Source organism: Haliotis rufescens, unplaced genomic scaffold, assembly GCF_023055435.1.
Source record: "Haliotis rufescens isolate VD_foot unplaced genomic scaffold, xgHalRufe1.0.p SCAF_102, whole genome shotgun sequence".
In the NCBI taxonomy this organism is placed as follows: Eukaryota; Metazoa; Mollusca; class Gastropoda; order Lepetellida; family Haliotidae; genus Haliotis; species Haliotis rufescens.
The window spans coordinates 595,158-654,061 of record NW_025963783.1 but is presented as its reverse complement, the minus strand read 5'-3'; the positions used below and the strand labels follow the sequence as shown (position 1 = coordinate 654,061).

Genomic DNA, 58,904 nt, shown 5'->3' with positions numbered 1-58,904 from the left:
CAGAATTCTTTTTATATACTTAGTCTGAACTCTCCACGACTTCGTATCCCAAAAGTTCGGAGCCGTATACAGTGGTATACAATGGTACGCAATGGTACAGTTTACCCTCAGCTAGTCCGGACCCTGTAAGTCATTGTATCCTTATTTCGTTGATCGATGCTCATAATATCAATCACTGGATTGTCTTGTCCAGACTGGAATATTTACAGACCGCTGCCATATAGCTGGAATATTTGTGAGTGCGGCGTTAAACAACAAACAAACAAACCACCATTCCGTTGTTCACGCCCTGTGGTGAAACAGTTCCACAGGGACACTTATCTAACTTGTAGTTTAGTATTCGTAATGGCAGCCACGTTCAAGCTTCATAGTGTCTCACGCTATTTCTTCGTCTGCGTCCACCTACTCAGTTAGTTTGAAAATGCGGTCATTTATGTTGCAACGTGGCCCTCTTATATTAAGAATGTATGCTAGTCAGGTACCCTTGCGACCCGTGAAGATCCGGGGTAGAACAGGTCTTCAGCAACCCATACTTGCCGTAAAAGGTGACTATGCTTGTCGTAAGAGGCGACTAACAGGATCGGGTGGACAGGCTCGCTGTCATGGTTCATGTCATCGTATCCCAATTGCATGGATCGATGCTCATGATATCAATCACGGGATTGTCTGGTCCAGACTCGATTATTTACAGACCGCCGTCATATAGCTGGAATATTGCTGAGTGCGGCGTTAAACAACAAACCAACCAACCAGATAGCTTTGCACCGCCCGATTGCTGACAGTACACCATGTTGAAACATTAAAATTGTGCACGGATGCCAGTGAGCTAACGGTCCTCCCTAGTATGGGGACAATGTGTGATGCCAATTATTTTGGTTTGCTATGGCAATATTGCTGGATAATCGCTAAACATAGACTTAAAATAATATTCTCTCCCACCCACATATATCTATTTGGTACACATGATTTGGTTATCTTACAGGTTCAAGGCCGGGCCTGGTTAATTCACTATCACGTGTGGTTATTTGTCACTGCTGTTGTTTGTATCAGACAATGCGATACGTGTGTTCTATCGTCATGTATGTCCTACGAAGTGATCCGGGTTGGAACTGGACTTCGGCAACCCATGCACGTCGTAAGAGGCGACTATAGGGATCTGGCGGTCAGGTTCGCAGTTGCATGTCAACGTATTTCAGATGGGAATATCGATGCTCGTGATGTTAATACCTCGACTGTTAGCCGGACTATAACTATACTATAACATAACAAACAATCATGTATATTTTTGAATGAGTGGGGAATAAACACTCAAACAAAAAGCATCAGCCATATACAGGACAGGAGGGGAAATCGGAGTGAGTGAGTGGGTTGGGTTCAACGCCGCTCTGAACAATATTCCAGTAATAGCATGGCCTGTCAGCTTAATGTGGGAGGAAAACACGAAATGATGCAGGTGTCGGTTTTACCATTTTATTGAAACCCACGAGGGTATGGTGCTGACAAACCTACTAACATAAGCGATCCTAACCACGCGATTCAGTGATTGACATCATGAGTATCGATCTACCCATTTGGGATACGATGACCTGCATCAACCAAGACAGCGAGCCTGAGAACCGGATCCCGTTAGTCGGTTGCTGAAGACCTATTCTACCCTGGATCGTCACGGGTCACGTCAACAGTAATTCACGAGGGGCAGATAATCCGTACTGCCGAGTTGCAAGTTGTATATTCAATGTTTTTTAGAAAACGGTGGCTTTCCTGATCCCACGTTTTTGCACTGTCAAGGACGACATTAAGTCACTTAATTTCCCTTTATCCGTAGCCCCGACGGGTGAAATTACACAATACCCGACATCGGGATATCGGTTATAGATAGTATTCATTGAGCGACGTAACACAAACATCGCGAACACCTGGTGTGGGCTCAATAAAACTGTGCACCCCCCAACCACTGCCCCACATAATAGTTCTTAAACGTTCTTCTTTCTTTTAAGAAGCAGAATCGGTGCACTTAATTCGTAGGTTAAAATTAACGCATCGCGAACACCTGGTGTCATCACTCAATATCCCTGGTCCATTCATATAAATTTCATAACTATTTTGCACTTTACGTCAAATTTTAATATGTTTCAGCGGACAATGTAGACTGATTTTTCACTTGTATATGAAAGTCATATTTACAACTATTGTCACTCAGATAGTGAGGGATTCTATCAGGAACAATCGTTATGCTTCCACATCTTAGTTGTTTCTTGTAAATCTGTAGATCTTCAGACAGTCATCATCGATGACATACAGGTGCTGACTTTCAGACAGGTAGAGACCATGCGGAGATGTAATACCATCACGTGACGTCAAGACTTCCCTCACAAACGTCCCAGAAGCGCTGAGTTGAATCACACATTTTGCTCTGCGATCTATAACCAGGATATGTTCTGTGTTGGTTTCAGTGATTCCACGAGGGAAAGGATTCAGCTGTTTAGGCCGATACCTGAACACAACATCTCCATGAGGAGTCAGACAGAGGACTCTGCCAGCTCCGTATCCACTGCCGAACACGAGGATGTTACCCTGCCTGGTGGTACTGAGGAACGAACGATCTGATACAAGTCTCCCTCCATCTGTGACAGGATCGAGGGTCCTCAACCCATTCCCCGCCATGTCCAGGATGTCCACACAGGGAGGATCCAGTGATCCTGCTGCCAGGGTTGTCGGTGTCAGGGATGTCAGACCCACATGCCTCTGCCTTGTAGAGATAGATGATTGAAGAACCAGTTCAGGCTTCACTTCTACTATTATTATTTTCTTAGTGTTAGGGAGAGTCACAGCCATTTTATTGTTGTTTAAATTTGCAATACGTAGAGGGGCGCTTTGTACCTCCAGCTTACTCTGACATGACTTCTTGTTTCTTTTGTAGAAGGATTTCACACATTTGTTTTCACGATCTGTCACAACTATGGTGTCTGTGTTGTCGACAACAAACACTGCCACGTCAAAAGCATTGGGTTTCTTCTCATCATCTTCTGCCTGTATGTCCACTGTGTCATACAGAACTGCTGTTGATGGAGAATCAAAAGCATCTTCAACAATGATATCAATCACACCCAAGTGTAGATCGTTTAGTTTCTCACACATCAGATGACGATCGTGTATGAAACAAGCCTTGCCCCCAGATACATCCTCCATACCTGACTCTGGGACACACACAGTGGCTGCCTCCTTCGACTCACTCCACAGATACATCTCACAGATGTCCACGTCACTCTCAGACTCCAGAGCTCTGCCCAGCAACTCCGAGTGTTGACGAATCATCTGCCTGGCCATCTCCTCACGCTTCATGTCCCCTTTCAGCTGTCCTATTTGTTTCTCTGTGACGTCATCTATTTGTTCCAGGAGTTGTCTTTCCTTCTTCTTTATCAAGTCAATGGCGGCCTGGGTTCCTGATCGGACCTGAGACTGAAGGCTTGACTTGTTCTCATTAATTTCAGTACATTTTGCTTCCTTCTTTGCAAGGCGAGTGTTTGATGTTGCCAAATAAGCCTCTAGTTTCTGTTGCACAGTTTGAAGAGTGTTTTGCATTTCAGGCAACACAGATTCAAGCGAGACAATGGGCTCACACTTTCTGTGATACAAGATGCAACACGATTGACATTGTAGTTTCTTACAGTCCTTGCAGTAGAACTGCATCCTCTGATCTGGATGTTCTTTACACATAGGTTTGCGTCTTGTCTTTACCTTGACATCCCTTGACAAGTCAGATACGTCATGGTGACGGGTGGCAGGGATACTTCTATGTGCCTTCAGGCATCCATCACAGAGCGAGACATTACATTCGACGCACCAAGCATTGGCTGGAGTTGTCTCCCCGTCCTCGTCACAAAAGTTGCAGTTATTTGTTCCTGAAAAGAAATATACACATGTATTATGCTGATATAAATAATATTTAAGGTGGTGTACAAAGAAATATAGGTTCTATTAGGATGCACTTAGAAAGTGCTTCACATGAATAGGAAATATGAATATAAGACCACCTATTTGCGTCATCTTTATAAAGACATTTATCCTTCCCTTTTTCAGTACCAATTTAAGGGGAAACAGGGGCGCAGTCGTCTAAATCTGCATATCTGTATCCCTCAAATCCCAGGGTTGCCCTCATCATGTTTCATGGTATGTCGGCGCAATCCTTGTGCCCATGGGTTTCACCAAAGTGACATTTGACAACTGATCGAGTTTTCCACAATAAAATGTACCTATCAACTGGTAATAAAAACACCTGCAAGCAGCACTCGTTTTTAGAAGCTTAAAAGTCATTCTTGCGAAGACATGTTAGAATGTCACCATAAATATAATTCTATGAACTTGAAAATTACAAAATTCAGTTGATACAACAATAAATTGAAAAATGTATTTTTGTGTTCGTATGCAATAATAAAGGCGTTAAATACGTGGCATTGTGACCAGACAAGGTCAATAACATTGCTTCAAAATCATGAGAATCAATAATTTGTTTCAGAAGCAAACGAGAAAATATCTTACCGGATTGACTGCAGGTCTAATAGTGTGCCACTGAAAGAAATGACAGAGATATTCAAGTAATGTTAGGACAAAAACGAGTCCGTCATAGAATTAAAACTATATGGATTGAGTGGAAGTCCAACCACCATGGTCTCTAATGTCTCCTTATACCTTGACTGCAGGGAGCGAAGGAATCCAATAGACCCTGAATCAAGAAGCTGGGTTTCACCTCCTGTGCCCACTCTTCAACTGGCCTGTTTGAGTTGGCTACTTTGGTCATCTTACGACAGAATGGACAGAGGAGAGACTTGGCACTGATGGCTTCTGGTCTGGTTTCAGTGTAGCTAACGACACACTTCCGACAAAATGTGTGATAACACACAGGGGTCATCAAAGACGTCCATGCAGATGCTGCAAGTCAAGCAATTGTCTGTTAATGTCTTGTGCATCGCCATCTGTAATAGTAAAACATATTTATGAACAAACAATTTTAGATTTTGACCCTTTTGTGAATTACATATTTTCAGTTGAGGTGAAGTGAAAGATTTATCATCATAATTTTAAGTAATGACTTGTCCAGCTCCAACAAAGCCAATTACTACACTAACACTGAGGCAGACTAATACATCGTCTTTGTAATATTTTATTACACATAACATTTCTCTCTTATTAAATAAAAACAATTAATTTTCCTGATGCTGATTTCATAGGGATTGTTAGAGCTGGCTAGAACTAATTTTATATAAAACTAGATAGGTTTTGTTTTTATAAAATACATATATTCCACAGTCATGGTGCATATTCAAGACTACTTTGATAGTAGAACATTCTCTTCTAATTGTAATTTGACATAAGTTTGCTATCTTTTTCTGGACTCCGTTATAGCTCACGTGATTTATTTATTGAAATAGGCATTGTGCAAATATTTTAAGAGAACTTAGATTTTGTACAAGATGCAACAAATGATGTCAAAATTTATAATTAGTTTAGAAAAGAGTATCTAAATCACTAGTTCTACCACAATGGAAATGTTAACAAATTTTGCAAAATATTGCACAGAATCCATAAGAATATATTTGTTCATTTGTTATGCTCTGAGAACTTGTAACAACCCGGCCGTTGGCCTCACCCGCATCATGAAAACATACTGATTGATTTGTTGACTGATTGGTTGGTTGGTTGGTTGGCTGGTTTCAGGACATTGCAAGTTTACAAGTTTCAGTATTGTGTAACACCCCACGTCACACTGATCAAGTATATATACGGGAAGTCAAACAAACTTGCATGCTGCCAATGCTCACATTACCTTGAATTGTCAGTGTTTTAACCTCTCATTCTTCCAGTCTGCCTGACGCCATGTCGACTGTGTCCAGGCGTGTCGAGAGGCGGTTCTCTAAACTGGTATGCGTTGTCTGATGCGCACATACTGGTAACCAGTCTAGTCACTGCAGGTAAAACACTGATAGCGACTGACATGCAAGGACGCGTCCAGTGTATACTCAACAACAGTGCTTCGTTTTCTTGATGTTTGATTTTTGTCGTCTATTTATGGTTTATCAGTGTATCTGTAATTTATTGAACTATTTGAAAGAATTGACTTATTCGATTCCTATATGATCATCCTACGTTTTCTATGCATGATTCACATGAGTCAAAAGTAATGTAAAAGATATGTGATTCCATTCAGTTTGGCTTAGTTCCCCACTGGGAGCTCAGTTGTGTAAGGGGCTTAATAGACTGTGCAGAGTTGCTTCCCTTAGACCATGCCTGATGTCGTTAGTTCGGATCACAGATTCGCCCTGGTTGTTTCTAGGGTTGTCAGCACCATACCTGTGCACGTGGGTTTCACCAAAGTTGCAAACGTCTATTTACTATATCGAGTCCGGCCACAAACACTATGTCGACGTGATGTAACTGAAATACTGTTAATTAAGCGGTGTTAAAGTGTATCAGCGAGTGAGTTTTGGTAAACTTTGAAAGGCGTTTCAGTTAATCAGGTGGGGAAACTACAGGCACGGGCATGGTGCGGGCAGCAAAAACATCATAATCAATGCAAAGCTGGAATTCCCGACCACGATTATAGGATCTGGGCCTGAAGCAAAGTACAGCAATTCTGCACAGCTAACTTTTGAGCCTTCTAATTGAGAAAACATTCTTCAACTTTATCTACTCTGTGTCTGCGGTCAATGTAAATATTTTGAAACCAATTACCCTAAACTCATAAAGGCTGTTGTTTTTGTTTTACCAGGGACACTAACTGAGACAGTATATGGGGTTTAGATTAGTAAAGAGAAAGGCCCACTCTCTGATAATAGCCTTTGAGGCAATATATTCGACGTATGTTGATGTCATTTGACCTTGTCATTTAATATGTGTAACAAAATCTCGCAGTGCAGACTCCATGCGTCCCTCATCTTCTCGGTACAGATTCCAAGACGCTCAACACAAGTTGCAGAAGCTGGCACAGTTGGCGGACGCCCAGTCTTTGTACACTGGCGCACACGAGTGAGGGTAGGAGTCACAGTTGCTCCACTTGTCGACACAGGTCGCCGGCAGCGTGTGATGTACTGTAGCCCTGGCAGGATGACATTAAAAACACCGTAGGATTACGAAATACTTTTTGACATTGTAATTGGTTTCTTACTTCATGTTGTGGAACGGACTGGAAAGAGAAAACTCCTCGGCCCATTATTTACTGGGATATTATGTCCTACACGCTATACAATAAACACTGCACGCCACACGTTAAGTATTCTACACTAAACACTATATAAACAAGCGGCCAAAAGAATCTCAACAAATTTACAAATGAAATTTGAAAAATTTGAAAACGCAAGTTCAAACTAAATCAATGCAGAAGGTGATGCACGTCCACAGTATTAACGGATCGCCTCTGTGGTCTAGTGGTAGAGCGTCAGCCAGGAGACTGGAATGTTCAGGTTTCGATCCCCGGCCGCGTCATACCAAAAGACGTTAAAAGATGGTACTTGTTGTTACTCTGCGTGGCACTCGGCGTTCAGGGGCTAAAACAAGGACTGGTCGGCTCGGAGATATACACACTACACCCCAAACTATACACATTACAAACCACATCACACACCACACACATTTTGCAACTTAGCACAATATCTACACACTACACCCCAAACAACATACACCACACACCACACACATTAAACAATGCACTATATCTTCTACACACTACACACTACATACCGACGTCCCGTATCCCTCGTGTGAGAACAAAATGTCAGTTTATAATATGTCAGTATTTGATGTAAGGAGTAGCAGAACTGGACTTTAATGGATGCCTACCAGTAAATGCCCTTGTTGGTCGTGTTACCGCCACTGTCGTCTCGTCTGGAATTGGAATCATGTAGACATTTAGAATGATCCTGAGTAGAGAAATTGGGGTATTGGGGGGAGAGGTGGAGAGAGTGGGATATGGGGCGAGAGAGAGTGAGTGAGTGAGTGAGTGAGTTGGGTTTAACGCCGCTTTTAACAGTATTCCAGTTATATCGCGACGTGTCAGCTTAATGTGGGAGGAAAGCCCGAAGTGATGGGCGAGAGAGACAGACAGACAGACAGACAGACAGACAGACAGACAGACAGACAGACAGGCAGACAGACAGACAGACAGACAGACAGAAACGGACAGAGACAGACAGACAAAAAGATAGAACGAAAGCCAGTGAAAGAATGGTAGGAAGTTCACGTGGAGAGACAATTATCACATACATAAGACGTTAGCTTTACAACATCAGTTGTAGGTGCGAGCCACCTTGACCCGTAATGTCAGTCTTAGATGTGGCTTATTACATAATCTAGGAACTATCTTCATTGACTCCAGACTTTAAGCATTGACTCCTGAAAACCACATTCATGAAACCTGTTGAGTAAATTATACAGCTCATCTTAGGACATTTGTATTTTACTTATACTGAAATCAGACCAGACTGACATGATTATCCACACATGAAACCACATGTACATGTATACAAGTATTATCAGAGTATTGTCGTGAGCTGACTTACTACACAGGCGGCAAGTCTTGGCGCAGACTAAGGGATGCTGCGTGTTGATAGTTTGTCCTCACAGACGGGAGGAGGTGGTGTTGTGGTCGTCGTCGGTGCTGTCGTTGCTTAAATCGTCAAGATGGGAGTTTTCATATTTCAATTATTGAATTAGTGAATATATATATGGCTGGTATGTGACAATGAGTGTTTTTTGTTCTGATTGCCCTCTGCAAGGAAAAGCGACTCAACCTTGCCATATTTACAGGAAATCGCGGCAAAAATGACTATACCAGGAGCATGTGTTTTATTGTGATGATGGAAGGTCTTAGCGAAAAGTCTGGCGAATCCTGCCCCAACCATCAACCGTCATTCCTCAGGAATGTTAAACTGCGGCATGGTGTCTCAGTGGGCTAGCACTATGAAACCGGCATTAATCAAGTACAAGCGGCCACACACATACATTCACATCCACTCTCTCTCTCTCTCTCTCTCTCTCTCTCTCTCTCTCTCTCTCTCTCTCTCTCTCTCTCTCTCTCTCTCTCTCGCTGTCTCTCTCTCGCTGTCTCTCTCTCACACTCACACATACACACACACACACACACACACACACACACACACACACACACACACACACACACACACACACACACGCACACGCTTTAATATGTTGTTCAAGATTGTTGTCATTGATAGGCATTGGAACAGGAACTTGTGTTGGAGGTACATTAGCACACAACAAACTACTTCATGTCTTTAACGATCTTGTATCCATATCTACTCTCTGTGAGTACATTATTGATGAAACATACAGTGTATACCATTCACAAACAAAAATGAGTTCTTGTAGATGAAAATGTGTATGATGTTAAGTTGATGATTCCAATATTGTTATTTTAACATTTTCGATGGCAGTGCACTGACAATTGACAGACAACTTCCTGACGTGCAGCATCTGCATGGTCCTTGATGACCCCTGTACACTTATGTGTAAGATTTTGTAAGAAGTGTGCCGTTAGCTACACTTAAACCAGACCAGAAGCCATCAGTGCCAAGTTTCTCCTCTGTCCATTCTGTCGTAAGATAACCAAAGTAGGCAACTCAAACAGGCCAGTTAAAGAGTGGGCACAGGAGGTGAAACCAAGCTTTTTGAGTCAAGGTCTCCCTGATTCTTTAAATCCCAAGACATAAGGTATTTCCGAATAGGCTACCAGTGTTGAACTCATCCTAACATTGCTACGTTCCTTATATCCCTGGTTTGTGAATTCCTTGTATGCACATTGAAAGGTTAAAGGTTATTTCGTAATATTATAGTTCTATTGTTGAAAAATAACTGACACATTTGTATGTATACTTGCAGATACCCCGAAGTGCATCCTATGCAGTGATAAAGGAGCGGCACCTCCAGCCACTGCTTGGTGTGCTGACTGTGACATCAGTCTTTGTGAGGGATGCCAGAAGGCTCACAGACGTATTCCTGCCACTCGTCACCATGACGTATCTGACCTGTCCACAGAGGTCAAAATCAACCAAAAACGCAAACCATTCTGTAAGCAATATCCAGATCAAAGCATGCAGTTCTACTGCAAAGATTGTAAGAAACTGCAATGTCAATCCTTTTGGTTCCTGTATCACAGAAAGTGTGAGGCAATTCTACCGTTTGAATCTGTTATGCCAGAACTGATCAGCTGTGTTACAAGAGTTAAGGAAAGACTAGCGTCTCATTTACAAGCAACAGACAGTTTGCTAACGGATTTAGAAACCAAACGGACTGAGGTAATGAAGAACAGAGTCACCGTTCAGTGTCAGATCCGATCCACAATCCAGACAGTCACAGAAGCCACAATGAAGAAGGAACGACAACTCCTGGACCAATTGGATGACGCCACTGAGAAACAGATCGAGCGATTGAAAACTGAAATAAAGTCTGAAGAGATGGCCAAGCAGATGATAAGTCATCACTCTGTGATGATAGACAGAGCTCTGGAGTCTGGAAGTGAAATGGACATCTATGAGATGTACCTGTGGTATGAGTCAGAGGAGTTTCCTACAGTATACGGCCCAGATTCAGATATAAAATATGAACTGAAAGAGAAAGTATGTTTTATGCATGATTGTGTAGAGATCTGTAACAATATTCACGAGGTGAGCTTGGTGAAATTGATACCATATATGAAGATGTGTTTGATTCTACATCGACATCAGTTCTGCACGACACAGTGGACATACAAACAGAAGATGAGACAAGTTTACCTCATGTTTATGACGTGGCAGTGTTCAATGAAGGCGGTACAGACACCATAGTTGTAACTGATAATAACAACAAGTGCGTCAAATCCTTCTACACACGCAATACTCAACCCTGTCAGAGTAAGCTCTCTGTTCAGAGCTCCCCTCGGCGGATTGCAAAACTTAATGCCCATCACATGGCCGTGACCCTTCCCGAGACAAGGGAGATAATAGTGATTGAAGTGAACCCTGACCTTGTTCTTCAATCATACGTTTCAACGAGGAAGAAGTACTTTGGTCTGACAGCCCTGACATCGACTACCCTGGCAGCAGGATCCGGGTCGCCTCCCTGTGTGGACATCCTGGACATGGCGGGGAATGTGTTGAGGACGCTGAATCGTGTCACAGATGGGGGAACCCTTGTATCAGATCCTTTATTCCTATAAACCACCAGTCAAGGTTACATCCTAGTGTCATGCAGTCATGCCCCAAGAAGTCATGTCCTATGTATGACACCAAACGGAGATGTTGTGTTAAATTATGTACCCACAGGCATCAAAGGAACACACACAGGCGACATGCTTGTTGTTGACGACATGTCAAACAAAGTGGTTCATTTGAGTAGTTCAGGCACTTGGTTGAGAGACGTTCTGACGTCAAGGGATGGCATCACTTTCCCTTATGGCCTGTACTTTGATAAGCGGAGGCGTCTGTACGTCACCAACCGCCACTGTGTGATGGTCTACAGGTTTATAACACGCACCAAACCAAGATGTACATGAAGGGTGATCTCGGTGAATGAACGAGTGAATGATTTTGTATAGATCTCACTTTGAATAGTGTTTCAGTTATATAACGTGATTGAGAAACACAACCAGTGTGAAGCCAATGTAGGTGTGTTTACTCCTACTTCCGTGGTCCGATGACTGTGACTGTGTTCGATCGTGATGATGAGGTAATGATAGATGCACAGGGGACGCAAGCGCATTGTTATAAAACAATATGTTTACGAAACAATATTTTTTTTCTAAGGTAAAATAAAATCATTTTGTTCAGCTGTGTCCCCTTTTGTATTGACATGTGCATAAAAACTATAATATTTACAGTGTTGTTTATTTTTGCCATTTATCGCTCGGTTGTTATGACGTGATTCGATTACTTCCATTTCTTTAATAAGGGGATAAAACGAGGCTGACAGGTTGGACGGTAGGTTGATTAACGTCGCACTCAACACTCTTCCAGCTACAAGATGGCGGTATGTAGGTCCAGTGAGTGAATCTCACGAATCTGTATCCAACGGAGTCAAACTGTCACGTCAAAATGAGAAAAGCTTAATTTCTTCATTACACCTTAATATATCAGTCACTTATTTCTACAGTTTACTGTTTGTTGGTTGGTTGGACGGTAGGTTCATTAACGCGGCACTCAACACTCTTCAAGCTACAAGACCGCGGTCTGAAGTTCCAGTGATTAACATCGTGACCATCGATCGATTGGAATACGGTGACATGCATCAACCAAGTCAGCGAGCCTGACCACCCGATCCCGTGTGTGGCCTCATACGACAAGCATTGGTTTCTGAAGATTCAAACACAGATCTTCCAGAAGGCGCGGGAGGGGTTGGTCGTAAAGGAGGGGTAGACTAGTAATTAAAGCTTGGCTTGTCTCGCCAGAGGCATGGGTCCTAGTGCCCGCATGGATACAATGTATAAAGCCCATCTCTTACTCTGCCAAACATTACAACAGTTGATGACGTCACTGGTGTTCCCGACAACAAAACACGGGTGAAAACTGAACCATAACACCTCGCATTGAGAGACAAAACAGAATCTGAGATATAGCAATAAACATAAATACCCCGGGTAAATCAAATGTGAAAGTAAAGAATGGACATTGTCATATATAATTGATGACTTTTTTATTGAAACATAGCTGCCATTAGAGAAACTACAGCCTGCTTCTACGCGGATGTCGCACTTGCATCTATAGGTTTAGCAATCTTAATCACAAGTCTATTCTGCGCCAAATAAACGGTTAAAAATAAGATACGGAAACATTTGCCATTTATATTTGTATGATCTAGGCAGAATAGTATATCGAGAACAGAGACATATATGCTATATAGGATTCTTTTGGCAATTCACGACACATCCGTAGCCAATCATATACCGTTTTACCGATTGAAACAAACTGATAATTTCGAGGAATAACCTTTGGGCAACGAAGAAGTACGTGTTATCTGTCCCCAGAGGTATATAGTGAGTTCAGAGCCTTGGCGAGGTATTAATACTGTCGATGAAACGGATGTAGTTCTGTAAACTATTTTCCATACTTCTGATAGATAACCATGGCATTCACGACTGTTTCGTGGGATTATAAGCATGTGTAAATTAACCAGCTTGTCGGCAGTGTTGTAGTTGGTGTCGATGAACAGACATTCGCTCAGATTTTGTTTGTTTGTTGTTCGTCGCAGCACTCGGCAATATTCCAGCTATATGAGGGTGGTCTGTAATTAATCGAGTCTGGTCAGATAGTCCAGTGACTGACATCATGAGCATCGATCCATGTATTTGGGATACGATGACGTGCAAATTAACCAGGTCACCTTATCCATTAAGTCGCCTCCAACATGGCACGCGTTGTTGGTGACCTTTGCTTTTACCCAAAATCCGCCCTCCCCTCCCCGCTAACTTAAATATACACGTAATACATGCACATTTAATAACGGAATATTTGTGTGACGAGTGACAATTCCAGTTCTGTACATTCATTATTCACATTCACCATATTGATGTCTCACAGCTCCACACCAATGTCAGACACAAACATCGCGAACCCCTGGTGTGGGCACAATAAAAACGCATCCCCCAACCACTGCCTCTCATAATAGTTCTTAAACGTTCTTCTTTCTTTTAAGAAGCAGAATCGGTGCATTTAATTCGTAGGGTATATTTAACGTATCGGTTTCATTAGTTTCAACAAAATCAGTTACTGCACTAACGTGTCACTGGATATTCTGGTTCATCGATCACTTGATTGTCTGGTTTGTTTACAGGTCGCCGTCTCGCGATACGAGTACAGCTGTGCCGCGTCAGGGACAAATACTTCTTTTGTCATGTAAATTGTGTGATTGTCGAGTGCTACCGATAGGGTCGGACATGCTTACCCTTTTCGCGACTACCTGGTATCATCACTCAATATCACTGGTCCATCCATATAAATTTCACAACTATTTTGCACTTAACGTCAAATTTTAATCTGTTTCGGCGGACAGTCTGGACTGATTGTTCACTTGTATTGGAAATTCATATTTACATAAACTATTGTCACTCAGATGGTGACGGATTCTATCAGGTACAATCGTTATGCATCCACATCTTAGGTGTTTCCTGTAAAACTGTAGATCTTCACACAGTCATCATCGATGACATACAGGTGCTGACTTTCAGACAGGTAGAGACCATACGGAGATGTAATACCATCACGTGACGTCAAGACTTCCCTCACAAACGTCCCAGAAGCGCTGAGTTGAATCACACATTGTGCATTGTAATCTATAACCAGGATATGTCCTGTGTTGGTTTCAGTGATTCCAGCAAAGAAAGGCCACTGCTGTGTAGGATGATACCTGAACACAACATCTCCATGAGGAGTCAAACAGAGGACCCTGTGAGCGTATCCAAGGTAAGACACGAGGATGTTACCCTGCCTGGTGGTACTGAGGAACCAAGGAGCTGATGCAAGACTCTCTCCATCTGTGACAGGATCCAGGGTCCTCAACACATTCCCCGTCATGTCCAGGATGTCCACACAGGGAGGATCCCCGGATCCTGCTGCCAGGGTTGTCGGTGTCAGGGATGTCAGACCGTAGTACCCCTTCCTTGTGGAGATGGATGATTGAAGAACCAGTTCAGGCTTCACTTCTACTATTATTATTTCCTTAGTGCCATGGAGAGTCACAGCCATTTTATTATTGTTTAATTTTGCAATACATCGAGGAGCGCTTTGTACCCCCAGCTTACTCTGACATGACTTCTTGTTTCTTTTGTAGAAGGATTTCACACACTTGTTGTCACAATCTGTCACAACTATGGTGTCTGTGTTGTCGACAACAAACACTGCCACGTCAAGAGCATTGGGTTTCTTCTTATCATCTTCTGCCTGTATGTCCACTGTGTCATACAGAACTGCTGTAGATGTAGAATCAAAAACATCACCAACAATGATATCAACCACACCCAAGTGTAGATCGTTTAGTTCCTCACACATCAGATGACGATCGTGTATGAAACAAGCCTTGCCCCCAGATACATCCTCCATACCTGACTCCGGGACACACACAGTGGCTGCCTCCTCCGACTCACTCCACAGATACATCTCACAGATGACCACGTCACTCTCAGACTCCAGAGCTCTGCCCAGCAACTCCGAGTGTTGACGAATCATCTGCCTGGCCATCTCCTCACGCTTAATGTCTCCTTTCATCTGTCCTATTTGTTTCTCTGTGACGTCATCTATTTGTTCCAGGAGTTGTCTTTCCTTCTTCTTTATCAAGTCAATGGCGGTGTGGGTTGCTGATCGGACCTGAGACTGAAGGCTTGACTTGTTCTCATTAATTTCAGTACATTTTGCTTCCTTCTTTGCAAGGCGAGTGTTTGATGTTGCTAAATCAGTCTCTAGTTTCTGTTTCACAGTTTGAAGAGTGTTTTGCATTTTAGGCAACACAGATTCAAGCGAGACAATGGACTCACATTTTCTGTGATACAAGATGCAACACGATTGACATTGTAGTTTCTTACATTCCTTGCAGCAGAACTGAATCCTCTGATCTGGATGTTCTTTACACATAGGTTTGCGTCTTTTCTTCACCTTGACATCCCTTGACAAGTCAGATACGTCATGGTGACGGGAGGCAGGATTACGAACATGGGCCTTAAGACATCCACCACACAGCGAGACGTCACAGTCAGAACACCAAGATGTAGCCAGAGTTGCCTCCCCGTCATCATCACATAAGTTGCAGTTATTTGTTCCTAAAAAGAAATATACACATGTATTATGTTGACATGGTTTATATCTAATGTTGTTTACAGAGAAATATAGGTTATGTTAGGATGCACGAAGAAAGTGCTCCACATGAATATAAAACCTATCAATATGAATAAATGACCACCTGTTTGCGTCATCTTTATAAAGACATTTATCCTTTCCTTATCAGTACCCATTTAAGGGGCACCAGTGGCGCAGTCTTCTAAATCTGCATATCTGCATCCCTCAAATCCCAGAGTCGCCCTCATTATGTTTCATGGTATGTCCGCACCATTCTTGTGCTCGTGGGTTTCACCAAAGTGACATTTGACATCGGATCGAGTTTTCCACACTCATCAAACTGACACGCGATGCTATAACTGGAATACTCAAGTACACATTTTACGTTTAGGTTGGTTCGTTTTGGTTTTCCAACATAGAAAATACAGTACCTGTTTAAAAAATACAGTACCTATCAACTAGTAATAAAAAAACCCTGCAAGCAGCATTCGTCTTTAAAGCTTAAAAGTCATTCTTGCGAAGACATGTTAGAATGTCACTAAAAATATAAGTCTATGAACTTGATAATAACAAAATTCTGTTGATACAACAATAAATTGAGAAATGTATTTTTGTGTTCGTATGCAATAATAACGGCGTTGACATTACATGGCATTGTGACCAGACAAGGTCAATTACCTCACTTCAAAATCATGAGAATCAATCATTTGTCTCAGAAGCAAACGAGAAAATATGTTACAGGATTGACTGCAGGTCTAATAGTGTGCCACTGAAAGAAATGACAGAGATATTCAAGTAATGTTAGGACAAAAACGAGTCTCTCATAGATGGGACAATACTGTTGCCTGTGTTGAAGATGAATTAAAACTATATGGATTGAGTGGAAGTCCAACCACCTTGGTCTCTGGTGTATACTTATACCTTGACTGCAGGGAGCGAAGGAATCCATGAGACCCTGAATCAAGAAGCTGGGTTTCACCTCCTGTGCCCACTCTTCAACTGGCCTGTTTGAATTGGCTACTTTGGTCATCTTACGACAGAATGGACAGAGGAGAGACTTGGCACTGATGGCTTCTGGTCTGGTTTCAGTGTAGCTAACGACACATTTCCGACAAAATGTGTGATAACACACAAGTGTACAGGGGTCATCAAAGACGTCCATGCAGATGCTGCACGTCAATAAATTGTCTGTCAATGTCCTGTGCATCGCCATCTGTAATAGTAAAACATATTTATGAACAAACAATTTTAGATTTTGACCCTTTTGTGCATTACATATTTTCAGTTGAGGTGAAGTAAAAGATTTATCATCATAATTTTAAGTAATGACTCGTCCAGCTCCAACAAAGCCAATTACTACACTAACACTGAGACAAACTAATACATCATTTTTGTAATATTTTATTACACATAACATTTCTCTCTTCTTCAATAAAAACAATTAATTTTCCTGATGCTGATTTCATAGGGATTGTGAGAGTTGGCTAGAACTGTTTTTATATAAAACTAGATAGGTTTTGGTTTTATAAAATACATATATTCCACAGTCATGGTGCAGGACCATATTCAAGACTACTTTAATAGTAGAACATTATCTTCTAATTGTAATTTGACATAAGTTTGCTATCTTTTTCTGGACTCCGTTATAGCTCACGTGATTTATTATTGAAAGTGGCATTGTGCAAATATTTTGAGAGAAATTGGATTTCGTACAAGTTGCAACAAATGATGTCAAAATGTATAATTAGTTCAGAAAATAGTATCTAAATCACTAGTTTTACCACAATGGACATGTAAACAAATTTTGCAAAATATTGCACAGAATCCATAATAATATATTTGTTCATTTGTTATGCTCTGAGAACTTGTAACAACCCGTATTCAGTATTGTGTAACACCCGATGCATGAACCACCGCCAGCTCAATCATGTTGAAACGTCCGTAAAATGCTTATATATGGACTCATTCCAGCACATTTGCATAACGAAATTAGAACCTTTGATTCTATTGGCTGACCCAGGGAGATGTGGGGGGTGCCCAAGGTCCCCCTCCTCTTTCTTTTAAAAACAAATTGTGTAGGCAGTAAACTTATCTGAATGAGGATTTGGATATGTTGGACCCCTCCCCAGAAATGCTTGATCCGCCCTTCTATTCTAGGAATAGATGGGCCTGTGTAGTGTTATAACACTGGCATCTGTTACTTTAAATAAAAACAAGTTTTGACAATGGATCTGGATCGATATTGCTGACACTATAACTCAATCTTATAATACAGCACACGCAGGGACCATACGACCATGTACAACCAGGAAGTATGAAGCTATTTTCACACCTTCCATATACCTGTGGCATGTCACACTGATCAAGTATATACAGGACGTCACACTCGTCAAGTATATACGGGACGTCACACTGATCAAGTATATACGGGACGTCAAACAAACTTCCATGTTGCCAATGCTTACATTACCTTTAATTGTCAGTAGTTTTAACTTCTCATTCTTCCAGTCTGCCCGACGCCATGTCGACTGTGTCGAGGGGCGGGTCCGTCAGCTGCTATGCGTTATCTGATGCACACATACTGGTATCCAGCCTAGTCACTGCAGGTGAAACACTGATAGCGACTGACATGCAGGGACGCGTCCAGTGTATAATCCACAACAGTGTTTCGTTTTCCTGATGTTTGTTTTTGTCGTCTATTTATTGTTTATCAGTGTATCTGTAATTTATTGAACTATTTGAAAGAATTGACTTATTCGATTCCTATATGATCATCCTACATTTCCTATGCATGAATCACATGAGTCAAAAGTAATGTAAAGAATATTTGATTCCATATAGTTTGGCTCAGTTCCCCACTAGGAGCTCAGTTGTGTAAGGCGCGTAATAGACTGTGCAGAGTTGCTTCCCTTAGACCATGCCTGATGTCGTCAGTTCGGATCACAGATTCGCCCTGATTGTTTCTAGGGTTGTCAGCACCATACCTGTGCACGTGGGTTTCACCACAGTTGCAAACGTCTATTAACTACATCGAGTCCGACCACAAACACTCTGCCGGCGTGATGTAACTGAAATACTGTTAATTAAGCGCTGTTAAAGTCTTTCAGCGAGTGAGTTTTGGTAAACTTTGAAAGCTGTTTCAGTTAAACAGGTGGGGAAACTACAGGCACGGGCATGGTGCGGGCAGCAAAAACATCATAATCAAGGCAAAGCTGGAATTCCGCACAGCAACTCTGCACAGCTAACTTTTGAGCCTTCGATCCTTTGGCAGCATCATAGCACAACACGTTAAAAGATAACACTTGTTGTTTCCCTGCCTGGCGCTCGATGTTTAGGGAATAAAACAAGGAGTGACTGGTTGGGTTTCATTACACTGCATGCGGGTATCCATTACAAACTGGAGCAAAGTGTTTCCCTTCCCCCTCTCCCATCTACACACACCCCCCCCCCCCCTCCCCTCCACACACACACACACACACACTACTCCCAATACCCCTCAACCCAGCCCCAGCCCAAAACATCCTCCCCCTCTGTAGCCATGTTGGTCCTGCGTGTAACGTACGTTCATCAATCTTGATACCGAAGGAGATCAGCTGTTACAAATCTAATTGAGAAAACATTCATTCAAATTCATCTTCTCTGTGTCTGCGGTCAATGTAAATCTGTTGAAACCAATTACCCTAAACTCATAAAGGCTACCGTGGGCTCTAACTGAGACAGTATCCCTGGTTTACCAGCTAGATTAGTAAAGAGAAAGGCCAACTCTCTGATAATAGCCTTGTTTGGAGGCAATATATTCGACGTATGTTGATGTCATCTGACATTGTCATTTAATATGTGTTTACAGCAACAAAATCTCGCAGTGCAGACTCCATGCGTCCCTCATCTTCTCGGTACAGATTCCAAGACGCTCAACACAAGTTGCAGAAGCGGGCACAGTTGGCGGACGCCCAGTCTTTGCACACTGGCGCACACGAGTGAGGGTTGGAGTCACAGTTGCTCCACTTGTCGACACAGGTCGCCGGCAGCGTGTGACGTACTGTTGCCCCTGGCAGTGAAACAGGATAACATTGAAACACTAGGATTACGAAATACTTGTAGACATTGTAATTGGTAAAACTCACCAGCACATTATATACACGCTATACAGTATACACCACACCCCACACGTTATTTATTCTACATTAAACAGTGATATAAACCTGCGGCCAAAACAAACTTTACAAATTTATAAATGAAATTGCAATAAATTAAAAACACAAGTTCAAACTAAATCAATGCAAACACATCGTCCAAACAATGCTCTATGCAGAAAGTGATACACGTCCACACGGGTTGTACTAGTATGTAAAGGCAGCTTGTGGTCACCTTGGTTTACAAGGGTTCATTTTTGTAAATTGTAAACACGTCTATGTCTTTCAATAATTGTACCCTCTTTGAGCTTACTATTGATGGCAGGAGTTTTTTTTATGAAACTGCATGTGGAGATATGAGCGACACTCATGTTTTCGGTCACCAGAATGCATTACGTCATAAAAAATATTGCAATTCTCATGATACCTGACGTGAACAATACAAATCAATATTTGAACCGATAGACAAGCAGCTACATCATAATGTCGTCATTAAGTTTTATTGACTGCTCTTTGAACAATAATTCAGCAATATAACGGCTAATCAGCTTAATGTCTGAGAATGGGCCCTGTTTGTAACTTATAGTAATTGTAATATTGAAATATACATACCTTCACACGATACAACATGTGCTTCAACATCCACTAGCATTCCTTTGTTTCAGGATATTTGGTAAAGCATTTAAACCCTTTCGCAAAATGGAATCTTTTGCATGAACTCAAAAATTGAACTTGTAAATACTCAGTTTGATTGAATTCTCGACATATTACAACACTTCCGCCCACCAAACATCGCCTCAGATGCAATATGTGTGCAGTCATACAAAGACATGCACATTACAAATGTTATACTGCATTAACTATCGATATTGCAACATATGGTGACCAACTAGCTCAGAAAGTCGTTATGTACACAATACACTTAGTTGTGTGAGAGCGTTTATGAGCAGCCTGTGTCAGTGTACAGCCCCGCCTCTTACAATACCGAGACAGACAGTCAGTCCAGCAGAATGGTTGGAGGAGACATCTGACGAAGCTAAAGGTATTTTCTTGATTACTGAGCAAGTATGTTGTCTGGTGCTACATCATAGTGAAGGGTATTTTCTTTGTTTCTGTGTCGAGGTATAATTTCTGTTTGTTGTATTGTACATTGTCTTCCTATTGGACAGCATTTTCTGACATTACTATTAGTGACACGTACAGGACTGAAACTGGATCATCAGGTTCATGGTTACAGCTCTTCTTAACATGTATCAATCAATACTTCAATTACAAACATCTGACTGTCTTGCAAACCGTGACAGGTGCCTTTCATTGACAATATCTAGGTACATATATTATTCTCATGACATTATCTCAATAACCATTGGTCATGTTTATGTTTTCATAGCAACTGAGACTGTCTCCGTAGTCTAGTGGATAGAGCGACTGCCCAGACAACAGAAGGTCTGTAGTCCGATCCGCGGCCACATCCGCGGCATTAAGGAGCTAAGACAAGAACTGGTTGGCTTGGAGTCAGTATATTGTGTCGGAGTGTGGTATTCATGTTAAATGGGCACGCGTGGCCCAGTCGTCTAAGGCGCCGTGATTCGCTGTGCACAGTTGCGTCCTTTGGGCACGTCAGAAACCTATGATTGTGGGTTCGAATCCCGGTTCGACCCAATTATGTTTCTAAGATTGTCAGCACCATACCCATGCTCGTGGGTTTCACCGAAGTGGTAAAGGTCTAAGGCCTGCATCACTTCGGGCTTTCCTCCCACATTAAGCAGACACGCCTGATATAACTGGAATAATGTTAAAAGCGATGTTACACCTAACTCACTCACTCACTTTTCCTGTTAAAATGCGGCATGGTGTTTCAGTGGGCTAGCACTATGAAACCGGCATTAATTAAGTACAAGCAGCCACATACATACAGAAACACATTCACATCCAGTCTCTCTCTCTCTGTCTTACACACAGACACACACACACACACACACACACACACACACACACACACACACACACACACACACACACACACACACACACACACACACACACACACACACACACACACACACACACACACACACAAATAAATTTACACATGCATCCAATAGACAAACAATAACCCAATTACGCGTTCCAAAACATAACTTTGTCTTTGTATTGTGGAGTGATTATTTGGGAACTGTGAAGCATTAATATTTTCATCCACAAAACTGTAACTCATGAACTGAGCTCTCACTTACTGACCGCCTTTATATGTCGTTCAGCATTGTTGTCATTGATAGGCATTGGAACATGAAAATGTGTCGGAGGAACATGAGCAAAAACTACTTCATGTCTTTAAAGATCGTTGTATCATATCTACTCTCTGTGAGTTCATTATTGATAAAACTGCCCGTATATCATTCAAAAACAAAAATGGGTTCTTATGGATGAAAAGGTGTATGATGTTAAGTTGAGAATGCCAATATTTTTATTTTAACATTTTAGATGGCAGTGCACCGACAATTGACGGACAACTTCTTGACGTGCAGCATCTGCATGGACGTCTTTGATGACCCCTGTACACTGGTATGTTATCACACATTTTGTCGGAAGTGTGTCGTTAGCTACACTGAAACCAGACCAGAAGCCATCAGTGCCAAGTCTCTCCTCTGTCCATTCTGTAGAAAGATGACCAAAGTAGTCAACTCAAACAGGCCAGTTGAAGAGTGGGCACAGGAGGTGAAACCCAGCTTTTTGATTCAGAGTCTCTTGGATTCATTTAATCCCAAGACAAAAGGTATTTCCGAATAGGCTACCAGTGTTGAACTCATCCTAGCATTGCTACGTTCTTCTATCCCTGGTTTGTGAATTCCTTGTATGTACATTGAAAGGTTAAAGGTTATTTCGTAATATTATAGTTCTATTGTTGAAAAATAACTGACACATTTGTATGTATACTTGCAGATACCCCGAAGTGCATCCTATGTGGTGATGAAGGAGCGGCACCTCCAGCTACTGCTTGGTGTGCTGACTGTGACATCAGTCTTTGTGAGGGATGCCAGAAGGCTCACAGACGTATTCCTGCCACTCGTCACCATGACGTATCTGACTTGTCCACAGAGGTCAAAATCAACCAAAGACGCAAACCATTCTGTAAGCAACATCCAGATCAAAGCATGCAGTTCTACTGCAAAGATTGTAAGAAACTGCAATGTCAACTGGAAGTCAAATGGACATCTATGAGATGTACCTGTGGTGTGAGTCAGAGCAGTTTCCCACCGTATACGACCCAGATTCAGATATAAAATATGAACTGAGAGAGAAAGTATGTTTTATGCATGATTGTGAAGATATCTCTAACAATATACACGAGGTGAGCTTGGGTAAAATTGATACCATATATGAAGATGTGTTTGATTCTACATCGACATCAGTTCTGCACGACACAGTGGACATACAAACAGAAGATGAGACAAGTTTACCTCATGTTTATGACGTGGCAGTGTTCAATGAAGGCGGTACAGACCATAGTTGTAACTGATAATAACAAGTGCGTCAAATCCTTCTACACACGCAATACTCAACCCTGTCAGAGTAAGCTCTCTGTTCAGAGCCCCCCTCGGCGGATTGCAAAACTTAATGCCCATCACATGGCCGTGACCCTTCCCGAGACAAGGGAGATAATAGTGATTGAGGTGAACCCTGACCTTATTCTCCAATCATACATTTCAACGAGGAAGAAGTACTTTGGTCTGACGGCCATGAAACCGACTACCCTGACAGCAGGATCCGGGTCGCCTCCCTGTGTGGACATCCTTTTGTTAAGCTGTGTCCCCCTTTGTATTGACATGTGCATAAAAACTATTGTATTTATAGTGTTGTATATTTTGGCTTTGGCGTGATTCGATTACTATTTTGAGGTGATAAAACAAGGCTGACAGCCTCGGTGTCAGTTAAATGTGACTGTGTGCAGCCACGTTATACTGCGGCGTGGTATCTCAGTGGGCCAGAACTATAAGGTCGGCATTATGGGACGAGAATGTTATATTGATGGGGGATAGTGATGGATATATAGTGAGTGCAGAGCCTTGGCGAGGTACTAATACTGTCGATGAAACGGATGTATTTCTGTAAACTATTTTCCATATTTCTGATAGATAACCATGGCATTCACGACTGTTTCATGGGATTATAAGTATATGTAAATTAACAAGCTTGTCGGCAGTGTTGTGATCGCTCATGTTTTCTAAACTTGTCCTTGGATGAATGAACAAAACAGCATCAATATATATGAAAACAATATGTATTTGTAAGTAACGGGGTCACATGAGATTTTAACCACCATTTCTCCCTTCACATCACAAAGCGTTTACTGATGTTTGTTACAAAGACATGCGTCGTGTTCCACGGAGAAACCAAGTGCTGAAACGATCCCTTTTCACATCTTTTAACATAAGTTCACTTCGTAGAACGGGTTCCATAGTGGTGTGGTGTGTGTTATGTATTCATTTAAACAAGAAAGACAAACTGTACAAAGGTAGTGACTGCACTTTTATTATGACAGAAATGTAAACACCTGGATATGCAAGTAAATGTTTACAAATACACTTAAACTGACAGGAAGTGGTTAAAGGTGTATATATCAGAGTTCTATTGTATTTACAAATATATAATTATATACTTCACGAGGCAACAAGGATTTACTTTCCAGAAGTCGCTTTCATGCCACAAAAACATGTGCGCCAATTGTTTGTTTGTTGTTCGTAGCAGCACTCGGCAATATTCCAGCTATATGATGGTGGGCTGTAGTTAATCCAGTGTGGTCAGATAGTCCAGTGATTGATATCATGAGCATCGATCCATGTATTTGGGATACGATGACGTACAATCAACCAGGTCACCTGATCCATTAAGTCGCCTCCAACAACTGGCACACGTTGTTGGTGACCTTTGCTCTTGCCCGAAATCCGCCCTCCCCTCCCCTCCCCGCTAACTTAAATATACACGTAATACATGCACATTCAGTGACGGAATATTTGTTTGACGGGTGACAATTCCAGCTCTGTGCATTCATTGTTCACATATACCACATCGATGTCTCACAGCTCCACATCAATGTCAGACACAACATCGCGAAAACCTGGCGTGCGCACAATAAAACTGCGCATCCCCCAATCACTGCCTCACATAAATGTTATTAAACGTTCTTCTTTCTTTTAAGTAGCAGAATCAGTGCACTTAATTCGTAGGTTAAAATTAACGTATCGGTTTGATTAGTTTCAACAAAATCAGTTAATGCACTAACGTTTCAATGGATATTCTGGTTCATCGATCACTTGATTGTCTGGTTTGTTTACAGGCCGCCGTCTCACGTTACGAGTACATCTGTGCCGCGTCAGGGACAAATACTTCCTTTGTCATGCAAATTGTGTGATTGTCGAGTGCTACCGATAGGGCCGGACATGCTTACCCTTTTCGCGAACACCTGGTGTCATCACTCAATATCAGTGTTCCATTCATATAAATTTCATAACTATTTTGCACTTCACGTCAAATTTGTATCTGTTTCGGCGGACAGTCTAGACTGATTGTTCTCTTGTATTGGAAATTCATATTTACATAAACTATTGTCACTCAGATGGTGACGGATTCTATCAGGTACAATCGATATGCTTCCACATCTTAGGTGTTTCTTGTAAATCTGTAGATCTTCAGACAGTCACGATCGGTGACATACAGGTGCTGACTTTCAGACAGGTAGAGACCATGCGGAGATGTAATACCATCACGTGACGTCAACACTTTCCTCACAAACGTCCCAGAAGCGCTGAGTTGAATCACACATTTTGCATTGCAATCTATAACCAGGATATGTCCTGTTTTGGTCTCAGTGATTCCACCAGAGAAAGGCCACTGTTGTTTAGGCTGATACGTGAACACAACATCCCCATGAGGAGTCAGACAGAGGACTCTGCCAGGTACGAATCCACTGCCACGTCATAAGCATTGGGTTTCTTCTTATCATCTTCTGCCTGTATGTCCACTGTGGCATACAGAACTGCTGTAGATGTAGAATCAAAAACATCTTCAACAAAGATATCAATCACACCCAAGTGTAGATCGTTTAGTGGCCCACACATCAAAAAACGATTATGTAAGAAACAAGCCTTGCCCCCAGATACATCCTCCATACCTGACTCTGGGACACACACAGTGGCTGCCTCTTCCGACTCACTCCACAGATACATCTCACAGATGTCCACGTCACTCTCAGACTCCAGAGCTCTGCCCAGCAACTCCGAGTGTTGACGAATCATCTGCCTGGCCATCTCCTCACGCTTAATGTCTCCTTTCATCTGTCCTATTTGTTTCTCTGTCACGTCATCTATCTGTTCCAGGAGTTGTCTTTCCTTCTTCTTTATCAAGTCAATGGCGGTGTGGGTTGCTGATCGGACCTGAGACTGAAGGCTTGACTTGTTCTCATTAATTTCAGTACATTGTGCTTCCTTCTTTGCAAGGCGAGTGTTTGATGTTGCTAAATCAGACTCTAGTTTCTGTTTCACAGTTTGAAGAGTGTTTTGCATTTCAGGCAACACAGATACAAGCGAGACAATGGACTAACACTTTCTGTGATGTAAAATGCAACAAGATTGACATTGTAGTTTCTTACAGTCCTTGCAGTAGAACTGAATCCTCTGATCTGGATGTTCTTTACACATAGGTTTGCGTCTTTTCTTTACCTTGACATCCCTTGACAAGTCAGATACGTCATGGTGACGGGAGGCAGGGATACGTCTATGTGCCTTCAGGCATCCATTACAGAGCGAGACATTACATTCGACGCACCAAGCATTGGCTGGAGTTGTCTCCCCGTCCTCATCACATAAGTTGCAGTTATTTGTTCCTGATAAAAAAATATACACATGTATTATGCTGACATAGATAATATTTAAGGTGGTGTACAGAGAAATATAGAAAGTGCTTCATATGAATAGGAAATATGAATATAAGAGCACCTATTTGCATAATCTTTATAAAGACATTTATCCTTTCCTTTAGTACCCATTTAAGGGGCACGAGGGGCCCAGTCTTCTAAATCTGCACATCTGCATCCCTCAAATCCCAGAGTCGCCTTCATTATGTTTCATGGTATGTCGGTACCATTCTTGTGCTCATGGGTTTCACCAAAGTGATATTTGACATCGGATCAAGTTTTCCACACTCATCAAACTGACACGCGATGCTATAACTGGAATAATCAAGTACACATTTCACGTTTAGGTTGGTTCATCTTGGAATTCCAACAAAGAAAATACAGTACCTGTTAAAAAATATACCTACATGTATCAACTGGTAATAAAAAAACCTACAAGCAGCACTCGTCTTAAAAACCTTAAAAGTCATTCTTGCGAAGACATGTTAGAATATCACTAAAAATATAATTCTATGAACTTGAAAATTACAAAATTAATTTAATACAACAACAAAATTGAAAAATGTATTTTTGTGTTCGTATGCAAAAATAAAGGCGTTAATATTACAGTGTCATTGTGACTAGACAAGGTCAATAACATCATGAAAATCAATAATTTGTCTCAAAAGCAAACGAGAAAATATGTTACAGGATTGACTGCAGGTCTAATAGTGTGCCACTGAAAGAAATGACAGAGATATTCAAGTAATGTTAGGACAAAAACGAGTCTGTCATAGATGGGTAAATACTGTTGCCTGTGTTTAAGATGAATTAAAAATATATGGATTGAGTGGAAGTCCAACCACCATGGTCTCTGGTGTATACTTATACCTTGACTGCAGGGAGCGAAGGAATCCATGAGACCCTGAATCAAGAAGCTGGGTTTCACCTCCTGTGTCCACTCTTCAACTGGCCTGTTTGAGTTGGCTACTTTGGTCATCTTACGACAGAATGGACAGAGGAGAGACTTGGCACTGATGGCTTCTGGTCTGGTTTCAGTGTAGCTAACGACACATTTCCGACAAAAGGTGTGATAACACACAAGTGTACAGGGGTCATCAAAGACGTCCATGCAGATGCTGCAAGTCAGTAAATTGTTTGTCAATGTCTTGTGCATCGCCATCTGTAATAGTAAAACATATTTATGAACAAACAATTTTAGATTTTGACCATTTTGTGAATTACATATTTTCAGGTGAGGTGAAGTGAAAGATTTATCATCATAATTTTAAGTAATGACTTGTCCAGCTCCAACAAAGTAAATTACTACACTTACACTGACACTAACTAACTGCATATTCAAGACTACTTTAATAGTAGACCATTAATGATCTTCTAATTGTAATTTGACATAAGTTTGCTATCTTTTTCTGGACTCGTTATAGCTCAAGTGATTTTTTTATTGAAAGTGGCATTGTGCAAATATTTTAAGAGATTTTGCACTACAAGTTGCAACATATGATGTCAAAATGTATAATTAGTTCAGAAAATAGTATCTAAATCACTAGTTTTACCACAATGGACGTGTAAACAAATTTTGCAAAATATTGCACAGAATCCATAATATATTTGTTCATTTGTTATGCTCTGAGAACTTGTAACAACCCGGCCTTTGGCCTCATCCGTATCATGAAAACATACTGATTGATTTGTTGACCGATTGGTTGGTTGGTTGGTTTCAGGACATCGCAAATTTACGACAAGTTTCAGTATTGTGTAACACCCGATGCATGAACCACCGCCAGCTCAATCATGTTGAAACGTCCGTAAAATGCTTATATATGGACATGACTCATTCCAGTACATTTGCATAACGAAAGTAGAATCTTTGATTCTGTTGGCTGACCCAGGGAGGGGTGGGGGTGTCCAGGGTCCCCCTCCTCTTTCTTTTAAGTAAACTTATCTGAACGAGGATTTGGATATTTTGGACCCCTCCCCAGAAATGCTTGATCCGCCCTTCTATTCTAGGAATAGATGGACTCGTGTAGTTTAAATAACACTTTCATCTGTTACTTTAAATAATAACAAGTTTTGACAATGGATCTGGATCGATATTGCTGACACTATAACTCAATCTTATAATACAGCACACGCAGGGACCATACGACCATGTACAACCAGGAAGTATGAAGCTATTTTTACACCTTCCATATACCTGTGGCATGTCACACTGATCAAGTATATACGGGACGTCAAACAAACTTCCATGTTGCCAATGCTTACATTACCTTTAATTGTCAGTGGTTTTAACCTCTCATTCTTCCAGTCTGCCTGACGCCATGTTGACTGTGTCCTGGCGTGTCGAGGGGCGGGTCGGTCAACTGATATGCGTTGTCTGATGCACACATACTGGTATCCAGCCTAGTCACTGCAGGTGAAACACTGATAGCGACTGACAAACAGGGACGCGTCCAGTGTATACTCCACAACAGTGTTTCGTTTTCCTGATGTTTGTCGTCTATTTATTGTTTATCAGTGTATCTGTAATTTATTGAACTATTTGAAAGAATTGACTTATTCGATTCCTATATGATCATCCTACATTTCCTATGCATGAATCACATGAGTCAAAAGTAATGTAAAGAATATTTGATTCCATTCAGTTTGGCTCAGTTCCCAACTAGGAGCTCAGTTGTGTAAGGCGCGTAATAGACTGTGCAGAGTTGCTTCCCTTAGACCATGCCTGATGTCGTTAGTTCGGATCACGGATTCGCCCTGATTGTTTCTAGGGTTGTCAGCACCATACCTGTGCACGTGGGTTTCACCAAAGTTGCAAACGTCTATTAACTACATCGAGTCCGACCACAAACACTCTGTCGACGTGATGTAACTCAAATACTGTTAATTAGGCGCTGTTAAAGTCTTTCAGCGAGTGAGTTTTGGTAAACTTTGAAAGGCGTTTCAGTTAAACAGGTTGGGAAACTACAGGCACGGGCATGGTGCGGGCAGCAAAAGCATCATAATCAAGGCAAAGCATGAATTCCGCACAGCAACTCTGCACAGCTAACTTTTGAGCTTTCGATCCTTTGGCAGCGTCATAGCACAACACGTTAAAAGATAACACTTGTTGTTTCCCTGTTTTCGATGTTTAGGGAATAAAACAAGGAGTGACTGGTTGGGTTTCATTACACTGCATGCGGGTATCCATTACAAACACACAAACTACTCCCAATACGCCTCAACCCAGCCCCATCCCACAACATCCTCCCCCTCTGTAGCCATGTTGGTCCTGCGTGTAACGTACGTTCATCAATCTTGATACCGAAGGAGATCAGCTGTTACAAATCTAATTGAGAAAACATTCTTTCAAATTCATCTTCTCTGTGTCTGCGGTCAATGTAAATCTGTTGAAGCCAATTACCCGAAACTCATAAAGGCTACCGTGGGCTCTAACTGAGACAGTATCCCTGGTTTACCAGCTAGATTAGTAAAGAGAAAGGCCCACTCTCTAATAATAACCTTGTTTGGAGGCAATATATTCGACGTATGTTGATGTCATCTGACATTGTCATTTAATATGTGTTTACAGCAACAAAATTTCGTAGTGCAGACTATATGCGTCCCTCCTCTTCTCGGTACAGATTCCAAGACGCAGAAGCGGGCACAGTTGGCGGACGCCCAGTCTTTGTACACTGGCGCACACGAGTGAGGGTAGGAGTCACAGTTGCTCCACTTGTCGACACAGGTCGCCGGAAGCGCGTGACGTACTGTTGCCCCTTGCAGTGAAACAGGATGACATTGAAACACTAGGATTACGAAAAACTTGTAGACATTGTACTTGGTAAAACTCGCCAGCACATTATATACACGCTATACAGTATACACTACACCCCACACGTTATTTATTCTACACTAAACAGTGATATAAACCTGCGGCCAAAACAAACTTTACAAATTTATAAATGAAATTGCAATAAATTAAAAACACAAGTTCAAACTAAATCAATGCAAACACATCGTCCAAACAATGCTCTATGCAGAAAGTGATACACGTCCACACGGGTTGTACTAGTATGTAAAGGCAGCTTGTGGTCACCTTGGTTTACAAGGGTTCATTTTTGTAAATTGTTAACACGTCTATGTCTTTCAATAATTGTACCCTCTTTGAGCTTACTATTGATGGCAGGAGTTTTTTTATGAAACTGCATGAGGAGATATGAGCGACACTCATGTTTTCGGTCACCAGAATACATTACGTCATAAAAAATATTGCAATTCTCGTGATACCTGACGTGAACAATACAAATCAATATTTGAACCGATAGACAAGCAGCTACATCATAATGTCGTCATTAAGTTTTATTGACTGCTCTTTGAACAATAATTCAGCAATATAACGGCTAATCAGCTTAATGTCTGAGAATGGGCCCTGTTTGTAACTTATAGTAATTGTAATATTGAAATATACATACCTTCACACGATACAACATGTGCTTCAACATCCACTAGCATTCCTTTGTTTCAGGATATTTGGTAAAGCATTTAAACCCTTTCGCAAAATGGAATCTTTTGCATGAACTCAAAAGTTGAACTTGTAAATACTCAGTTTGATTGAATTCTCGACATATTACAACACTTCCGCCCACCAAACATCGCCTCAGATGCAATATGTGTGCAGTCATACAAAAAACATGCACAATACAAATGTTATACTGCATTTACTATCGATATTGCAACATATGGTGACCAGCTAGCTGCGTGAGAGCGTTTATGAGCAGCCTGTGTCAGTGTACAGCCCCGCCTCTTACAATACCGAGACAGACAGTCAGTCCAGAAGAATGGTTAGAGGAGACATCTGATGAAGCTAAAGGTATTTTCTTGATTACTGAGCAAGCATGTTGTCTGGTGCTACATCATAGTGAAGTGGTATTTTCTTTGTTTCTGTGTCGAGGTATAATTTCTGTGTGTTGTATTGTACATTGTCTTCCTATTGGACAGCATTTTCTGACATTACTATTAGTGACACAGGACTGAAATTGCACCATCAGGTTCATGGTTACAGCTCTTGTTAACATGTATCAATTAATACTTCAATTACAAACATCTGACTGTCTTGCAAACCATGACAGGTGCCTTTCATTGACAATATCTAGGTACATATATTATTCTCATGACATTATCTCAATAATCATGTTTATGTTTTCATAGCAACTGAGACTGTCTCCGTAGTCTAGTGGATAGAGCGACTGCCCAGACAGCAGAAGGTGTCTAGTCTGATCCCTGGCCACATCCTCGGCATTAAGGAGCTAAGACAAGAACTGGTCGGCTTGGAGTCAGTATATTGTGTCGGAGTGTGGTATTCATGTTAAATGGGCACGCGTGGCCCAGTCGTCTACGACGCCGTGATTCGCTGTGCACAGTTGCGTCCTTTGGGCACGTCAGAAACCTATGATTGTGGGTTCGAATCCCGGTTCGCCCCGATTATGTTTCTGGGATTGTCAGCACCATACCCATGCTCGTGGGTTTCACCGAAGTGGTAAACGTCTAAGGCCTGCATGACTTCGGGCTCTCCTCCCACATTAAGCTGACACGCCTGATATAACTGGAATAATGTTAAAAGTGACGTTACACCCAACTCACTCACTCACTTTTAATAGTAAAATGCGGCATGGTGTCTCAGTGTGCTAGCACTATGAAACCGGCATGAATTAAGTACAAGCAGCCACATATATACATAAACACATTCAGATCCATTCTCTCTCTCTGTGTCTTACACACACACACACACACACACACACACACACACACACACACACACACACACACACACACACACACACACACACTTTACACATGCATCCAATAGACACACATGTGCACCTTAAGGGATTCGCTCAATAACGCAATAACGCGTTCCAAAACATAACTCTGTCTTTGTATTGTGGAGTGATTATTTGGGAACTGTGATATGAGAGCTATTTTCAGGCATTAATATTTTCATCCACAAAACTGTAACTCACGAACTGAGCTCTCACTTACTGACCGCCTTTATATTTTGTTCAGCATTGTTGTCATTGATAGGCATTGGAATATGAACATGTGTCGGAGGAACATGAGCACAAACTACTTCATGTCTTTAAAGATCGTTGTATCATATCTACTCTCTTAACATTTTAGATGACAGTGCACCGACAATTGACAGACAACTTCTTGACGTGCAGCATCTGCATGGACGTCTTTGATGACCCCTGTACACTTGTGTGTTATCACACATTTTGTCGGAAATGTGTCGTTAGCTACACTGAAACCAGACCAGAAGCCATCAGTGCCAAGTCTCTCCTCTGTCCATTCTGTCGTAAGATGACCAAAGTAGTCAACTCACTCAGGCCAGTTGAACAGTGGGCACAGGAGGTGAAACCCAGCTTTTTGATTCAGGGTCTCTTGGATTCATTTAATCCCAAGACAAAAGGTGTTTCCGAATAGGCTACCAGTGCTGAACTCATCCTAACATTGCTACGTTCTTCATATCCCTGGTTTGTGAATTCCTTGTATGCACATTGAAAGGTTAAAGGTTATTTCGTAACATTATAGTTCTATTGTTGAAAAATAACTGACACATTTGTATGTATACTTGCAGATACCCCGAAGTGCATCCTATGTGGTGATGAAGGAGCGGCACCTCCAGCTACTGCTTGGTGTGCTGACTGTGACATCAGTCTTTGTGAGGGATGCCAGAAGGCTCACAGACGTATTCCTGCCACTCGTCACCATGACGAATCTGACTTGTCCACAGAGGTCAAAATCAACCAAAGACGCAAACCATTCTGTAAGCAACATCCAGATCAAAGCATGCAGTTCTACTGCAAAGATTGTAAGAAACTGCAATGTCAATCCTGTTGCATCCTGTATCACAGAAAGTGATCCTGTATCACAATTTTACCGTTTGAATCCGTTATGCCAGAACTGATCAGCTGTGTTACAGGAGTTAAGGAAAGACTAGCGTCTCATTTACAAGCAACAGACAGTTTGCTAACAGATTTAGAAACCAAACGGACTGAGGTAATAAAGAACAGAGTCACCGTTCAGTGTCAGATCCGATCCATAATCCAGACAGTCACAGAAGCCATAAAGAAGAAGGAACGACAACTCCTGGACCAACTGGATGACGCCACTGAGAAACACATCGAGCGAGTGAAAACTGAAATGAAGCCTGAAAAGATGGCCAAGCAGGTGACAAGTCATCACTCTGTGATGATAGACAGAGCTCTGGAGTCTGGAAGTGAAATGGACATCTATGAGATGTACCTGTGGTGTGAGTCAGAGGAGTTTCCTACAGTATACGACCCAGATTCAGATATAAAATATGAACTGAGAGAGAAAGTATGTTTTATGCATGATTGTGAAGAGATCTGTAACAATATACACGAGGTAAGCTTGGGTGAATTTGATACCATATATGAAGATGTGTTTGATTCTACATCGACATCAGTTCTACACGACACAGTGGACATACGAACAGAAGATGAGACAAGTTTACCTCATGTTTATGACGTGGCAGTGTTCAATGAAGGCGGTACAGACACCATAGTTGTAACTGATAATAACAACAAGTGTGTCAAATCCTTCTACACACGCAATACTCAACCCTGTCAGAGTAAGCTCTCTGTTCAGAGCCCCCCTCGGCGGATTGCAAAACTTAATGCCCATCACATGGCCGTGACCCTTCCCGAGACAAGGGAGATAATAGTGATTGAAGTGAACCCTGACCTTGTTCTTCAATCATACATTTCAACGAGGAAGAAGTACTTTGGTCTGACGACCCTGACACCTACTACCCTGGCAGCAGGATCCGGGTCGTCTCCCTGTTTGGACATCCTGGACATAGCGGGGAATGTGTTGAGGACGCTGAATCCTGTCATAGTAGGGGGGACCCTTGTATCAGATCCTTTATTCCTATCTACCACCAGTCAAGGTTACATCCTGGTATCTTGCAGTCATGCCCCAAGAAGTCATGTGCTATGTATGACACCAAACGGAGATGTTGTGTTTAATTATGTACCCACAGGACAACACCGAGCAATGAATCCATGCGGCATCACTGGAACAAACACAGGCGACATGCTTGTTGTTGACGAGTAGTTCGGGCACATGGTTGAGAGACGTACTGACGTCAAGGGATGGCATCACTTTCCCTTATGGTCTGTACTTTGATAAACGGAGGCGTCTGTACGTGCGGCGATAAACAACAAACAAACAAACAAATCACTAATACCTCACGGATATGTATCCAACGGAGTCAAACTGTCACGTCAAAATGAGAAAAGCTTCATTTCTTCATAACACCTTAATATATCAGTCACCTATTGCTACAGCTTACTGTTTGTTTGATGGTTGGACGGTAGGTTCATTAACGCCGCACTCAACACTCTTCAAGCTACAAGACGGCGGTCTGAAGTTCCAGTGATTAACATCATGACCATCGATCGATTGGAATACGGTGACATGCATCAACCAAGTCAGCGAGCCTGACCACCCGATCCCGTTTGTCAACTCATACGACAAGCATGGGTTTCTGAAGATTCAAACACAGATCTTCCCGAAGGCGCGGGAGGGGGTGTTCGTAAAGGAGGGGTAGACTAGTAGTTAAAGCTTGGCTTGTCACGCCAGAGGCATGGGTCCTAGTGCCCGCATGGATACAATGTATAAAGCCCATCTCTTACTCTGCCAAACATTCAAACAGTTGATGGCGTCACTGTTGTTCCCGACAACGAAACACCGGTGAAAACTGAACCATAATATCTCGCATCGAGAGTCAAAACAGAATATGAGATATAGCAATAAACATAAATACCCCTGGTAAATCAAATGTGAAATTAAAGAATGGACATTGTCATATATAATTGGTGACTTTTTTATTGAAACATAGCTGCCATTAGAGAAACTAAGCCTGCTTCGACGCGGATGTCGCACTTGCATCTATAGGTTTAGCAATCTTAATCACAAGTCGATTCTGCGCCAAATAAACGGTTAAAAATAACATATGGAAACATTTGCCATTTATATTTATATGATCTGGGCAGAATATTATTTCGAGAACAGAGACATATATGCTATGTAGGATTCTTTTGGCAATTCACGACACATCCGTAGCCAATCATATACCGTTTTATCGATTGAAACAAACTGATAATTTCGAGAAATAACCTTTGGGCAACGAGGAAGTACGTGTTATCTGTCCCCAGTGGTGTATAGTGAGTTCAGAGCCTTGGTGAGGTATTAATACTGTCGATGAAACGGATGTATTTCTGTAAACTATTTTCCATACTTTTGATAGATAACCATGGCATTCACGACTGTTTCGTGGGATTATGTCGGCAGTGTTGTGGTTGGTGTCGACGAACAGACACATTCGCTCAGATTTTCTAAACTTGTCCTTGGATGAACGAAAAAAACAGCATCACTATATATGGAAACAATATGTATTTGTAAGTAACGGGGTCACATGAGATTTTAACCACCATTTCTCCCTTCACATCACAAAGCGTTGACTGATGTTTGTTACAAAGACATGCGTCGTGTTCCACGAAAAGAACCAAGCGCTGAAACGATCCCTTTTCCCATCTTCTAACATATATTCCCGTCGTAGAACGGATTCCATAGTGGTGTGGTGTGTGTGATGTATTCATTTAAACAAGAAAGACAATCTGTACAAAGGTAGTGACTGCACTTTTATTATGAGAGAAATGTAAACACCTGTTTATGCATGTACATGTTTACAAATACACTTAAACTGACAGGAAGTGGTTAATGGTTTAATTATCAGAGTTTTATTGTATTTACAAATATATAATTATATACTTCACGAGGCAACAAGGCTTTACTTTTTAGCAGTTGCTTACATGCCACAAAAAATGCGCGCCAATTGTTTGTTTGTTGTTCGTAGCAGCACTCGGCAATATTCCAGCTATATGAGGGTGGGCTGTAATTAATCCAGTGTGGTCAGATAGTCCAGTGATTGATATCATGAGCATCGATCCATGTATTTGGGATACGATGACATACAATCAACCAGGTCACCTGATCCATTAAGTCGCCTCCAACAACTGGCACACGTTGTTGGTGACCTTTGCTCTTGCCCGAAATCCGCCCTCCCCTCCCCGCTAACCTAAATATACACGCAATACATGCACATTCAGTAACAGAATATTTGTTTGCCGGGCATGCTTACCCTTTTCGCGAACACCTGGTGTCATCACCCAATATCACTGGTCCATCCATATAAATTTCATAACTATTTTGCACTTTACGTCAAATTTTATTCTGTTTCGGCGGACAGTCTAGACTGATTGTTCTCTTGTATTGGAAATTCATATTTACATAAACTATTGTCACTCAGATGGTGACGGATTCTATCAGGAACAACCGTTATGCTTCCACATCTTAGGTGTTTCTTGTAAATCTGTAGATCTTCACACAGTAACCATCGATGACATACAGGTGCTGACTTTCAGACAGGTAGAGACAATACGGAGATGTAATACCATCACGTGACGTCAACACTTCCCTCACAAACGACCCAGAAGCGCTGAGTTGAATCACACATTTTGCAGTGCAATCTATAACCAGGATATGTCCTTTGTTGGTTTCAGTGATTCCACGAGGGGAAGGACTCTGCTGTAAAGGCTGATACGTAAACACAACACCTCCATGAGGCGTCACACAGAGGACTCTGCCAGCTACGAATCCATCGCAAGACACGAGGATGTTACCCTGCGTGGTGGTACTGAGGAACCAAGGATTGGATACAAGTTTCCTTCCATCTGTGACAAGATCCAGGGTCCTCAACACATTCCCCGCCATGTCCAGGATGTCCACACAGGGAGGATCCACGGATCCTGCTGCCAGGGTTGTGGGTGTCAGGGATGTCAGACCGTGGTACCCCTTCCTTGTCGAGATGGTTGATTGAAGAACCAGCTCAGGCTTCACTTCTACTATTATTATTTTCTTAGTGTCAGGGAGAGTCACAGCCATTTTACTGTTGTTTATTTTAGCAATACGTCGAGGGGAGCTTTGTAACCCCAGCTTACTCTGACATGACTTCTTGTTTCTTTTGTAGAAGGATTTCACACAATTGTTGTAATCTGTGACAACTATAGTGTCTGTGTTGTCGACAACAAACACTGCCACGTCATAAGCTTCGGGTTTTTCCTTATCATCTTCTGCATATATGTCCACTGTGTCATACAGAACTGCTGTAGATGTAGAATCAAAAACATCTTCAACAATGATATCAATCACACCCAAGTGTAGATCGTTTAGTTCCTCACACATCAGATGACGATCGTGTATGAAACAAGCCTTGCCCCCAGATACATCCTCCATACCTGACTCCGGGACACACACAGTGGCTGCCTCCTCCGACTCACTCCACAGATACATCTCACAGATGTCCACGTCACTCTCAGACTCCAGAGCTCTGCCCAGCAACTCCGAGTGTTGACGAATCTTCTGCCTGGACATCTCCTCACGCTTCATGTCTCCTTTCAGCTGTCCTATTTGTTTCTCTGTGACGTCATCTATTTGTTCCAGGAGTTGTCTTTCCTTCTTCTTTATAAAGTCAATGGCGGTGTGGGTTGCTGATCGGACCTGAGACTGAAGGCTGGACTTGTTCTCGTTAATTTCAGTACATTGTGCTTCCTTCTTTGCAAGGCGAGTGTTTGATGTTGCTAAATCAGACTCTAGTTTCTGCTTTACATTTTGAAGAGTGTTTTGCATTTCAGGCAACACAGATTCAAGCGAGACAATGGACTAACACTTTCTGTGATACAAGATGCAACACGATTGACATTGCAGTTTCTTACAGTCCTTGCAGTAGAACTGAATCCTCTGATCTGGATGTTCTTTACACATACGTTTGCGTCTTTTCTTCACCTTGACATCCCGTGACAAGTCAGATACGTCATGGTGACGGGAGGCAGGGATACGTCTATGTGCCTTCAGGCATCCATCACAGAGTGGGACGTTACATTCGACGCACCAAGCATTGGTTGGAGTTGTCTCCCCGTCCTCATCACATAAGTTGCAGTTATTTGTTGCTGAAAAGAAAGATACACATGTATTATGCTGACATAGATATTTTTTAAGGTGGTGTACAGAGAAATATAGGTTCTGTTAGGATGCACTTATAAAGTGCTTCACATGAATAGAAAATATGAATATAAGAGCACCTATTTGCGTCATCTTTATAAACACAATTATCCTTTCCTTTATCAGTACCCATTTAAGGGGCACCAGTGACGCAGTCTTCTAAATCTGCATGTCTGCATCCCTCAAATCCCAGAGTCGCCCTCATTATGTTTCATGGTATGTCGGTACCATTCGTGTGCTCGTGGGTTTCACCAAAGTGACATTTGACATCGGATCGAGTTTTTCACACACATCAAACTGACACGCGATGTATAACTGGAATAATCAAGTACGCATTTCACGTTTAGGTTGGTTCATTTTGGAATTCCAACATAGAAAATACAGTACCTGTTAAAATTATGTACCTATCAACTGGTAATAAAAAAAAACTACAAGTAGCACTCGTCTTTAAAAGCTTACAAGTCATTCTTGCGATGACATGTTAGAATATCACTAAAAATATAATTCTATTAAACTTGAAAATTACAAAATTACGTTAATACAACAATAAATTGAGAAATGTATTTTTGTGTTCGTATGCAATAATAAAGGCGTTAACATTACGTGGCATTGTGACCAGACAAGGTCAATTACATTACTTCAGAATCAATAATTTGTCTCAAACGAGCAAACGAGCAAATATGTTACAGGATTGACTGCAGGTCCAATAGTGTGCCACTGAAAGAAATGACAGAGATATTCAAGTAATGTTATATGGATTGAGTGGAAGTCCAACCACCATGGTCTGGTGTATACTTATACCTTGACTGCAGGGAGCGAAGGAATCCATGAGACCCTGAATCAAGAAGCTGGGTTTCACCTCCTGTGCCCACTCTTCAACTGGCCTGTTTGAGTCGGCTACTTTGGTCATCTTACGACAGAATGGACAGAGGAGAGACTTGGCACTGATGGCTTCTGGTCTGGTTTCAGTGTAGCTAACGACACATTTCCGACAAAATGTGTGATAACACACAAGTGTACAGGGGTCATCAAAGACGTCCATGCAGATGCTGCACGTCAAGAAGTTGTCTGTCAATGTCTTGTGCATCGCCATCTGTAATAGTAAAACATATTTATGAACAAACAATTTTAGATTTTGACCCTTTTGTGAATTTCATATTTTCAGTTGAGGTGAAGTGAAAGATTTTTTATCATAATTTCAAGTAATGACTTGTCCAGCTCCAGCAAAGCTAATTACTACACTAACACTGTGACAGACTAATATATCGTCTTTGAAATATTTTATTACACATAACATTTCTCTCTTCCTAAATAAAAACAATTAATTTTCCTGATGCTGATTTCATAGGGCTTGTTACAGCTGCCTAGGACTGGCTAGACTTGTTTTTATATAAAACTAGATAGGTTTGGCTTTTATGAAATACATATTCCACAGTAATGGTGCAGGACTATATTCAAGACTACTATAATAGTAGAACATTATCTTCTAAATTGTAATTTGACATAAGTTTGCATAGCTCTTTCTGGACACCATTATAGTTCACGTGATTTATGTATTGAAAGTGGCATTGTGCAAATATTTTAAGAAAACATAGACTTTGTACAAGTTGCAACAAATGTGTAATTAGTCCAGAAATCAATGGAAATGTTAACAAATTTTGCAAAATATTGCACAGAATCCATAAGAATGATATATTTGTTCATTTGTAATGCTCTGAGAACTTGTAACAACCCGGCCTTTGGCCTCATCCGTATCATGAAAACATACTGATTGATTTGTTGACTGATTGGCTGGTTGGTTGGTTGGTTGGTTTCAGGACATCGCAAGTTTACGACAAGTTTCAGTTTTGTGTAACACCCCTTGCATGAACCACCGCCAGCTCAATCATGTTGAAACGTCCGTAAAATGCTTATATATGGACATGACTCAATCCAGCACATTTGCATAACGAAAGTAGAATCTTTGATTCTGTTGGCTGACCCAGGGAGGGATGGGGGGTGTCCAAGGTCCCCCTCCTCTTTCTTTTAAAAAAAAAATTGTGTAGGCAGTAAACTTATCTGAACGAGGATTTGGATATGTTGGACCCCTCCCCAGAAATGCTTGATCCGCCCTTCTATTCTAGGAATAGATGGACTCGTGTAGTCTTATAACACTGGCATCTGTTACTTTGAATAAAAACAAGTTTTGACAATGGATCTGGATCGATATTGCTGACATTTTGCTGTTGCAATGTTCAAAATAAACTGTAACTCACTCTTATCATACAACACACGGCAGGGACTGTACGGCCATGTCCAACCAGGAAGTATGAAGCTATTTTCACACCATCCACATACCTGTGGCATGTCACACTGATCAAGTATATACGGGACGTCACACACACTTCCATGTTGCCAATGCTCACATTACCTTTAATTGTCAGTAGTTTTAACCTCTCATTCTTCAAGTCTGCCTGACGCCATGTCGATTGTGTCCCGGCGTGTCGAAGGGGGGTTCGCTAAACTGGTATGCGTTATCTGATGCGCACATACTGGTAACCAGTCTAGTCACTGCAGGTAAAACACTGATCGCAACTGACATGCAGGGACGCGTCCAGTGTATAATCCACAACAGTGTTTCGTTTTCCTGATGTTTGTCGTCTATTTATTGTTTATCAGTGTATCTGTAATTTATTGAACTATTTGAAAGAATTGACTTATTCGATTCCGATATGATCATCCTACATTTCCTATGCATGAATCACATGAGTCAAAAGTAATGTAAAGAATATTTGATTCCATTCAGTTTGGCTCAGTTCCCAACTAGGAGCTCAGTTGTGTAAGGCGCGTAATAGACTGTGCAGAGTTGCTTCCCTTAGACCATGCCTGATGTCGTTAGTTCGTATCACAGATTCGCCCTGATTGTTTCTAGGGTTGTCAGCACCATACCTGTGCACGTGGGTTTCACCAAAGTTGTAAACGTCTATTAACTACATCGAGTCCGTCCACAAACACTCTGCCGGCGTGATGTAACTGAAATACTGTTAATCAAGCGGTGTTAAAGTCTTTCAGCGAGTGAGTTATGGTAAACTTTGAAAGGCGTTTGAGTTAAACAGGTTGGGAAACTACAGGCACGGGCATGGTGCGGGCAGCAAAAACATCATAATCAAGGCAAAGCTCACTCTCACAATCACTCATTCACACTCACACACACACACACACACACACACACACACACACACACACACACACACACACACACACACACACACACACACACACACACATCCGACTCCTCCCAATACCCCTCAACCCTAGCCCCATCACAAAACACCCTCCCCCTCTGTAGTCATATTGGTCCTGCGTGTAACGTACGTTCATCAATCGTAATACCGAAGGAGATCAGCTGTTACAAATCTAATTGAGAAAACATTCTTTTAACTACATCTTCTCTGTGTCTGCGGTGAATGTAAATGTGTTGAAACCAATTACCCTAAACTCATAAAGGCTACGGCTGACTCTAACTGAGACAGTATACATGGTTTACCATCTAGATTAGTAAAAAGAAAGGCCCACTCTCTGATAATAGCCTTGTTTGGAGGCAATATATTCGACGTATGTTGATGTCATCTGACATGGTAATTTAATATGTGTAATACAGCAAACAAATCCCGCAGTGCAGACTCAATGCGTCCCTCATCTTCTCGGTACAGATTCCAAGACGCTCAGCACAAGTTGCAGAAGCGGGCACAGTTGGCGGACGCCCAGTCTTTGTACACTGGCGCACACGAGTGAGGGTAGGAGTCACAGTTGCTCCACTTGTTGACACAGTTCGCCGGCAGCGTGTGACGTACTGTAGCCCCTGGCAGTATGACATTAAAACACTGTAGTATTACGAAATACTTTTTGACATTGTCATTGGTAAGGAACTTCATTATGGGTTGTGGAACGGACTGGAAAGAGAAAACTCCTCGGCCCATATATACTGGTATATTATGTCCTACACGCTATACAATATACACTGCACGCCACACGTTACGTATTCTACACAAAACACTATATAAACAGGCGGCCAAAAGAAACAAATTTACAAATAAAATTTAAAAAATTTAAAAACGCAAGTTCAAACTAAATCAATGCAAACACATCGTCCAAACAATGCTCTATGCAGAAGGTGATGCACGTCCACAGCATTAACGGATCGCCTCCGTGGTCTAGAGGTAGAGCGTCAGCCGGGAGAGTAGAATGTTCGGGTTTCGATCCCCGGCCGCGTCATACCAAAAGACGTTAAGAGATTGTACTTGTTGTTACTCTGCCTGGCGCTCGGTATCAAGGGCTAAAACAAGGACTGGTCGGCTCGGAGATTAACAATGTACACAACACACTGTACACTACACACAAGATACTACACACTACACCCCAAACTATACACATTACACACTACACATCACACACCACACACATTTTGCAACTTAGCACTATATCTACAGACTTCACCCCAAACAACATACACCACATGCCACACACATTAAACAATGCACTATATCTTCTACACACTACATACCGACGTCCCGTATCCCTCGTGTGAGAGCAAAATGTCAGTATATAATATGTCAGTATTTGATGTAAGGAGTAGCAGAACTGGACTTTAATGGATGCCTACCAGTAAATGCCCTTGTTGGTCGTGTTACCGCCACTGTCGTCTTGTCTGGAGTTGGAATCATGTAGACATTTAGAATGATCCTGAGTTGAGAGATTGGGGTATTGGGGGGAGAGGTATAGAGAGTAGGATATGGGGCGAGAGAGAGAGACAGACAGACATGCAGACAGACAAACAGAGAGACAAAAAGAGACAGACAGACAAAAAGAACGAAAACCAGTGAAACAATGGTAGGGAGTTCATGTGGAGAGACAATTATCACATATATAATACGTTAGCTTTACAACATCAGCTGTACGTGTAGCCACCTTGACACGTAATGTCAGTCTTAGACTCATTCTAATATCCCTTAGATGTGTTCAGACTTTAAGTATTGACTCCTGAAAATCACATTCATGAAACCGGTTCAGTAAATAATACAGCTCATCTTAGGACATTTGTATTTTATATATACTAACTGAAATCAGACCAGACTGACATGATTATCTACACATGAATACACATGTACATGTATACAAGTAGTATTAGTGTATCGTCGTGAGCTGACTTACTACACAGGTGGCAAGTCTTGGCACAGTACAACAGCGCCCACCTCTGTTGTGTGTCCGACTCGCAGACAGACTTATAGATGCTGCATGTTGATAGTTTGTCCTCACAGACGGGAAGAGGCGGTGTTGTTGTCGTCGTCGGTGCTGTCGTTGCTTAAATCGTCAAGATGGGACTTTTCACATTTCAATTATTTAATTAGTGAATATATATGGCTAGTATGAGACAATGAGTGTTTTTGTTCTCATCGCCCTCTGCAAGAAAAAGCGACACAGCCTTGCCATATTCACAGGAAATCTCGGCTGAAATGACTATATCAGGAGCCTGTGTTTTATTGTGATGATGGGAGGTCTTAGCGAAAAGTCTAGCGAGTCCTGTCCCAACCGTAAAAAAACACATGCAAAGGCAAGTCAATTGTTCACATAACAAACACGGGAACATGTTACAAGTCAAAACAAGGAATTACATTGGACATCATTTTTGTCACCGATGCGTCAAATTTGGAAATGTCCTTCACATGTCTACCATAGAACGTTTTGAAAGCTTCATGAGGCCATGAATGTGGTAACCTTGATCAAACAACTTGTGAGCAAGTGTCGTTTGACGCCCTTTGTACAAAGAACATGCTCGATTGTTCCTCAAAAGCTGCGACATGTAAACACCAAAAACTGGAGCTGCAGGAATATTGCAATACAGTCTTGAGGAGAATGTTTTCCGCTTGGAATCTTTGTGCATTGATCGGAACATGAAACAGATGAGGCGGTTTGTCTCCTTTATTTCTAGTTCAGGTGGGTAAATCAATGGAAGGGAATTGGCTACTTGATGGTTATTGAAGGATATCAGATCATCGATATACCTGAAGCATTAATTGAACTTCTTGGCCAAATAACATAGTGTTGAACAATGTACTATTATTTATATGCATAAAGGAACAGATCAGTAAGAAGTGGAGCACAATTGGCACACGTGGGGATGCCTACGTCTTACATAAATGTCTTTCCAAAAAGTTTACATAGATGTTATCAATGAGGAAGTCCAGCATTTTACACATTGTTTCTCAGGAATGTTAAACTGTGGCATGGTGTCTCAGTGGGCTAGCACTATGAAACCGGCATTAATCAAGTACACGCAGCCACACACATACATTCACATCCATTCTCTCTCTTTCTCTCTGTCTCTCTCTTTCTCTCTCTCTCTCACCCTCTCTCTCTCTCTCTCTCTCTCTCTCTCTCTCTCTCTCTCTCGGGGCACGGGTGGCCCAGTCGTCTAAGGCACCGCGATTCGCTGTGCAGAGTTGCATCCCCTGGACACGCCAGAAACCTATGATTGTGGGTTCGAATCCCGGTTCATCCCGATTATGTTTCTAGGTTTGTCAGCACCATACCCGTGCTCGTAGGTTTCACCGAAGTGGTAAACGTCTAAGACCTGCATCACTTCGGGCTTTCCTCCCACGTTAAGCTGACACGCCGCGATAAAACTGGAATAATGTTAAAAGCGGCGTTAAACCCAACTCACTCACTCACTCTCTCTCTCTCTCTCTCAAACACACACACACGCAAACGCTTTGGTATGTTGTTAAGGATTGTAGTCATAATTAGGCATCGGAACATTAACATGTGTTGGAGGTACATGAGCACACAGCAAAATACTTTATGTCTTTAACGATCTTGTATCCATATCTACTCTCTGTGAGTTCATTATTGATAAAAACTGCCAGTATACCATTCAAAAACAAAAATGTGTTCTTACGGATGAAAATGTGTATAATGTTAAGTTGATGATTTCCAATATTTTTATTTTAACATTTTAGATGGCAGTGCACCGACAATTGAAAGACAACTTCTTGACGTGCAGCATCTGCATGGACGTCTTTGCTGACCCCTGTACACTTGTGTGTTATCACACATTTTGTCGGAAGTGTGTCGTTAGCTACACTGAAACCAGACCATAAGCCATCAGTGCCAAGTCTCTCCTCTGTCCATTCTGTAGAAAGATGACCAAAGTTGCCAACACAAGCAGGCCAGTTGAAGAGTGGGCACAGGAGGTGAAACCCAGCTTTTTGATTCAGGGTCTCTTGGATTCATTTAATCCCAAGACAAAAGGTATTTCCGAATAGGCTACCAGTGTTGAACTCATCCTAACATTGCTACGTTCTTCTATCCCTGGTTTGTGAATTCCTTGTATGTACATTGAAAGGCTAAAGGTTATTTCGTAATATTATAGTTCTATTGTTGAAAAATAACTGACACATTTGTATGCATACTTGCAGATACCCGAAGTGCATCCTATGTAGTGATGAAGGAGCGGCACCTCCAGCAACTGCTTGGTGTGCTGACTGTGACATCAGTCTTTGTGAGGGATGCCAGAAGGCTCACAGACGTATTCCTGCCACTCGTCACCATGACGTTTCTGACCTGTCCACAGAGGTCAAAATCAACCAAAGACGCAAACCATTCTGTAAGCAACATCCAGATCAAAGCATGCAGTTCTACTGCAAAGATTGTAAGAAACTACAATGTCAGTCCTGTTGCATCCTGTATCACAGAAAGTGTGAGGCAATTCTACCGTTTGAATCCGTTATGCCAGAACTGATCAGCTGTGTTACAGGAGTTAAGGAAAGACTAGCGTCTCATTTACAAGCAACAGACAGTTTGCTAACAGTTTTAGAAACCAAACGGACTGAGGTAATAAAGAACAGAGTCACCGTTCAGTGTCAGATCCGATCCACAATCCAGACAGTCACAGAAGCCAAAATGAAGAAGGAACGACAACTCCTGGACCAACTGGATGACGCCACTGAGAAACACATCGAGCGACTGAAAACTGAAATGAAGTCTGAGGAGGTGGCCAAGCGGATGATAAGTCATCACTCTGTGATGATAGACAGAGCTCTGGAGTCTGGAAGTGAAATGGACATCTATGAGATGTACCTGTGGTGTGAGTCAGAGGAGTTTCCTACAGTATACGACCCAGATTCAGATATAAAATATGAACTGAGAGAGAAAGTATGTTTTATGCATGAGTGTGAAGAGATCTGTAACAATATACACGAGGTAAGCTTGGGTGAAATTGATACCATATATGAAGATGTGTTTGATTCTACATCGTCATCAGTTCTGCACGACACAGTGGTCATACAAACAGAAGCTGAGACAAGTTTACCTCATGTTTATGATGTGGCAGTGTTCAATGAAGGCGGTACAGACACCATAGTTGTAACTGATAATAACAACAAGTGCGTCAAATCCTTCTACACACGCAATACTCAACCCTGTCAGAGTAAGCTCTCTGTTCAGAGCCCCCCTCGGCGGATTGCAAAACTTAATGCCCATCACATGGCCATGACCCTTCCCGAGACAAGGGAGATAATAGTGATTGAAGTGAACCCTGACCTTGTTCTCCAATCATACATTTTAACGAGGAAGAAGTACTTTGGTCTGACAGCCCTGACACCGACTACCCTGGCAGCAGGATCCGGGTCGCCTCCCTGTGTGGACATCCTGGACATGGCGGGGAATGTGTTGAGGACGCTGAATCATGCAGTCATGCCCCAAGAAGTCATGTGCTATGTATGACACCAAACGGAGATGTTGTGTTTAATTATGTACCCACAGGACAACACCGAGCAATGAATCCATGCGGCATCACTGGAACAAACACAGGCGACATGCTTGTTGTTGACGACATGTCAAACAAAGTGGTTCATTTGAGTAGTTCAGGCACATGGTTGAGAGACGTTCTGACGTCAAGGGATGGCATCACTTTCCCTTACGGCCTGTACTTTGATAAGCGGAGGCGTCTGTACGTCACCAACCGCCACTGTGTGATGGTCTACAGGTTTATAACACGCACCAAACCAAGATGTACATGAAGGGTGATCTCGGTGAATGAACGAGTGAATGATTTTGTATAGATCTCACTTTGAATAGTGTTTCAGTTATATAACGTGATTGAGAAACACAACCAGTGTGAAGCCAATGTAGGTGTGTTTACTCCTACTTCCGTGGTCCGATGACTGACTGTGTTCGATCCTGATGATGAGATGATGATAGATGCATAGGTGGCGCAAGCGCATTGTTATGAAACAATATGTTTACGAAACATTGACTTTTAGAAGGTAAAATAAAATCATTTTGTTAAGCTGTGTCCCCCTTTGTATTGACATGTGCATAACAACTATTGTATTTAAAGTGTTGAATATTTTGGCTTTGACGTGATTCGATGACTTTTTTGAGGTGATAAAACAAGGCTGACAGCCTCGGTGTCAGTTAAATGTGACTGTATGCAGCCACGTTATACTGCGGCGTGGTATCTCAGTGGGCTAGAACTGTAAAGCTGGCATTATGGGACGAGAATGTTATATTGGTGGGGGATGTGTGTGTGTGTGTGTGTAGGGGGGGGGGGGGGGGGGGGGGGGGAGGGCTGTGATGGGTACACGGATGGGTAGTAGATGGGTGAAGGAGGGGTAGACTATTAGTTAGAGCGTTCACAGGTCACAGGTCACAGGTCCTAGTCCCCACATGGATTCAATGTATGAAGCCCATTTCTGGTGTCCCCTGTGGCCTAATATCATAGTAACATAATGGCTTTTTTTGTATGCGTGACTACTTCTTACTCTGCCAAACATTAAACAGCTGATTACGTCACTGTTGTTCCCGACAGCGAAACACGGTTGAAAACTGAACCTTGTTCACATTTACACAAATAACACCTAACATCGATTGTCTCAACAGAATTTGAGGAAAAGCAATAAACACAAACACCCCTGGTAAATCAAATGTGCAATTGAAGAAGGGACACTGTCATATGTAATTGGTGACTTTTTAATTGAAACATAGCTGCAATTTAGAGAAACTACAACCTTCTTCTACGCGGATGTGACACTTGCATCTGTAGGTTTAGCACCCTTATTCACAAGCATATTCTACGCCAAATAAACGGAAACATTTGCCATTAATATGTGTATGATCTGGGCAGAATATTATTTCGAGAACAGAAGCATATATGCTGTGTAAGATCCTGTTTACAATTCACGAAACATCCGTAACCGATCATATACCGTTTTATCGATTGAAGCAAACTTATTATTTACAGAAATAACCTTTGGGCAACGAGAAAGTACGTGTTATCTGTTCCCAGTGGTATATAGTGAGTTCAGAGCCTTGGCGAGGTATTAATACTGACGATGAAACGGATGTATATCTGTAAACTATTTTCCATACTTCTGATAGATAACCATGGCATTCACGACTGTTTCATGGAATTATAAGTATATGTAAATTAACCAGCTTGTCGGCAGTGTTGTGATCGCTCATGTTTTCTAAACTTGTCCTTGGATGAATGAACAAAACAGCATCAATATATATGGAAACAATATGTATTTGTAAGTAACGGGGTCACATGAGATTTTAACTACCATTTCTCCCTTCACATCACACATCGTTAACTGATGTTTGTTACAAAGACATGCGTCGCGTTCCACGAAAAAAACCAAGCGCTGAAACGATCCCTTTTCACATCGTAGAACGAGTTCCACAGTGGTGTGGTGTGTGTTATGTATTCATTTAAACAAGAAAGACAATCTGTACAAAGGTACTGACAGCACTTTTATTATGACAGAAATGTAAACACACGGATATGCATGTACATGTTAACAAATACACTTAAACTGACAGGAAGTTGTTAATGGTTTAATTATCAGTTGTATTGTATTTACAAATATATTATTATATACTTCACGGGGCAATAAGGATTTAGTTTCCAGCAGTCGCCCGAAATCCGCCCTCCCCTCCCCTCCCCTCCCCGCTAACTTAAATATACACGTAATACATGCACATTCAATAACGGAATATTTGTTTGACGGGTGACAATTCCAGTTCTGTGCATTCATTGTTCACGTACACCACATTGATGTCTCACAGTTCCACATCAATGTCAGACACAAACATCGCGAAAACCTGGTGTGGGCACAATAAAACTGCGCACCCCCCAACCACTGCCTCACATAATAGTTCTTAAACGTTCTTCTTTCTTTTAAGAAGCGGAATCGGTGCACTTAATTCGTAGGTTAAAATTAACGGGTGACAATTCCAGTTCTGTGCTGGCAGAATCGGTGCCCTTAATTCGTAGGTTAAAATAAACGTATCGGTTTTATTAGTTTCAACAAAATCAGTTAATGCACTAACGTGTCACTGGATATTCTGGTTCATCGATCACTTGATTGTCTGGTTTGTTTACATGCCGCCGTCTCGCGATACGAGTACAGCTGTGCCGCGTCAGGGACAAATACTTCCTTTGTCATGAAAATTGTGTGATTTTGCGAGTGCTACCGATAGTGCCGGACATGCTTACCCTTTTCGCGAACATCTGGTGTCATCACCCAATATCACTGGTCCATCCATATAAATTTCATAACTATTTTGCACTTCACGTCAAATTTTTATCTGTTTCGGCGGACAGTCTAGACTGATTGTTCTCTTGTATTGGAAATTCATATTTACATAAACTATTGTCACTCAGATGGTGACGTGTTCTACCAGGTACAATCGTTATGCTTCCACATCTTAGGTGTTTCTTGTAAATCTGTAGATCTTCACACAGTCACCATCTGTGACATACAGGTGCTGACTTTCAGACAGGTGGAGACAATACGGAGATGTAATACCATCACGTGACGTCAACACTTCCCTCACAAACGTCCCAGAAGCGCTGAGTTGAATCACACATTTTGCTCTGCGATCTATAACCAGGATATGTTCTGTGTTGGTTTCAGTGATTCCACGAGGGGAAGGCCTTTGCTGTTTAGGCTGATATCTGAACACAACATCTCCATGAGGAGTCAAACAGAGGACTCTGCGAGCTACGTATCCACTGCAAGACACGAGGATGTTACCCTGCCTGGTGGTACTGAGGTACTGAGGAGTTGATACAAGTTTCCTTCCATCTGTGACAGGATCCAGGGTCCTCAACACATTCCCCGCCATGTCCAGGATGTCCACACAAGGAGGAGACACGGATCCTGCTGCCAGGGTTGTCGGTGTCAGGGATGTCAGACCGTAGTACCCCTTCCTTGTAGAGATGGATGATTGAAGAACCAGCTCAGGCTTCACTTCTACTATTATTATTTCTTTAGTGTCAGGGAGAGTCACAAGATTTTACTGTTGTTTATTTTAGCAATACGTCGAGGGGCGCTTTGTAACCCCAGCTTACTCTGACATGACTTCTTGTTTCTTTTGTAGAAGGATTTCACACACTTGTTGTAATCTGTGACAACTATAGTGTCTGTGTTGTCGACAACAAACACTGCCACGTCATAAGCTTCGGGTTTTTCCTTATCATCTTCTGCATATATGTCCACTGTGTCATACAGAACTGCTGTAGATGTAGAATCAAAAACATCTTCAACAATGATATCAATCACACCTAAGTGTAGATCGTTTAGTTCCTCACACATCAAATAACGATTATGTATGAAACAAGCCTTGCCCCCAGATACATCCTCCATACCTGACTCTGGGACAGACACAGTGGCTGCCTCCTCCGACTCACTCCACAGATACATCTCACAGATGTCCACGTCACTCTCAGACTCCAGAGCTCTGCCCAGCAACTCCGAGTGTTGACGAATCATCTGCCTGGCCATCGCCTCACGCTTCATGTCTCCTTTCAGCTGTCCTATTTGTTTCTCTGTGACGTCATCTATCTGTTCAAGGAGTTGTCTCTCCTTCTTCTTTATCAAGTCAATGGCGGTGTGGGTTGCTGATCGGACCTGAGACTGAAGGCTGGACTTGTTCTCGTTAATTTCAGTACGTTTTGCTTCCTTCTTTGCAAGGCGAGTGTTTGATGTTGCTAAATCAGTCTCTAGTTTCTGTTTTACAGTTTGAAGAGTGTTTTGCATTTCAGGCAACACAGACGCAAGCGAGACAATGGACTCACACTTTCTGTGATACAAGATGCAACACGATTGACATTGTAGTTTCTTACAGTCCTTGCAGTAGAACTGCATCCTCTGATCTGGATGTTCTTTACACATAGGTTTGCGTCTTTTCTTCACCTTGACAACCCTTGACAAGTCAGATACGTCATGGTGACGGGAGGCAGGATTACGAACATGGGCCTTAAGACATCCACCACACAGCGAGACGTCACAGTCAGAACACCAAGATGTAGCCAGAGTTGCCTCCCCGTCACAATGACACAAGTTGCAGTTATTTGTTTCTAAAAAGAAATATACACATGTATTATGTTGACATGGTTTATATTTAAGGTTGTTTACAGAGAAATATAGGTTTTGTTAGGATGTACTTAGAAAGTGCTTCACATGAATATAAAACCTATCAATATGAATATATGAGCACCTATTTGCATCATCTTTATAAAGACATTTATCCTTTCCTTTATCAGTACCCATTTAAGGGGCACCAGGGGCGCAGTCCTCTAAATCTGCATGTCTGCATCCCTCAAATCCCAGAGTCGCCCTCATTATGTTTCATGGAATACAAATGAACTTGTGTATATACTTGAACTGTAAATGTGTTTAAATAATTGCTATAGCTACAAGCGAACTTGTTCAGTTGCGAAGCAACATTAAATAGATGTATATCATTTCATTGATACAATTATATTGTGATCAAATATGTCCTGTTATGTCTATTTTGTATACCTAGGTAATAGATCATATATGGGGAAGTACGAGTACGACAGTGGAGGAGCGAGATGATTGAGAAATATGGAGGCCGTTTGAGAGAGATGACGAGAGTGTGAGCAAGCTGCACAGGCAGTGTGGGATTAACGAGTGCATCAGCGTGAAATATTCAGGAAATTCTATTTTAAGTATATATATGTATATAAATCTTAAAATTCCCATTTGAGTTTTGACGTCATTTTATATGTGACAGTCACTGGCAAATGTTAACGACATGGGCACGATGTGGTCTGTCATTGTTATCTTGCAGTTCAAAATTTCTGCCAATAATTCTAGCAAAAGGAGAACGACAGGATGCAATATTTTGTCAACATATAGCTGACCAGTCAAATGTCAATTCACAATTACCAGATCACAATGTTCACAGGACGCCTCACTTTCATGCCGGAAGCATAGTGCCGAAAAATATCCGACTTCCTGTTTTAGAACATTGGACTCGAGTGCATAGTGTTATCTATTAGGTGTACTCCCGGTTTCTAAGCATTGGAAAACTTAGAACAACACAGGGATTAATGGATTAACACCTGTGGGTACATCCCACTGTCTTTTTAGGAGTGACCGACGCTCTTTAGACACACTATGATTTCAATGAATTATTTATATCATATTTGATTTCACATGATTTCCATATCACAGCACTTGCACATGATTGAATTTTACAATTAATATTCCAATATCACGACAGTTTATAATGTCTCCATATCAAATTTAAAATACAACTCGACAATTTATAACAAACCAACATGACATGACATTTCATGATCATCACAAACGTACAAAATGGGCCACTGCATCTTCAAATTCAATTGCTGACTTTCTTCCCTCGTGTAAGTGTGTCTTTTCTGCATCAAGTCTGGTCTCAAGATGTCGATACTTAGATCTCCTGGGTCTAAGCATACCCCCACCTACAAGCTGCAGGATATGGGCACCGGTGTAGGCTTGTTCTGTCTTTAAAAAGTCAATAATTCTGTAGATGTTGGGGTGGGGACTGCCCATGATGGAGGTGAGCTTGAAGTGCCAGCCCTCTACTTGGTTGGTCGTTCTTGGGCCGACGGTGTCGTGGTGATTCCAGGTACTTCGTCCATGATCGCCCTCCACCCAAACTTCAGTCACAAAGTCAGTAAATCGGAGAACTCTCACATCATGGAGAGGGGCGTCGTTGAGTGCGTTGAGCCAAACATCATCTGTGTGGGCTAGAGGAACCAATGGCAAGGCAGCAGCTCTTCTGATCAATAGGTTAACACTTTCGCTACGGCAATACTCAGTCTGCAGTCCAAACCTCTGATCATTTCACCAAATACATTGGCCAAAATGACAAAAAAACAGTTATTATAAGACCCTGGCATAAGTGCTAATTGGCGAACACGGTGTTCCCAAACTAATCCCTCTATTGTTCTACGTCTGACTGGGTTTGTTTGAAATTGTTTGATAGGCATTACATAGAAGTTGACGGATGACAAGATAGACACAATTTTATGGATAACAACTTCTTTAATACGGTGAAAAGGGACGTTTCGGTAAGAGATCCTTATACCGTTGTCAAGCAACTATAGGATCTATATACCGAAACGTCGCTTTTCACCGTATTAAAGAAGTTGTTATCCATAAAATTGTGTCTATCTTGTTTTAAGGAATGTTGAGAAACCGGGAGCACCCCATCTATTACCTGTTGCTGTTTATGTTAATCTGCTGCTTGTCACAACATATCATGCATTCCTTCTCCAGTTTGATATCTACACTGAACCGTCGCTTAATGCAATCAATTTTATGTAGTGTAGACTGCATATTGAAAGCTGTAGAGAAAACAGGTTGGGTATGTACTATTTATAGTTTGTATTTGTATAGACTGAGTAGGCTGACGGTGTAGAGTGAGAGGGTTGGAGGGTGTATTTGTATAGTGCAAAAGGTTTGCTGGATATGCGGGTCTCATAACCCAGATCTGATAACAGGTAAAGTTTGTGTGTTCAAGGGTGTTCACGTATTCAATGGAAAATACGTGACGCCATATTCTACCATGACATTGTTGAATGCTTGATTCTTATTGGTTAAAAAGAGGTTTTCTTTTTGCTACGGAAACCCCTTTCAAATATATTAAGCCTTTTCACAAAAAAACGTGAGTATGAATACATAGATAGCCTACATATCGATTCACAGAAAATGGCTGCCGATCGATCACCCCATATGAACTGTAAAACATATCTATATTTCCTCTTATACACGCTGGGTCTCTAATACCAGACAGGTCTCTAATACACGCCGAGTCTAATCTGTTTATTCAGTACATGAGTGGGCCAGCGGCCCATAGTACAATTCGGTTCACCAGACATGTATAAAAATACAACTGTGTACACCTAAATACACAACAGCAAGGCATTCATAGATAAAGAATATTACTTCTGCAAAAATGAATTCCTTAACTTAAAAGCGTGGTAAATATAACAAGCCAGACTTCTAATTGTTGACTGATGCAGAGACGACATAAGTATGTAAAATTGTTCTATTGATGGATTTACATAATATTTTTGAGGAATATATGTCACTCGGAGAGCATAATATTTTTCACAAACCAATACAAAATGGTATTCAGACTCAACATAGCCTGTTTTACAACCCATACATAACCTTCGCTGTCTTGGGATACCAAAATATCTCCCGGTTTCTATGTGGAGCGAGTGGGAGCTAGCTCTAAAACGTGCCAGTGCAACGCCAAACTTATTGATTGTAATAGCCGATAAATAAAATTCCCTGCTAAACCTAAATTTATAACAAAGATATGATGAATACTTGGGGCTATTGGTCAAAGCAAAATGCCAATCTTGTTCATAAGAGCATTTTAATCTTTGTATGAACTCATCAATAAATGAAATAGAAATAACAAGATGCTGATTTTCCCATACGTAGCCAAAGCCATAGGCGTACAAAAGTAATTTAACTCTAGAGGCCCAATTAGTCTTACCTGCTATGGCCTGCTGCACAAGCATATTGTAACTTTTTCGTGGATAACGCGAATCGGGCATCTTTAAAATCTTACACCAATAATTCAAGCATCTTTTGAAAGCATAGATATACAAAGGGTATCTCCCACACTCTCCACGCACAACATGATTGGAAGTTGCTGACTTAACTCCCATAATACGTTTACAAGCAAGTGTATGAACAACTTCAATCTCCTCGCAAAACGATAAAGATAAACCCCAAACTTCTGCACCGTAAAGAAGTACTGGCACAACTTTAGCATCAAAAATTTTAAAGAAAATATTCATAGGAGTAGGTTTAATTAGCTGTAGGGACTTCAAAAGCTTAAACAAAACCTTTTTAGCTTGATTAACAACATTAGATATATGTGCACTCCAAGATAGATTTCGAAAAAATAATACACCAAGGTATTTATATGTAGTTACACATTCCAACAATTTTCCATCGTAAACCCATTTTTCATATTTTGAAAGAACACTCCCATTTTTAAAAACTACTACTTTAGTTTTATCAATATTGACTGTTAATGAATAATCTTTACAATAACATTCTAACACATTGATTCTTTTCTGGAGACCATAAACAGTATCTGCTATGAGAATGACATCATCTGCGAAAAGTAATAAAAACAATTGAACTACATCTGGATGAAATTGGATACCATGTGCGCAACTGGATTCAATATCTATGGCAAGATCATTTATGAACAAGGCAAACAAAATGGGACTAAGGACACATCCTTGACGAACTCCCTTACGGCAGCTAAACATATCAGAAAATGAGTTATTGTATTTGACCAATGCCAAAACTTGTTTATAAATTGACTGTATACAACAGAACATTTTCGGAGAAATACCATTTTTGTATAGTACCATACGCAATTTGGATCTATCTATGGAATCAAAGGCTTTGGCAAAATCAACAAACAAGGCATAAATCACACCTCGTTTCTTAGCCAAATATTTCTCTATTACTGAATTTAAAACAAAAATATTATCAGTTGTGGAATATCCACTCCTAAAACCAGCCTGAGACTCTACTAGTCTATCATAGGATTCCGACCAAAACTGAAGTCTTCTGTTTAAAATAGAAATATAAAGTTTACTGAATACACTTAAGATAGTGATACCCCTATAATTAGTGGGAGAATTGGCATCGCCTTTCTTATATATAGGAACAATGTGGCCAACAGCCCAAGATGAGGGAAAATATGCAGAATCAAATATAGCATTAAAGAAGAATGTCAAAAAAGGAACCAGAACATCAGGAGAAGACTTAAACATTTCTGCTATCAGTCCATCATCTCCCGCAGCTTTATTATTTTTTCAATCCTGAAATCGCATCAAGCACTTCATCCTGTGAAATAGGGGAATCAAGAATACTCTGAGTTGTTTCGTCAAAATTAACATCGTCAAAAACTAAATTCTCCTCAACCTCTGAAGAAGAGTATTCACCAAATAAGTTCTTAAACTGCTGATACCAATCTCCTAGTTCTATATTAGGAGAGCGTCTCCTTCCCTCACCAGAGAGTAGCTTCAATTGTGACCAAAATATTTTGCTGTTGTGTATGCCTGTCACCATATTACTAAGAATTTTATCTTGGTAGGCTTTTCTTTTGTTATGGAGTATATTTGTATATTTATTTCTTGCATGTAGATAGTTTGAAAGTGCCAAATGATCCCCAAGTAGTCTATAAACTTTAAGCAGTCTTTGCTTTTCAAATCTAAGAAATTCACACTCTTTATCAAACCAAGGTTGCTTATCGACTAACCAAGCAGATGGGCAAAACTTACGCATACATTCTGCTGCATTACCTAATAAATCTGAGAATAAAGTTACAGCATCATCAAATTTTCCAGATAAAATATGTTCATTACACTGATCAAACACTGAAGCTGACTTGTCAGAAAGTAATACATCTCTAAATGTTGACACTTTATCTTCATTCCACACATAACGGGAGTTGTCACGCACATCTCGTGCATTACATAAGCTAGCACCCACAGAAGCCATATCACGTGACACAAATGAACACGCAACAGGCAGATGATCTGAATCTGACCTAGATAGGACATCGAAGCGGTCACATGATGTAAACAAGTCAGGGCCTGTTATGATATAATCAACAACACTCTGTCCAATATGACTTATAAATGTAAAGTCTCCTTTCCCAGCGTCCGAACCACATCGGTCATTACAAATATATAAATTTAAAGCACTACAAACATTCAATAGCACTTTACCAAAATTATTAACTTTTGAATCACACGAATGTCTCTTAATATCAATATTATCATAAATGTCCGAAAAATCATCAATCCCAAGCCTTTCGGCAATGTCACATTCAATTCCGTCGGGATCTGTGCCAGTTCTAGAGTTAAGGTCGCCACCAATCAAAATACTTTAGTCTCCAAATCGTTGTAACACGTCAAGTAGTGATTCAAAGAATAAACTTATACCACACTTCGTTGTAGCCGATTTATACCAGGTTGAGCCCTCAGGATGGACATATACACAAGCTACAATGGTGTCCTTTCCCAAACAAAATAAGCGCTTGTCCAGTACGATGAAAATTCCGTTGGGACCGGTCACACAACCTTTCACATATTGGACTAGGTGTTGTTTTATCAAAACAACCAGACCACCTGACAGTCGCCCAAAAAATGATATTTGCTCAGCTGGGATGGAGTGAGTAATATATCCGGGGAAACATAGTTGACTATCACTATGGGATGACCATGTTTCACATAAACTGATGACATCAAATTGGTGTATGAATGAGATAAAGTCAGTATCGTGGAGCTTCGATTGTAGTCCAGCAATGTTCCAGAATACAAAAGAAGTGGTTAGTCTGGTATTAGAGTTACAGTTACGGCCTTGGCCACACCCCTATCTGCGAAAATCATCTTCATTCTGTGGGTTTCGGACACTAGCTGGCACACCCGCCCTGGGCGGAGTCTTTGAAGTCGCCTGGTCTGTGTCTGGGTGGCCTGGTGGAGACTCATGACGTCTATCTGTAGTCTGCATATGTTCAACCACAAGAACCCCTTTCTTGTAA

The 58,904-nt window shown here is 41.4% G+C and overlaps 9 protein-coding genes across 10 annotated transcripts; 4 read left to right on the top strand and 5 right to left on the bottom strand.

Annotated features, from left to right (window-relative positions):
* Window positions 1-2,109: 2,109 nt before the first annotated feature.
* LOC124121199 lies at window positions 2,110-5,118 on the bottom strand. The gene is made up of 2 exons (XM_048391943.1): window positions 4,690-5,118; window positions 2,110-3,902 (listed from the first exon to the last, which is right to left on the bottom strand). The coding sequence occupies exons 1-2, from the start codon at window positions 4,907-4,909 to the stop codon at window positions 2,245-2,247; spliced, it is 1,878 nt and encodes a 625-aa protein (XP_048247900.1). The 5' UTR covers window positions 4,910-5,118; the 3' UTR covers window positions 2,110-2,244.
* Window positions 5,119-6,888: 1,770 nt separating this feature from the next.
* LOC125377870 (E3 ubiquitin-protein ligase TRIM56-like) lies at window positions 6,889-11,206 on the top strand. Its single transcript, XM_048391942.1, has 3 exons — window positions 6,889-7,087; window positions 9,892-10,628; window positions 10,919-11,206. Exons 1-3 carry the CDS (start codon window positions 6,889-6,891, stop codon window positions 11,204-11,206), a joined length of 1,224 nt encoding a protein of 407 aa, XP_048247899.1.
* Window positions 11,207-12,688: 1,482 nt separating this feature from the next.
* LOC124110440 lies at window positions 12,689-18,396 on the bottom strand. The gene is made up of 3 exons (XM_046469851.2): window positions 18,280-18,396; window positions 16,731-17,022; window positions 12,689-15,793 (listed from the first exon to the last, which is right to left on the bottom strand). The coding sequence occupies exons 2-3, from the start codon at window positions 17,020-17,022 to the stop codon at window positions 14,139-14,141; spliced, it is 1,947 nt and encodes a 648-aa protein (XP_046325807.2). The 5' UTR covers window positions 18,280-18,396; the 3' UTR covers window positions 12,689-14,138.
* Window positions 18,397-20,889: 2,493 nt separating this feature from the next.
* On the top strand, window positions 20,890-23,794 carry LOC124110540. Of its 2 annotated transcripts, XR_007219852.1 has the most exons (4): window positions 20,890-20,984; window positions 21,333-21,456; window positions 22,427-22,507; window positions 22,886-23,794. XR_007219852.1 is itself a non-coding variant. In XM_048391950.1 (2 exons), exons 1-2 carry the CDS (start codon window positions 22,427-22,429, stop codon window positions 23,162-23,164), a joined length of 360 nt encoding a protein of 119 aa, XP_048247907.1. In that variant the 5' UTR covers window positions 21,985-22,426; the 3' UTR covers window positions 23,165-23,794. The 2 variants fall into 2 exon arrangements, 1 of the variants encoding a protein (XP_048247907.1); XM_048391950.1 differs by lacking the exons at window positions 20,890-20,984; window positions 21,333-21,456 and having other exon boundaries at window positions 21,985-22,507.
* Window positions 23,795-33,788: 9,994 nt separating this feature from the next.
* LOC125377869 lies at window positions 33,789-34,973 on the top strand. The gene has a single exon (XM_048391941.1). The coding sequence runs from the start codon at window positions 33,789-33,791 to the stop codon at window positions 34,971-34,973; it is 1,185 nt and encodes a 394-aa protein (XP_048247898.1).
* A 1,572-nt stretch (window positions 34,974-36,545) lies between these two features.
* On the bottom strand, window positions 36,546-41,513 carry LOC125377862. Its single transcript, XM_048391924.1, has 3 exons — window positions 41,392-41,513; window positions 39,783-40,074; window positions 36,546-38,929 (listed from the first exon to the last, which is right to left on the bottom strand). Exon 3 carries the CDS (start codon window positions 38,607-38,609, stop codon window positions 37,275-37,277), a length of 1,335 nt encoding a protein of 444 aa, XP_048247881.1. The 5' UTR covers window positions 38,610-38,929; window positions 39,783-40,074; window positions 41,392-41,513; the 3' UTR covers window positions 36,546-37,274.
* Window positions 38,643-40,074, bottom strand: LOC124110793 (E3 ubiquitin-protein ligase TRIM56-like). The gene is made up of 2 exons (XM_048391940.1): window positions 39,783-40,074; window positions 38,643-38,929 (listed from the first exon to the last, which is right to left on the bottom strand). The coding sequence occupies exons 1-2, from the start codon at window positions 40,072-40,074 to the stop codon at window positions 38,643-38,645; spliced, it is 579 nt and encodes a 192-aa protein (XP_048247897.1).
* A 4,646-nt stretch (window positions 41,514-46,159) lies between the features above and the next one.
* On the top strand, window positions 46,160-47,741 carry LOC124121390. Its single transcript, XM_048391939.1, has 2 exons — window positions 46,160-46,197; window positions 46,436-47,741. The coding sequence occupies exons 1-2, from the start codon at window positions 46,160-46,162 to the stop codon at window positions 47,739-47,741; spliced, it is 1,344 nt and encodes a 447-aa protein (XP_048247896.1).
* Window positions 47,742-51,145: 3,404 nt separating this feature from the next.
* On the bottom strand, window positions 51,146-52,489 carry LOC125377861 (protein wech-like). Its single transcript, XM_048391923.1, has one exon. It carries the CDS (start codon window positions 52,196-52,198, stop codon window positions 51,311-51,313), a length of 888 nt encoding a protein of 295 aa, XP_048247880.1. The 5' UTR covers window positions 52,199-52,489; the 3' UTR covers window positions 51,146-51,310.
* Window positions 52,490-58,904: the final 6,415 nt, after the last annotated feature.

Bases quoted from the DNA above. Each gene is read 5' to 3' on its own strand.
- LOC124121199 (XM_048391943.1), bottom strand. From the start codon at position 4,909: ATGACCCCTGTGTGTTATCACACATTTTGTCGGAAGTGTGTCGTTAGC. The intron at 3,903-4,689 runs GTATAAGGAGAC...ATTTCTTTTCAG, and splicing joins CTTCGCTCCCTGCAGTCAAG to GAACAAATAACTGCAACTTT.
- LOC125377870 (XM_048391942.1), top strand. From the start codon at position 6,889: ATGTGTAACAAAATCTCGCAGTGCAGACTCCATGCGTCCCTCATCTTC. The intron at 7,088-9,891 runs GTAGCCCTGGCA...GTATACTTGCAG, and splicing joins CCGGCAGCGTGTGATGTACT to ATACCCCGAAGTGCATCCTA. The intron at 10,629-10,918 runs GTATGTTTTATG...CTCTCTGTTCAG, and splicing joins AATATGAACTGAAAGAGAAA to AGCTCCCCTCGGCGGATTGC.
- LOC124110440 (XM_046469851.2), bottom strand. From the start codon at position 17,022: ATGGCGATGCACAGGACATTGACAGACAATTTATTGACGTGCAGCATC. The intron at 15,794-16,730 runs GTATAAGTATAC...ATTTCTTTTTAG, and splicing joins CTTCGCTCCCTGCAGTCAAG to GAACAAATAACTGCAACTTA.
- LOC124110540 (XM_048391950.1), top strand. From the start codon at position 22,427: ATGGCAGTGCACCGACAATTGACGGACAACTTCTTGACGTGCAGCATC. The intron at 22,508-22,885 runs GTATGTTATCAC...GTATACTTGCAG, and splicing joins TTGATGACCCCTGTACACTG to ATACCCCGAAGTGCATCCTA.
- LOC125377869 (XM_048391941.1), top strand. From the start codon at position 33,789: ATGCCAGAACTGATCAGCTGTGTTACAGGAGTTAAGGAAAGACTAGCG.
- LOC125377862 (XM_048391924.1), bottom strand. From the start codon at position 38,609: ATGCAAAACACTCTTCAAAATGTAAAGCAGAAACTAGAGTCTGATTTA.
- LOC124110793 (XM_048391940.1), bottom strand. From the start codon at position 40,074: ATGGCGATGCACAAGACATTGACAGACAACTTCTTGACGTGCAGCATC. The intron at 38,930-39,782 runs GTATAAGTATAC...CTTTCTTTTCAG, and splicing joins CTTCGCTCCCTGCAGTCAAG to CAACAAATAACTGCAACTTA.
- LOC124121390 (XM_048391939.1), top strand. From the start codon at position 46,160: ATGACCAAAGTTGCCAACACAAGCAGGCCAGTTGAAGA. The intron at 46,198-46,435 runs GTGGGCACAGGA...GCATACTTGCAG, and splicing joins ACAAGCAGGCCAGTTGAAGA to ATACCCGAAGTGCATCCTAT.
- LOC125377861 (XM_048391923.1), bottom strand. From the start codon at position 52,198: ATGTGTAAAGAACATCCAGATCAGAGGATGCAGTTCTACTGCAAGGAC.